The 72,089-nt window shown below is 44.2% G+C and overlaps 1 pseudogene; it reads right to left on the bottom strand.

Moving 5' to 3' along the window:
• Window positions 1-12,838: 12,838 nt before the first annotated feature.
• On the bottom strand, window positions 12,839-69,375 carry LOC147718139 (phospholipase A2 inhibitor and Ly6/PLAUR domain-containing protein-like; annotated as a pseudogene).
• Window positions 69,376-72,089: the final 2,714 nt, after the last annotated feature.

The following is a 72,089-nucleotide window of genomic DNA, read 5'->3' as shown; positions in this document are numbered from 1 at the left end:
CTCTCAGGGGGGGTTAATTTTTCATTTGGGCAATTGTTTAGTCATGCAGTTGTTGGGCGGTTGCCACTGATTAGGGGTATCGCCCCTTTGCTTTTTTCAGTTCTTGAAGTCTCAGACTCTGGTCTCTTCTTTGTCCTTGGTTGCAAGTTGATTCATAACTGATGTTCCGGTGCCAGCTATGCCCCTTAAATACTAGATTTAAGGGTGTGAGAGGCGTGTGTGCTACTAGCCCCCGTCACTGATTTGCCTCTAAGGTGAACACATTCCGGGAGTGTTTGTCACTTTTTCTACCCAGAACTCTTTATCAACTCCTTCCCAGACAGGTATTTGTTTCTGACTCATGGGAGCTTTAACACCTTCTGGCAGGGGGGTAGATTCCTGTCTTATCAGCCAGAGCTGTATGCTGTCAGCCAGGGCACAGAAAACGCTGGGGCAACTAGTTGGGCAACTTCTAAGGTAGCCAAATAGATTCATGGCACATTATATTTGACTTTAGAAAAATGTCAGGTTTGATGAGACAAGTTCTTTTATACCAAACATGACACCTTTCACTGGGACCATAAGGGAGGTGACAACCTGGGGGTGCCCTGGTGCAAGCCCACGTTATCCGATAGCTCCATGAAGACTTGTAGTAGCCATTAACGGAAAGCGGCTGCTAGAGAGACATATAAGATTGCACTTATATGTCCACATATTTAATATAATGCACCATGCCTACTGGACTAAGGAGGCCTACCTTAGAGATAACTGACATATATTAAAAATAGTTCTTAGACATTTGCACTCATGGTGAGGGCAAAGTTGCGTTAGACCAGCCTACACTGTTCCTGACGACTGGAATGGCAGGACTGATGTCATATTTTTTCTTTGGTCACTTAGGGTTGCACACTCATTGCTGCAGGTTATGGTTACCCATTTGACTCCAATGCCCTGTGTACCACTGGTGCCCCTTAACAGGGACTCAAAAGGGGGGTAAAGTCCTTGCCAATTGGGGATACCAATTCACAGACATCATTTTTAATGAGAGAGCGCTGACACTGGAGCCTGGTTATTAGGCCACAGTGCACTTTTGGAGTTGAAAGCCAGCATGTGGGCCAGAATTGAAGATACCCTTTCAAAAAGTCTGTTTTCTTACAATACTGATTCCTGGTTAATTTGTAGGTCTGGATTAGCAATAACTTTAGCTGTTCTACCAGCCTTTTGTTTCCCCAATAACTCATAAATAAATATATACTTACTTACTCACATACAGGAGCTATCAGTCACTTCTTCTCACCCATTGGTCTGTCAGGTGTTTTTTTCCTTTTGTCTCTGCCCACCACAGCATACACCATGGGACAGTGAGCTAGCCTACATTATCCATTGAATATCTTGACTTTTGAGTGAAGGCATTTCTAGATGTCAACGGACCCATTCAGATGGGAAACTCCTTATTTTGTTTAAATCAATAATGGTTTTATTTTATCAGTCACTCGCCTACAAATGTCTTTGCTTCAATGTACTTTAAAGGGGAAAACAAAGTCCCCAGATATCTTTGTCAAAATCTCCCTGTATCTAATTTCTAAATGTTGGCATGTACTGTGTTTTACCTAACATATCATACAGGTCAACATTCTGAGTTTGGGATAAAGAAGATTCTGAAAACAAAATTGGGGGAATTGATTTCCCCACTGACTTAGAGGAGGCAATTGTATGTGGTAGATACCTAAAATATATCCACTTTGGGCTTAATAATCAGGATTCTCTTGCCTTAATAGTTTCTGTTGTCATGCTTGTCATATGTGAACAGCAACCTAAGAAGGACTGTATCTGTTCTACAGGGTGTTGCCCTGTGGAGCAGATGTAAGAGGGGGCCAACAGCATGGATACAAGTAAAACATTGCCCTGTGTAATATTTAAGTTTACAAAGAGGCATTTCCAATTTTATTGACTCCATTGCTGCACTCAAATGAACTTACAAAAATGGGCTCTGTAGTCTTGCTTTTTCCCTTGCCAGACCACAGGACTAGTCACAGCTTTTGACAATCAGTGCTGTGAGGTTTGAGGCATCTCCTTGCAACCAGAAGGCTAAACATGCATGCTTGCTCACCATTTCATTTATGAAGAGCACCCCTACAACTAATGAAAGAAATGTAGGCAAAAATCTCCCATTCATCTCTGGTCCTTTCTTTTCAAGCACTTTTCTGGCTGTACTGTGACATCTTTATCTAAAAAACATAATGCACAGGATTGAAATGGTTACAGAAACAACATTATTGTTGATCTAAAAATACTTTGGGATTGCATGATAAAAACATAAACTACATTAACTTTTAACTTTTGAGAGACCTAAAACATTGACCTCTGTCATAGGGCCAATGTCAGATACTGTCTCTATTCAAAGATGGTGGATGAACGCTGAAAGTGAGCCTCTGGAACATGCTTCCTCACTTTCAGGAGACATTTTATATTTCCTTGAGTTTTGTTCTTCCCCTTCCTGTCAGAGCTTATACTGCCAGACCATGGACTGTCATTGTTTTCACGTGTTGCTTTTATTGTAATCCACATTTTCTTTGTTTTCTGCTTCTTAATATGTTGTTACTTCAATCTTTCCTTTTCTTTCTAATGCCCCTCTCATAACCAGTGCTGAGCACACACACTTGTGAAATTCACAGGTATGAGTTCTGAGTTTGCAGGCACAGCTCTTTATGTATCACCTGTCAATTGCAAGGGGTATTGTTAGCAATAAAGGGATTGGTGCCAGCCCATTGCGTACCATTCATTTACGTCATTGTCACTCTTCTTTGCTGGCTCCTTATTGCCCAGCTTGTGCAAGGCATACTTTATTGTTTCCATGGAGCATGGACAGAGCACCATTATCATCCTCTTGAAGGGTGTCCATCAGCTGATCAATCTGATTGAGTTACTCATTTCCGGACACAGACTCTGCTTCGAGTTCCAGTATTTCTTTCTTAATTCCTTCTTTTTCAAACATATCCTGAACATTCTTTATCTACCTGTGCATCTTTTAAATTACTTAAACAACTCAAAGAAAATTACATTTTACAGGGGTTAGATGATGTGGTTATAATGTGTAAATGCCACACTAACAACAGATGTACACTTCTTGATGCTTTCTACTCCATGCTTATTTCCATTGGCTTTCAGCCAATTTTCCCCTTTATGCCTCACACCTTTATGTTGATCTCACATTTAGTTCCTTGTTTAAGTTACGTGCACCTACAAATGTACTACTCAACGGTACTCTACTACAAACTACTCTAATCTATGCCACTCCACAGTAAGTGCTCTATGACAACCAACTCTATGCCACTCTCCACCGCTCCACTCTCCACCTTTATGCCACTACACACTACGCCATGTCACTCTACTCTACTGTACACCACACCAATGTAATCCACGCTATGCCACTCCAAAGCACTCAATACCACCCTTCTCTACACTACACCACTCTACTTTATGCCACTATACTCTACTCTACACTACTCCACTCTATGCTACTCCAATCTACGCCACTCAACTATATGCTTCCACTCTCTACGCCATTCCAAGCCACTCTACTGCACTCTGTGCCACTCTCATCTTTGCCACTTAACTCTGCAAAATGCCACTCTCTGGCACTCTGTGACACTCTACTCTACGCAATGCCACTGCAATTCCCGCCACTCTACTCCACTCTGAGACACTCCTCTCTTTACTCGTCGTGCTCCTAACGGTCCATTAGTTGCATCCCCTTGGGCACTCAAATTCTGATTCCTCTGAAAAAACGTGAGGACTCCATACAATTCAATGGTTTTTACACCCTTTCTTTTATTATTAGATATAGATTTGTGAATCCTTATTTCGTGAAATTCATTTGTCATTTCATTGCAATTTTTCATGTGTCTTTAAATTTTTGCCAGATTTTGTTGCCTCTTTAGCTCCTATGCATTTTGGGCTAACACACAGCCCTTCCTCAGGGAGCATCACTGTTAATTCAAAATAACATAACATAATCATTCATCTATCATGTGTCAAAGAAAATTGATGTTTGACATAATCACCACTCAATATAAATCATGAAAACATGCATATAACTCATAGTGGCAGCAAAAGTTCTGTTCAAAGTTGTACCTGTGCATTGTTTGTGAAATAGGTGCAACCTAGTGATTAAAAACGCCGCACGAAAACCTGTGGCCATCACTTATATGTTGTTTACTAGTTGCCGATTTCTGATGTCTGAAAACATAAGAAAGGTCTGAGGGTCAATATTTCATATCTCACCTCATTGCCAGTTTTCAATTTTTGCGTCATCGATATGCCTGTAAACTAACTTTGTAAGAAGAACTTTTTCCCGACGCGGTTCAACAAGGTATGGATAGACGCTCTCAGCATTTTTCGTGTTCTATTATGTCAAGAGTCCGTGATTGGCTATTTATTACCTCCCTGATCACGTGATCCGTGTCAGGAAGAGGATAGTCGACAGACTCTATGCTAAAACAACAATTGATGGACAGAATGCAGAACAATGCCATACATTCACCCCAGTACAGAGATCTGGGCGTAAATCCATCATTTGTTTTGAAATAAGGATTAACGAATCTATATCTAATAACAAAAGATAGAGTATAAAAACCTTTGAATTGTATGGAGTCCTCACGTTTTTTCAGAGGAATCAGAATTTGAGTGCCTAAGGGGATGCAACTAATGGACTGTTAGGAGCACGACTAGTACTTTGAATAAAACGTTACGGACGGAAGACGTGACCCACGGAGCACCTAAAAACACATTTACTTTATTTTGAACTTCATTTTTCAACATATTGAAATGTTAAGGCTGTGCACCTGCACCAAACATAATTTTCACCACTCCTCTCTATGCCATCCCACTCTACACCACCTTACACAACTTCACACCACTCTACCTCATGCTGCTCCATGCCACTTAAGTCCACACCACTCCTCTTGACGCCACTTCACACTCCACTCTCTTCTACTTCTCTTTATGCCACTTAACTCTATAACACTCCATTCCTAACTAGGCCACTCTTTGCAACTCGGTGCCACTTTTTGTGCTTTACTCCAGTGTACTCTATGCCATTGAACTCTATGCAAATCTATGCAACTCCATGTCACTCCATGCCTCTCCATGCCACCCAATTCCACTCTACTCTGAACCTCTCTACTTTTCTATTCTACTTTTTCTATACTCCAGTTTTTGCCATTCCACTCTACTCTAGGCCACTCCACACTACTCTCTGCCACTCAACACCACTGTTTGGCCTGTAATCCTTTTTTTTGTTGGTCATAGGACCAGTGCTAAATGCGTATGCTTACTACCTAAAACATGGTATCATTCGCTTGAGTTTGCAAAGCCGCACAATGTGGAACTCCGCAAAGCATTAAAAAACTCTGCCATGTTACGTGGACTTCTGCAAGTGGGCGAAGTTGCTCGTTCCATCCGTTTGTGTGATGATTCTGCAATACGTTTGTAATTTTTTTTAAAGATTTGCGCTATTTTTCTTTTTTACTTGCTTTCTAATAGTTTTATTTCCTTCCTTCTTCTCACTTATTTTTTTGATACTTTCTACATCTTTTTTTCACTTCCCATGCCTCCCAGAATCATGACAGAGACCTGTGCAAAAAATGTGTGGAAAGCTGCGCCCAGAGGGGCTGCAGCCCTGGGCCTTGTTTTCTGAGGTGGAGGTGGAGACTCTGTTTTTCTGTTGTGCAGTGCCACCTTCCCTCCACCCTGGCAGCAGGTGGCAGGCCTGGGCTCAGCTTCAGGCTCTGGGAGGGCCAACTCCAGTGGGTGTGCCGGGTAGTGTATCACTGCTCTGGGGTTCGGCGCACCCACAGCCAGCTGATATACTGCTAGTGGAACATCGTGGACCTAGAGAAGGACCTGCTGGGCCTGCTAGGGGTTGAGGTCACAGGGCTTGGTGAGTTGCTAAATATTTTATTAATGTGTGTTCCATGTTATTGCTAATATTTTTTTCCCAAATAGCAAGCATGCTGCTCACATGCAGGTAAGTTACCTTAATGTTTACAAATCTTATATTATCAGATCGTTATTTTTCTAGGCAGGTGCTAGACGCTACCTAATTGTAAGTTATTGCAACTTTGTGGGTGATTATGTAAGAATGTACATTAAGTAATGCAGACTAGAGAGAGATTCCTTTCCTTTGTCATGTCACTACTAAGATAGTAAGTATTAGTAAATTAGCAGCACATATCCTCTCACTTCAGTTCTAAGAACAATTTTGTAGCTTGTACAGCAACAAGTAAACTAAATAACCAAGTTGGTGTAAGCGTAATGCATGCGTTCATCTATGCATTTAAAAACAAAAATGCAGACTTAGTGAATTGGCCCATCAAAGGGGTTTTAGAATTGCAAATGAGATTAGAACTTAGAAGCACATATGATTTGTCGAAATGTATTCCAAAGTCTTTGAGCTATACAGGCTAGGCTAGGTAAGTTTGTTGAAATGCGGAATCGATAGGACGATCTGTGATACCAGTCTACTGCTAGTCGATATAATTTACGAAAGTTCAATGTTATTGCAATGGCATTTCCTGTCTAATTGTTTTGGAGCGAATATTTTTTCATCACCAATTATTTTTTGTCTGTTTAATATGCCTTAAATGAATCAGCATCTAAGGGCAAGAGTTTGTCGGAGGCGGGTGAGGGAGCTGGAGATTTCCCCATGAGGTATAACGCCCTTCCTTGGCCGATGTCTCTGCTGGTCCCAATAAATACTCCAGTTGTTAATCTTAATGTATTTTACTAACATTTATTGCTCCTTAATTTGAACTATTTTCTATCTGTTTCCTAGTTTAATTTCTTTCCCAAATCGTCTTTGCCCTATCTGTTTCAAAACTATTGTTATCCCTGCATTATCCTAATATTTACTATGTTATTTTATTTTTCTAAAGTCTGTATTTCACCTCAAACTGCATCTGACTGTAGCTTCCTTTCTTCTGATTCTTCAGTCAGCTTTACATCTCCGCATCTATATGTTGTGGACTGGTAGTGGTGGTACTGCAAGACTCAGAGAACCTGTTGGTTCTTACTACTCTGCTAGTACTACTTCCAATAACTTCCAATAACACTACTCTGCCATGCATAATGCATGCCCAAGTAAGCTATTCTTCAAATGTTTGTTGAGATGAGAATGAAGTTTTTATTTTTACTTTCTAATGCTCAATCAGTAAAATGTGAGAGTGGCAATGGTCATGGTGGACACCTGAAAGTTGTGTCTTCTTCTTATCTAGGCCTAGTAGTATTAGCAGCAGTTGACGATGAACTGATTACCATACACAACTGCTGGAAGGAGGTCTAAGCAGGAGGAGGACGGCACCATTACATTTGCCAACAAAGAAGACATTATGTCTATTTTTCTGGCCGGTTGGCCACACGTATTTCTTTTTGAAAACTCATATACACCATTTGTCTAGTCACTCAGTTCAGTCCTTTACACTACAGGTTGTCTTCTTGAGAGGCTTTTAAAACATTGTCAACAACAAAAACAAAATGCCCAACCAGATATTTTATTATTTTTGACAGGACATACTGTGACTGTACCTGAATTGCCAGTGATGGGGTATGCATTTTCAATTTTGCTATGGAAAAAAATAAATAGGGGAAGGTACAAAGGGCATCTTAAAAATGTTTCCACCATCCAGGGAAAGGATGCGGCAGCTGCAGCTGGTGATCCAGTGGCAGTTGGTCGTAAGCCATATTGCTTGCTTATTGACAATGTATATTCTTGCTGCAAGGGTGCACATTGTACTATTGAGAGTGAGACTAAGGGGTCGATTATAATGCCGTTCGGAAAGGCTCCAAATTGTATTTGGGTCGGGCAAATCTGATTCAGTATCTGTCTTTCTGACCTACTAGGAAAGGTTTCCAAATGACCGATTATGATGGTATTAAAGCATTATGATTTACCAAGTCGATTCCGGATGGCATTCGGAGGAATCGAGTCATTCGTAGCCAACTCATACAGGCTTACAGACCGCGTTTCTGACCGAGCAATTTCGATGACAGATTTGGACATCCTTTCCAATTCAGTTTTTCTAACTCAGATCTGCTGTTAAAATCTGACTTTGGGGGCCCTTTGCAGGCCTCCTTTCACCCATAGCCTTCCGAATGAGGCCTGTGCGGGTACCCAAGGGAACCCCCTTTCCAACCATGCCCAAGGAGTGCCCACCACAAGCTACATTATTTTCCCTAACCACCCCTTGTTTTCACTGTGAGCCTGTGTATTTGGTCGGAACACAGGCACCCATTAAAGTCAATGGGAGTCCGACCGAATCGTATTCGGAAGCATCGTCATCAGTTGGTCAGACTAGCCTGGATCCGATTTGGTTGGAAACTCTTCTGAGACCAATTCAGTCAGAATGGTTTCCGACCAGCATCATAATCGACTCCTAAGTTGTGAAGAGTTGAAACACCAAAGGCCTTATTCATGAGGCTTTGCAACACTTTTACGCAGCCAGTACATCACTTTTGTGACGCACCTGCAGTGTAAAAAATGCACCATGTTGCGCCCTATTTACAAAGTGTTGCATCTAGTCAGATATGTCACTTTGTAAGCCCCTGTGCCACATTGTACCTGCGTCTGGAATAATGAATGTAGGGTGGGCGTTCCCCCGCAAAAAGCCTAGCAGAAGAGGCAAATTCAAATCGATAAGATTTCAGTGCGCCACTTCTAGGATGCCATTGTTTCAATATCTTATACATGCCTCACAGCAGTTGTGAGACTGATGCAGCCCCTTTCACATGGGTCTTTCCCATGTGAAAGAACACATTTCTGGGGTTGCATCTGTTTATAGATACCCCCCTGCACAGAGCCACTTTTGTGCCTACAGATACGACAGAAATACTGAACGCCTTGCGATATAGAGAGCTGTACATTAACTACAGTGCATCCATCATGTCGCAAGGAGGGCGCAGTGAAAACAGTTGCATCGCTGTTTTCACGCAGCGATGTGACAGTTTTCATAAATTACTTAGCATTAGCATATACAGCAGGAATTGAGTAACTAAATGCCTCTTCTAGCGTCAACTCAGCAGATAATGTTTCATGAAGAAGAGTCAGATCTTGATGGGAAGAAGGATGGAAGGAGGAAGGATGGGTAAAATGTAATATGACTGGCAGAGAAGGATGTGTGTGTGTGAAAGGATGGATATAGGTGGCAGATAGGGATGCATGCATGGGTTGGTGGCTGACGAATGGGTGAAATGTGACAGAAATGTTGCCTGCTTGTGTGTGTGAAAGTGTATGGGTGAAAGGAATCCTCTGGGCAGTGTCATGGGCCAAAGCAATGACAAATGCGTTTTGGTGAAAGGTTTGTTGATAATGATAGCCATGTTTGGATGGATGGTACTAGTATTCATAGTTAAGACTTGTAAAGGGGATGTAAAACTTGAATAGTGATTGATTAGCAAAGCCAAGGGTGAAGAATTAGAATAATGGCAGAAGAAAAATGCTGTGAAAAATAGAAAATTCCCTGGGAAGAAGAGTAAACAAGGAATGCTTTTTTATCCAGGTTGTTGGTTCAAAGGTTTGAGTAAAGTTGTATTTCAGACTGCTCCAGGTGACACTCAGCTCTTCCTATCACCATCAGTAGACCCTTCCCCCGTTAAGGACAACTTCCACAAGTGCATGATGGGCATTGCTGACTGGATGAATATAACTGCCTAAAACTCAACACAGACAAAACAGAAGTGCTGGTCTTAGGGGCCAACACCTCCCTATGGAACGACTTCTGGTGGCCTTTGGAACTAGGATCAGCAACAACTCCGACAGACCATGCTCACCAAGAAAAGCCAGATCAACACCATCTCTTCTACCTGCTTTCTCACCCATCACATGCTCTCTAAGATATTCAAATGGCTCCCTGTCCATACCAGATGAACTGTCACTCAAGCCCTCGTCAACAGCCAGCTGGACAATGGCAATGCACTCTAAGAAGGAATCACCACAAACCTCCAGAAGAGACTACGCACCATACAGAATTCAATTTTCAGACTTATCCTCAACCTTCCCAAACTGACCCACACAACCCCCTCTCCTCTAAAAACTCCACCGATATCAATTCAAAATTGCTGATCCAGACCTACAAGCCCTTCGCAATCAAAGACTAGCATACATCAACCACCGTCTGAAATTTCGCCAACCATCCTGACACATGCAGTCCACTTACATCTCCCTCTTACACACCCTGCATCTGCTGAAGCAACAGTGGAGGACGTTGCTTCTCAAACCTTGAGGTATAATCAAGGAACGACCTCCCCTCTCACCCACTGATCTCATCCTCTTTTCTGGAATGCATGAAAGGACTCAAGTCTTAGCTGTTCAACGGGACCTCTTAGCAGATACGTTCTCAGAGCCTGGATACCCTTGCACGTGATTAGCCTTCCTTTATTTATCCTGTTTGATTGATTGATTATTTGAGGCAGACCCATACCCCATATGCTGATGGGGGTAGGAGAACTCCTCCCCTCTGTCATAGAGCAACGTACCCACCATTTTCCATGAAGAGAGAGCGGATAGACCTGTTAACAAATTGCAAAATGGGTTTGCGATTCAGCTTCAGGAAGGGGCATGTTTAGGATTTTCCTTCTTAATAGGGAGTTGCAGTGGTATATGTGAATGGTTTGCAACAGAAAAGCAGTCACAACGCATTTGCATTTTACCACCAACTCCGAGTTGGTGGTAACCATTTGCAAACAAGAATGTATGAAAAACCTTTTTGAAAAGCAGGCAGTGTTCCAGAGACCACTGCCTACTCTAAAAAAATTTAAAGGAAGACTTTTCATTTAACATTTTGAAAGGAAAATGGGCTCTATTTAAAACAAAAACACATTCTTTATATAAAAGCAATCACTCGCATGGTGATTTGCTGACCTCAGGAGGCCACAAGCCCTGTGATTTTAGCAGTTCCCAATGGGTCGCAAACTGAGACCTACCTCATTAATATTGATTTGGAAGGTCTTTTTGAGACCCACTGGGTCTATGAGGTAATCACTATTAGGTAATTGCAAACACAAAGCTATGTACACATGGATCTAAATGCTGATCTTTCAGTTCATTAAGTTCATTTCTAGAAAAATTCTATCTTTAGACACTAGATGGCAATGTTGATACTTCCTGGATACAAATAGAATCAACTTGAATCACTCACGAGAAAAACACAAAGGATATCTGCATCTCAAAACTGGAGCGAATTTAAGAATCAGTGAAGCAGAATATCATTCATTCATTCATTGAAACTTTATTTCGGCTATTACAGCCATAAAAGCACATAAAAATATACAACATCTTAAAATTCAAATCACAAAAGGAATCAATGGTCATATGCGACAATAGATAATACACAAAGCACTATTCACACATAGGGAAATTGGCCAATAAAAATCATCACTGTGGGAAGTTTGATTAATTAAAAGCTTCATTTAAAATAGAATTTAGACTTTAAATATTAAAAAGAGGAGGAACTCATCAATTATATATCTAAAACCCAAAATCACAGTAGTAGCCAATTGAGCAGGTATTAATATATTTCACATGGGTTAATCAACAAGTACCTACACTTACAAATGGAATTTTACAGAACCCGTGATAGCAGCAGATGAATAGGAGCGAGTGTTATAAATTCTCATATCAGTTTTTAAGCAAATGCCTTTGTTTCACCACATTGCAAATAGAAATTTAGAAATTGCGCCAACAAAAACCGGGTTAGTATCTGTTTTTAGAATCCTATAAAATTCTATGTGCTTTGTAATACCCAGGTTTCTGCAAAGTTGGATCACCCACTTAGACCTAGCCCTCTTATATGCCAAGCAGAAGAACAACACATGAGTCAGTTTCTTCCTCCACTAGGCACCCGGGGCAAGGACGGCAGGTGGCACCAGCCCACTTATTAGTTAAAGCATGGAGTGGTAGCATCCCATATCTAAATTGCTAGAACAACTTTTTTGCTAATGGTGGTTGTATAGAATTTAGCACCCGCTCGAATTTATATTAGTGCTTGATATCCAGAAACCCATAGGTTAAACTGGAAGGATTAGTAAAAGGAGAGATTACATCATTCTCCTTCAGCAGTTGGAACAGCCACACCAGTCAGCACAGATCTCGGTTCCATCTCAGTTTAAATAGTTACCACAATAGAAGACGAGATGTAAGACTGAAGCCCCAGACTGCAGACTGTAGATCCAAAGGTACACACAGCATGTCTTTCATGCATGTGTGGAAGTTCAATTATACTGAATCCTTTCTTGCTTCCTTAATGTTTACAGCAGTATTTGGAGGAATCTGATGCTGAAAATATTTGTTAAGGCACCAACTATCAGCGATTCCACACTTTCTTGTCATGTCTGGGATTATAAATAAGGGTGTATTTCACATATTACTTCCTGACAGTCCTCCCCTCCCCCACCTCAAGGCTCTATCCCAGTGTCAGGCTTAAATGGATAACAGCAATGAAATGTTGCAATGAGGCATGAACTTGAGAAGCAGACTCCCATGACCTCACCTCAGGACCATATCCTCTCCAATCCTATAAATATTGCAATTTGCACCTAGGTTCTAAAATAGCCTTTATCTCATATTCACGTTCTGACTCTACCACAATCGGGGGTGCCTGGTACAGGTTGTAAAAGAGAGACATGAAATACAGGGTGCACATTTTATAAATAAGGGAGCGTCAACCTCACCACCACTGGATCAACATATTTCTGTACCCCATATGTACCTATGAACAGGGTTGAAAGCCATACCTTAGAACGAGGTTCATAAATTAGATGTTCTTTTCTGTTTTGACTAGCTTGCAATTTATATTGGTGTTTAGCATTATGGACATGTTGCCTTATCTTTTTCCATTGCTCTTGGAAATGTTTTGGTCTCTTTGTAACTGAGAGATTCTCTATAGGTGTAGGGAACAGATAAGCCTGTATTCTGATGTGATGTCCCTTCATGATGAAGAATGGCCTCTGTCCTGTAGTGCCATGAAGAGAGTTAATAGAACTAAATTCAGCAAGCCAGGGATGGTGTACCTAACTATTGTGAACAGTAAGACAGCAACAAAGTATACTTTTCTAGCTCTTCATTAATTTGTTCTGTCTGGCGATCTATCTGGGTGTGATGAGCAGAAGACAAAGCCACCTCGATATCAGGAGACACACAAAAAGCTGCCCAGAATAGAGATATGAATTGCACTTCCCTGTCGATATCATCTTACATAGTAACTCATGAAATCAACATATATGCTGTAAGAATACCTCCTTTGTAATCTTGGCAGTAGGTCATCCTCAACTGGAACAAAATGAGTAATCTAAATCAAAGCATCAACTATTACAAATATATTGTCATAACCTTGGGCTTCTGGAATTACTGTAATAAAATCCACGGTGACCATGGCAATGAAGTGTCAGCTATTTATAATAACCCACTAGAATGTGTCTTATAATTCTTTGATCATGCACTAATTGCACAGCGTTTCACATACTTCATGCATTTATCTGCCATGGTATTCCACCAGTAAGAAAGTTGCAACAAATCAAAAGTTTTCTTAATTCCATAAAGTCATGCCAGACAAGAGTCATGAGCTTCTTGTAAAGCCTTGGTACCTAAGAAAGCAGTTGGTAAATACAGAGCAGTCTTAATACACTTCATATCTTCATTTTGTGAAACCCTTTCAAACATACCATGTCTTGACATTTCACTTTTGATTTCTTTGCAGATATCTTCTTGGCAAAAAATGGCAAAAATAATCTCTTGTGCAATCATGGGAACCGCAGACACTATTCTCCCTTCTCCATATAAATGTGACATAGCATCTGCCTTCACATTCTTTTGCCAGGTCTGAATGTTAAAATGTATTCATATTTGCAAACAGAGATATAGCGAAGGCATGGAAGGACCCGAGGGCTCCGACATTGGTGGCGTGGAAGAGGGGGGTTGATTTTTGTATGGCAATGGAGAAGCCCATATTTCTTGCCCGGGGTTGCCATCGGAAACATTATAAAATCTGGAAACGTTGGGCTGATTGCAGGGGTATCTGGCTAGAGCCTCCGCTGGAACAGGACACAGTACTGGATGTTTGAGCGTGCTGTGCCAATGACTATGTGTATAGAAATTGTTGACATCATATGGAACCGTGCTGGGGGGGAGGGATCCGGGAGGGTTGGGGGTGGGTGGGGTGTTGGGGGGGGGCGGAGGAAGGGTGGTTAACTGCATACAGTTTATACTTATTTTTGATGTCAAAACACGATGGATTGCAATGCGTTATGTATATTCAAATGGTTGGCAGGTGCCTCTGGGTAGCAGAGCTCTGCGATTTCAATGTGATCTGTCAATAAAATTTGTTTAAAAAAAAATGTATTCATATTCTGAGAAAATAGTGACCATCGTAATTGTCTAGATATCATGGCTTTTTCAGATTACAAGAAGGTTAAATATTGTCTGATTTCTTAGCATTCATTATATAATTCTGCACATCTCATCTGGGCTCATTTCTTAAGAATAATAGGCAATATGGTGTAATTGACGTGTCTCATGGTGCCTTGATGACAGAAAAGCCCCAATAGTTCTGTCTGATGCATTAAAACGAAATGTCCATATGAATTGTCAAATACCAGGAGCTTTAGAATATCCTTCACAGAAATGGGTGAGGTCCAGGCCAATATAACTTCAACTTTCCATGTATCCATTTAGATGCCTGAGACTGAAATAATAAACAAAAGAAATTCAATATTATCTTGATGGAATACTTCTCGGCCATAGCATGAAGGCCATTTTGTCTCTATAGTAATAGTATCTTTCTCACATGCTGCTGATGTTCCTGATTTGATGTGGAGTACACCGAGATATCATCAAGATATGCAATGGGAAATTTGTCCAAAACCGTGTGCACTACTCCATTGATAAAAGAAGATGGAAAACAGCTGGAGCAATAACACCCCAAAGGGCATGACGTGGTATTCGAAGAGATCATATTTGGTCCGAAAGGCTGTCTTCAACTCACCACCCTGTCTTATCCTTACCAAATGATAGTCACCCCTCATATCCAATTTTTGGAAGATTTAAGCCCCTTTGACTCAATCCAGTGAGACAGAAATCAATGGACTAGGGTACTTGTTCTTGACTGTGATTGCATTTAGTCCATGGTAGATTATGCACATCCTCACTTCAACTCCTCTTTTGAGTATGAAGAAAAGGGCTGATGCCACTGGAGAGCTAGATGGATAGATACAACATTGGCCAGGTACTGAGTGAGATATTTATACCAGTATATGGTTTATTTTTCATTAAGTGCATGAATGCAACAACATTGCAATTGAGCCCCAGCTATCAGATCTACCTGATAATCATAGGGGAGTTGCAGGGGTAAGGTTTCAGCCCTCTTCTTATTAAATACATCAGAATAATCCCAATTTTCTAAAGGAATACGTGAGTGAGTAAGATAGTTCTCTGAAAGTACAGTGTTGGAATGTATTATCTTTCTCTTAGTTCCTGTACTATCTCTGTCAAACATACAGATTTACAGAAACTTGAAGTCAAAGTCACAGCTCTGTGTTCCCACTCTATGTGTGGATTATGTTGTTTTCACCATGGTAGTCCCAACATGATTTGATATTGGGGTGTATCAATTAAATCAACACTAATGTGTTCTTTTTAACCACCCTTACACACAATTCTAAACTGGGCTGAAAAAAGAGTGATAGGTCCAGATGTTAATGCTTTACCATCAACTGCCCTAAAGTGGCACTTCATATCTATCTTGATTTCAGACAACCCCCCGAACCCCTATCATGTAAAACTCATGTAGCTCCAGAATCTATGACTGCAAACACCACATATTCTTTTTCTTTATTTAAGGGATAAGGATGTATCCTTCTGTGTAGTTGGTAAATCTATAACATCAGAAGGAATATCAGAAGTATCCTCAAATACTGGGCTTCTTTTCAATGCTGGGCAGACTTGTTTACCGACCTATTTCTTACTGGATTCTTTGTACAACAACAATGTAAAAAAAGGTGACACTTATGTCTTCATTCTCTTTCGTCTAGGGTCAAAGCGTACCTTAATTTGCACTGCTTCTGGGGAAGAAGACCAAGATTTGGTATCAGTCTTTTCTGGTGTTCGATAAAATGTCTTAAACTGGCTTTATTGTTTATCCCCCTTTCTTTCATTGTGTCTATGTTCAATCTGAAAAACTAAATCCACTAATTCTTTGGGTTCTGTAGGTCTGTTTGGAACCTGAGATAACAAATCTTTAAATTCTCATTCAACCCACAGCAGAACAGTGCACCCCATTCATCGTTTGCCCATTCTGCCACAAACACAAAACACCTATATTGATTCATATATTGTGATAAATCCTTTCTTTGACTTTTCTCCAATAATTCACTATCTACAGATTGAGTTAGAGGTCGTTTGTCAAACAGTTTCTTCATTTCTTTACAGAATTCTTCATAATTGTATACCAGATGGCTGCCCTGAGAGACTAAAGGCATTGAACACAAAGCTGTGTCTCCAGTAAGATAATAGATAATGAATGCAACTTAAGACTGTGAGGTAAGGAATTGAATAGCTTTAGAAGTAAAATGTAAACTCCATTGTGTAAAAAAGACATCTAATTTCTCCCTCCATATCTCTCCTATGGGGTCAAATAAATTGGAGTAGCTGGCAGAACTATAGGTGTCTCTGGCACTACTAGAACTATCTTGCCCTCCTAATGAAGATGGAACAGGAGCAGGCTGTTGGGAGGCATGTAGCCTGTCACTTCTATGGGAAAGGTCTGAGAGATCTTTTGACTTTGTTGTGATAGTTTCCCAAAACACTTAGGGTGACACCTTCAGATTCCATTATACCAGGTGGCGGTTTATATTTTAGGCTTCACAGTCTGTCCTGGATATAGAGACTATCACCTCTGAATTCCACCGCAGGGATATCATGGACTGCAGAAGATTATTCACTCCTTGCCCTATTGATTCCCAACCTCCAATAACAATGTTATAGGGCAGGCACACCCGCTCAAGAGTAAGGGGTAGAGAAGACAGCAGCCAGTAATGGATCCAGTGGTCAATGCCTAAATAAGAAGATAAACTCTTATTAATCCTTCTGTATTACTTCAGTTGGTTTACAAACCAAGAACGAAACCCACCCATTACTTAACACATTATTTCTTGACTGACTGTCTCTCTGTAGAGATATGCATATACAGGATTTTATATATAGAAAACAAATGTATTATTAAGAATAATAAACTTAGAATATGAAAGTGACATTATTATGTTCATCTAAATCTCGTATGCAGGAATTTCTGTGCATAGTTACCTGGTGATTAGAATATAATGTTCTATGTCCATGACATTTATTTTATGTTCACAATAATTGCAGAACTGTTACTTCACACTACATTTTTCTTAGAGCAGTTCCATATTGAGTCACTAGATGGCAGTGTTGATCCTCCCTGATCAGAAATAAAATCAACCTATTTCATAACACTTAGATCCACTCTTTACATTTTAAAAAATAATACAAAGATTGCGGGGCAAGCTCCATCTATCTCTTAAGTAATTACCATCCCTTCCTGAGTTACAGTCTTTTTAACTCTCACAATATAAACACAAAGGATACATTTTTCTGCTGACCAGCAGTTAAGAATCATTGAAACAGAATATCAGAAAGGGCAAAGGTTAGGGCATCCTACTTCAGCAGCTAGCAGAGCAACAGCACAGTTCTCTGGTCCAACTCTGCTTTAAATAGTCACCAAAATAGAATATGTGACTGCAGACTGAACCACTAGACCGCAGATCCGAAGGTAAACACAACATGTCTGCCACCCATGTGAAGAAGTTCAATTATACTGAATCCTTTCTTGTTTTCTGAATGTGTGCGGTAGTAATTGGAGGAGTAGAACACTGACAAACATATGCTAAGGTAAGAACCCTCTATGATTCTACCCTCGCTTGTCCTGTCTTGATTGTAAATAAGGGTGTATTTCATATACTACATCTAAGTCCTGACACCCGCCTGTTGATGAGACCAGTTACTAATCCAGAAAGGATTCTGTGGCCTCCAGGATTGCCTCTTGTGGAATGTTTGTTTATAGTTCTCGAGGGTGAGAAGGAGATCATTGTTGGTATCAAAATCAATTAAATTTAACTTCTTCAATACACCCCTAGTATATTTTAAATACCTAGCAATCTGATTTATCTAATATTTAAGTAAAGACATCCACATATTTGGCCAATGGTTCCAGGATCGATTTGACCCTGTACCCCTGTGATTTTGTCCCCCTCTTGTAGCTCCCGGCCCCTGCCGCGCTTCCTGCCACCTCCCCGCTCCCCGCCGCTGCCCCTGCGGCCCGCCCCTTCCCTCTGCAGCCCTTCCCATTTGCCGCCCCGCTCCCGCCTCCCAGCTGCTCCTCCCTCCCACTGGGCCATATATTACGAAGTGGGCGCGGTGGTGAGCAGTGACCTCTGTCCCTCTGGGCCGGTCACCCCCACGCACCGCGCACACTCCTCGTGAGTGAGCCCAGGCTGCCCCTCGTTCCCGCCAAGTGCCACCGCTGCCCGCAGCTGTGACCCTGTGACACCGCTGTTGCTGCTCTTGCCCCGCCTGCGCCGCGTTTTGTATTTGCGAATCCGATTGTTTTCTTTTCCCCGGTGTGTTCTCTGCTCCTTGTTATTTTCTGCTCCCCGTGTTGTTTAATTTTCTACCTCTGTGATTCCGATTGTTTTTCTCCCCCGGTGTATTTTCTGCTCCCTGTTTATTTTCTGTTCCCCGAGTTGTTTAATCTTGTACCCATGTGATTTTGTCCTCTCTTGTCGCCCCCGGCCCCTGCCGCGCTTCCCGCCACCTCCCTGCTCCCCGCCGCTGCCCCTGCGGCCCCGCCCCTTCCCATTCGCCGCCCCGCTCCCGCCTCCCAGCAGCTCCTCTCTCGCTCCGCCCCCCACTCTCCACATATGGCAGAGTGGCTAATGCGCAGCGTGCACGCTCAGCGGGCGCGCCGATTGAGCGCCGAAGGTGCACCAAAGGTAAGCCCGTCGGTGCCCGTCCGCGCCTGGACCGCGCCCAGTGCCAGAAACCCTGGTTCCCGCAGACCCCAACCCACCTGCCGGACCTACGACGCCACCGAAGTCTACGCACTCAACGCCGGTCGAATCCCGGGCTGCTACCGGGCCACCCCGAGACGCATCCACGGACCCTTCTGCTGCCACTCCTGCAAGTTCACCTGCATCCGGGCCTGCACTACACCTGCATCGATCAAGCCAAACCACAGCAGCAACCACTTCAAGTGCATCCTGTTCTACACCCGCTCCATCCACAGACATGCCGTCGAGCTCTGGAACCTGCTCGTCACCACAGCCCCAGACGTCGCCTTCCTCACGGAAACCTGGATGAACGCTTCCTCAGCGCCCGACATCGCCATCGCCATCCTGGACGGCTACAAGATCATCCGGAGGGACTGCATCAACCAGACAGGAGGAGGCATTGCCATCATCCACAGGAACACCATCCGCATCACAACCAACTCCGACGACACCCTCGCACCCGCCAAACACCTGCACTTCCAGATCCACATCAACCCCAAGACCACCCTCAGAGGCACCCTCATCTACAGACCCCCGGGACCACGCACACAATTCAGCGAAGACATCTCCGACTTCATCAGCCCGCACGCCCTCCTCTCCACTGACTACATCCTCCTCTGGGACCTCAACTTCCACCTGGAGAACAACAATGACCGCAACACCACCACCCTGCTGTACAACCTCGCCAACCTCGATCTCAAGCAGCTGGTGACCACCCCCACCCACTACGCCGGACACACACTCGACCCCGTGTTCTCATCCAGCTAGGACATCACCTTCAGCCACGCCACCGGACTCCACTGGACGGACCACAGCTGCGTCCACTTCAGCTTCAGAAGGACCATGATCCACCACCACCAGCAACAGGTTGCACGCAGAAGCTGGAACAAGATCACAGCCGACCAGCTCGCGACCTCCCTGAGCATGAACTCTCCCACCAGCACAACGAACCCTAGCCAGGCGGCCACCAACCTTGCAAAGTGGATCAGCGACTGCGCAGACGACCTCGCCCCTCTGAAGACTCCGCCTAGCAGACCCGGCAGCAAAAAAGCCCCTTGGTTCACCGACGAACTCAAGAGCTCCAAGAAGAACTGCCAAGACCTCGAGAAAGCCTGGCGCAGAGACCCAACACCGAACAACATGGCTGCCCTCAAGCTCGCCACCCAAAAACACCACCAACTGATCCACGCCACCAAGAAGTCTCCATTCAAGGAACGACTGGACAACAACACACACAACAGCAAGGAACTCTTCAACATCGTCAAAGAGCTCTCCAACTCCAACGCCGGAAACAACGACATCACCGCGTCACAAGACCTCTGCAACTCCCTGGCCTCCTACTTCCACAACAAGGTCGCGGACATACACAACAGCTTCAGCACCCAACGGACGCACACCACGACTGAACCACCGCCCCCTACCACCACCCTCCGTGCCTGGACCCCGATCAGCACCGAAGACACCATCCGCACGATGAACTCGATCCACTCTGGATCTCCGACCGACCCCTGCCCTCACCACGTCTTCAACAAGGCCGACGCTGTCATCGCACCCCACCTGCGGGACATCATCAACACCTCCTTCGACACCGCAACCTTCCCGGAGAGCTGGAAGCACGCCTAACTCAGCGCCCTACTAAAGAAGACATCAGCCGACCCCACCGACCTCAAGAACTACCGCCCAATCTCGCTGCTCCCGTTTCCCGCAAAAGTCATCGAAAAGACCGTCAACAAGCAGCTGGCCACCTTCCCTCGAGACGAATGGATCCCTCGACCTCTCTCAGTCTGGCTTCCGGGCAAACCACAGCACCGAGACCGCCTTGATCGCAGCCACCGATAACATCCGAGCCCTGCTCAACAACGGAGAAACAGCGGCCCTCATCCTCCTAGACCTCTCCGCGGCCTTCGACACTGTCTGCCACCGCACCCTAGTGCAGCGCCTCAGCAACGTCGGAATCCAGGAGAAGGCACAGGAATGGATCATCTCGTTCCTCACCGGAAGGACACAGAGAGTCCGCCTCCCCCGTTCAGATCAGAAGCCACCGAAGTCATCTGCGGCGTTCCTCAAGGCTCCTTGCTCAGCCCAACCCTCTTCAATGTCTACATGAGCCCCCTCGCGGCCATCGCACGCCAACACAACCTCAACATCATCTTCTACGCCGACGACACCCAGCTGATCCTCTCCCTCACCAACGACCCCGCAACCGCCAGAGCCAACCTACACGAAGGGATGACAGAAGTAGCCAAGTGGATGATGAAACTGAACTCGGACAAGACGGAAGTCCTCATCCTGGGATCCTCACCCTCCGCCTGGGACGACTCCTGGTGGCCCCCCGCCCTGGGCAGCGCACCCAAACCAACAGACCACGCACGCAACCTGGGCTTCATCCTGGACTCCTCCCTCTCCATGACCAGACAAGTCAACGCCGTCTCCTCATCGTGCTTCAGCATCCTGCGCATGCTACGTAAGATCTTCCGGTGGATCCCCACCGAGACCAGGAAGACGGTCACCCAGGCCCTCGTCACCAGCCGACTGGACTATGGCAATTCCCTCTACGCCGGAACAGACACCAAACTCCAGAAGAGACTCCAGCGGATCCAGAACGCCTAAGCACGACTCATCCTGGACATCCCCCGTCGCAGCCACATCTCCAGACACCTGAGAGATCTGCACTGGCTCCCGGTCAACAAGAGAATCACCTTCCGTCTCCTCACCCACGCACACAAAGCCCTGCACAACCAAGGACCAGCATACCTCAACAGCCGCCTCAACTTCTACGCTCCCACACGCCAGCTTCGATCGACCAGCCACGCCCTCGTCGCCGCCCCCCGGATCCGTAGAGCCACCACAGGAGGAAGGTCCTTCTCCTACCTGGCCGCCAAGACTTGGAACTCCCTCCCGACCCACCTCCGCCTGACCCAGGACCACCTTGCTTTCAGGAAACAGCTCAAGACCTGGCTGTTCGAGCAGTAGCGGACCCCCCCTCCCCTAGCGCCTTGAGACCCTCCGGGTGAGTAGCGCGCTATATAAATGCCTTGATTGATTGACCCCTGAAGTGACCGGACGAGATGGTGGATTAGCAGGGATCCTTGTGAATCTTTGATAAAAGTACAAAACAGGAGGTCTTAGAGGTTTATTAATCAGAAATAACGTTTCTTTATCTGTCAGCCAGTCACCATAAATACCTCTTTTAATGGATCTCTTTTTTTCACCTGTGATTGCAGGTGAGAGATCTCCAACCCGTTTCTCGATACATGGATTCCTATTGGAGTTGCTAATATGTGTCATTTTTATATTTTTCTCTGTTCATTAAAGCTATAGCCCCACCTCTATCAGCTGGCTTACATCGTCACCATCCATTAATCTGTTTAAAGCTGAGCACTATTCCTGAGATAGGGTGTGTCTATTGTTTTTGTTTTTTGATTCAATCTGATGCAATTCCTGAAGTACAGTCTACTCAAAAGAGATCAATTCAACCAGAAAATTGTTTGCAGGGGAAGAAAACTTGAAGGTTTCCTTAGACCGGAGAATCCACCTATTTGGGAGTCGTTTGTCTCAGAGACATTTCAGCCTCATTTTACGAAAACATTGTATGTTGTCGAATCTTGGTCATGTATAATCTGGCTTTCCAGAAGTGACACATGTCAATCTCATCATTAATACACTTTGCTCATGTCCACACAAAGACCTTTTTGATAAGTTGTAGAGGGGTATTAGTTGTGAATCACCCACCTGGAAATGTGTTGCCTCACACGTATCTCCCTGCACCCCTAGTTGGGGTTCTACTCTCTCTTTCCTGTTCCTCTCCCTCGTCTGTCTTCTTTCTACAAAAACAGCCCTTTGAGCGACTTACATGGGCACTAGTTGATGGTTCAGAATCACCTGTAGGATAAACTTTTAGAAAAGCTAATGTATCACCTCTTACTCCTGCCATGATTTTGGAGTAGGTAGCAGATGTGTTCTTAGTTATAAAATATTATATTCAAATATGGATATACTGTTTCCTTCAAGAAATTTACTATGTTCTTCTGTAGTTTATTTTGCCTATTAGTTTTAGTCCCAGGACCAGCTCTCCCCATGCTGGTGCATCACTCTTGCTCTTGTTTTCTTGCTTTTTCCATGTTTCCACTGCTTTGACCTTGATTTTCCCCTCTGAGTGTCTTCTCCTTGCTTTCCCCTCGTTTTTACTGCTTTCTACTTCCGCTCTCCGCCCTTTTGGTGGGCCTTATCTTTGCTTGTTCTAATTCTCATTGCTTTCATCTTGTTTTTCCCTCATTGCCACTCCCATCTTCTACCTGTTTTTCCTGCCCACCTCATCCCAGTGCCCTTCCCTCTTCGTACAACCTACTTAATGGAAGCCACAGTGACCCCTTGGAACAGGTCCCACTTGCTGCTCTCCCCGTACCATTGCATCACTCTTGCTCCTGTATTCCCCTTGTATTTCTTTCATTTTTGCTGCTTCCTCCTTGCTTTTTCCCTCATTTTGTGAGTGCCTTCTCCTCGCTTTTCCGTGTTTCACTTCTTTTTTTATGCTTTTCCCCCTTTTTTAATGATCTCTCCTTACTTTACCCTGATTTGTATTGCTTTCTTCTTGTTTTCCCCTTCTGTTTTTTGACTGATCCCACTAAGAACCCAGTGCCCAGATACCATCAGAGGTGATTAGCCCCAATCTACAAATCCAATTTGATTGATATTTATACTTGAAGTTGCCAATCACTTTCTCAATTTGAGCTAACAAGGCTTTTGCATCTGAGGTGGTAGAGTTAGTTTTGAGGGCTTCCTCCAGTTCCTTGATCTCTTCCAATTGCTTCCTGCTCATAAGTTCCGCTGTTTTTATAGACAGGAACATCCAGTCTCTGGAACACTTCCTTCCTATGCAGCTGCAATCACCAAGGCACTCTGGGTCATCTATGAAAATAACAAGCACATGTTTTACTTGACGACCTCAAGGAATGGTTCAATTTCATCAGTGTTCCAGAAGGATTTCCCCACAAAGGTGGGTATCTGTTGTTTCTTTAGAAGAGTATGTTTTTCCTATTCACTTTTTGTCGTTAGATTTTCCCCTCCTGGGTTAAATGCAGACAGTCTTCTAAGTAGTTCACCATATTCATCTTCAGAGCATTTGCAATCCAGACATTTCACATAGATGGGTAAGAAAGGTTCCAAGTGAAATTACTTTTCGGTGCTAATCAGTCAAGAGGCAGAATGATCCCTAAGTAGATACGTTATATTAAATGAACCCTTGTGTGCTTTTCCAAAAACTCAATAAACCAGCTGGGGTTTGATCCTAAAAGGCCTCCCAGTTGCCATTAATCAAGATCAATTTTAACTAAGCACAACTAAGGCCATGAATCTTGTTTTTTTAAATGATTTCTAACTTGTTTTTTTTTTAGTTAGGACGATTGTGAATAGGACAAACAACATGACAACAAAATCAATAAACTCAAACAGAAGGACAATCATGTGAAGCATAAATATAGAACGTATGTATTGGTGATAAATGAATATAAATGAATTATACAGACCCATTAAATAGTTTGAACATTCCTTGTTAAACAAAGTAACACAAATGGTCCAGATGTGATTAATCACAAAGAAATTAGCAGCACAAGTTATTCTTCAGGTTTGCGTAGCATAATTCTTAAAAACCCATCCAAGAAAAGGGGGAAGAGTATGTTTTCTCAATCCAAATCCTACAATAAGGGGAAATATCCTTTTTTAAGGTGTCCATTTTCCACCACAAAGATTCCTTAAGGTATTAACAGAATAGTTTAGCCCTCAAACCAAATGCGATAACAAATAAAAAAAAATGCGGTGGTTCGGGCGAGACTGCTTTATAAAGTCTGGACACTAGAATGAAGACAAGCATTGGCATAGCCAATAGGTCTCGCCTTTGGGACATGATGTGTTTTGCCAGACCTTTTGTCCATGTTGTAAAGCATTATGGCTGCTGTGCTTCATGTTGAAAAGTTATAATACAAAGTGCTAATCATTTTTGTTACCTTTATACAAACCAAGACAACATGATATACAACTGAAAAACCTGATTAAAAAAGATTTTAACATAAAAGTATGTGGTAATGATCGGTATTATGTGGAATGTATTTATGTTGCATGGAGTAGAGTGTAATTATGAGGTGTGTAACTATGTGGCACTGAGTGGAATTATGTGGAGTGTATTTAGGTTGCATTGCGTAGAGTGTATTTATTTGGCATGTAATTATGTGGCACTGAGTGGTATGTGGGGTGTATTTATGTTGCATTGAGTAGAGTGTAATTAAGTGGCATGTAATTATCTGGCATAGTGGTAATATGTGGATTGTATTTATGTTGCATTAAATTGAGTGTAATTATGTGACGTGTAATTATGTTGCATTGAGTAGAATGTAATTACATGTGTGTAACTATGTGGCACTGAGCAGTATTATGTGGATTAAATTTATACTGAATTGAATAGAGTAATTGTATTGTGTGATTATGTGGTACTGAGTGGTATTACGTGTGGTATATTTATGTTGCATTGAGTAGAGTGTAATTATGTGGTGTGTAATTATGTGGTACTGAGTGGTAATATGTGGAGTGTATTTATATTGCATTGAGTAGAGTGTAATTATGTGGCATGTAATTATGTGGCACTGAGTGGTATTATGTGGAGTGTATGTTGCATTCAGTAGAGTGTAATTAAGAGGTGTGTAATTATATGGTTCTCAGTGGTATTATTTGGAGTGTATGTTGCATTGAGTGCAGTGTAATTATGTAGCATATAATTATGTGGCACTGAGTGGTATTATGTGGAGTGTATTTATGTTGCATTGAGTAGAGTGTAATTATGTGGCATGTAATTACGTGGCACTGAGTGGTATTATGTGGAGTGTATTTATGTTGCATTGAGTAGAGTGTAATTATGTGGTGTGTAATTATGTGGTACTGAGTGGTAATATGTGGAGTGTATTTATATTGCATTGAGTAGAGTGTAAATATGTGGCATGTAATTATGTGGCACTGAGTGGTATTATGTGGAGTGTATGTTGCATTCAGTAGAGTGTAATTAAGAGGCGTGTAATTATATGGTTCTCTGTGGTATTATTTGGAGTGTATGTTGCATTGAGTGCAGTGTAATTATGTAGCATATAATTATGTGGCACTGAGTGGTATTATGTGGAGTGTATTTATGTTGCATTGAGTAGAGTGTAATTATGTGGTGTGTAATTATGTGGTACTGAGTGGTAATATGTAGAGTGTATTTATATTGCATTGAGTAGAGTGTAATTATGTGGCATGTAATTATGTGGCACTGAGTGGTATTATGTGGAGTGTATGTTGCATTCAGTAGAGTGTAATTAAGAGGCGTGTAATTATATGGTTCTCAGAGGTATTATTTGGAGTGTATGTTGCATTGAGTGCAGTGTAATTATGTAGCATATAATTATGTGGCACTGAGTGGTATTATGTGGAGTGTATTTATGTTGCATTCAGTAGAGTGAAATTAAGAGGCGTGTAATTATATGGTTCTCAGTGGTATTATTTGGAGTGTATGTTGCATTGAGTGCAGTGTAATTATGTAGCATATAATTATGTGGCACTGAGTGGTATTATGTGGAGTGTATTTATGTTGCATTGAGTAGAGTGTAATTATGTGGTGTGTAATTATGTGGTACTGAGTGGTAATATGTGGAGTGTATTTATATTGCATTGAGTAGAGTGTAATTATGTGGCATGTAATTATGTGGCACTGAGTGGTATTATATGTAGTGTATGTTGCATTCAGTAGAGTGTAATTAAGAGGCGTGTAATTATATGGTTCTCAGTGGTATTATTTGGAGTGTATGTTGCATTGAGTGCAGTGTAATTATGTAGCATATAATTATCTGGCACTGAGTGGTATTATGTGGAGTGTATTTATGTTGCATTGAGTAGAGTGTAATTATGTGGCTTATCTTTAGAGGGTGTCCAGGCACTAGGAGTTAGAAAATGGAATGATGGGAAAGCTGGCAACACCAAACGTATTGATCAAGCATTACTTGTTTTTATATCGGTGTGATTCTTGCAGCTACATAACCTACTCGTGTCGTCATCATTTCTGACTGTAATTAAAAGAAAAATTGTTTACAATCAAATGTTGCCTGTGTTCGTATGATATAATCAAAAAGCCCTACTACATTATTGTCTGGTAATACTGTTCCAGAGTGGAAATGCATAGGACTAATTCTTAACTTACAACTAAGAAGACTGGCTGAGGGCACCAGTGTTATACCTGAGTGAGAATGAAAAGGAATGACCTACAATATGGATAATAAGTGCTTATCATAATTGCACTTATGAAATCCAACTAAAAGAAAAGGGGCACATGGGGCATCAGTTGAACCACAGCAAGATCTGCATATTAAGTATGTAATCTTTAGGTCCTGTTGAGAGTCAATATTTGCTACAGCAGTGTTGATGTGCTTTGAACTCAGGTCGAGGCTGCCACCATGGACAATGAAGGTCCCTAACGGATTCTGAGAGGGACGAGCGAGGATCAGGACTGGAAAGCCTCTCCTGTTTCTTGTTTACTACCTCAATGCACTCAGATCAACGTCAGCTATTGTAAACAAGGTCCATGAGGAACGGATTTGGTGGCAAGGAGAGTGGGGGGTGAAAAAAGGAAAGTGAACTGCCACTCAGAAAAGAAGGGCCGAACAGAGGAAGATTAAGAGAGAGAAAAATAATGATACAATAAGACTGGGAAAAGGAGTGGAATAGGCCAAGGTTATGAAGAGAAGGGGAAAACCTAACAGAAGTGTAGAGAGGAGACGTGAGGGAAAAGAAAGGCAATTGATGGTGTGGAATTGAGGAACGGTGGATGAAGAGAGGCATGAATGAGCACAGGATAAATAAAGAACAAAAGGAGACAGTGGAGAGAGAGTTGAATGGAGAGCAGAAAATGTGATAAAGTGGAATGAGGGAAAAAGTCAGGAAATTAGTAGTAGACAAGCGGTAGAAAGGGCAAAAGAAGAAAAAAGAAAAAAATATTAGTCGAGGATGAATGGAGCAGAAAGAAGGGAGTGAACAACATTTGCAATAGATCGGGGAACGAAAATAGGCAAAAGGAGGATTACAGAGGACTGGAAACATGTGAAAAAGGGGGTGTAATGGGAGTACTGAGAAGGGGACAATGGTGGGGAAATAGAGGAGAGAGGTGTGAAATTTTCATTTGCCAGTGCAAGTAAAGTTACTTCAGAGTGTAAAGGTAAGTGAGAGAAGGGGTGAGTGAGGTGTGGGTCCTGTTTCTTAGGTATTTATGTAAAGTTGGCATGAGGCCCTCTTGGTGAATCTGTGGAGGGAGGTGTCAGTAAGTGCTGCATATAGCTGCCCTGTTCTATGCAGAGTTTCTCTGAGCACAATGGCCGGTTAGTGGTCGGCACAGCAGCAGAAACCACTTAAGCTCACTGCTTGGCTTCTGCCCCTTCAGCATTCTCTTAGCCCTGGCAGCTTTCTCAACAAGAATGTAGTTTTATGCAGTGGAGGCATGCTGAGGTAGGTTACGCTATAACGATTTATTTAAGCTAGACGCGTCTCTGCTCTCCCTGTGAATGTAAATCTCAGTGTACTGCACCAAAAACGAGCCCTAGTATATTAATGCACTGCGAAGTGTCCACTCCATAAAGGAGCGTAAGTTATTAATGTACAAGTTAGAAAGAGGGAAGAAAAACAGGAAAATGTATGCATCTCCAGTCTGAGACTTTGACTTCTAAGAACAGTTAGAACATGAAGTTGTAACACATTCGGCGTCCTCTCATTTTAGTGGAAGTGTTAGATTGAGGCGCCCAGCACTAAGGATCAATGGGATAACGTGTGAGGAGCTTTACAGTCACGCTCTAAGATAAAAACAGTCTTGATTTATATAGTGGGTTCAAAAGGGTAACCTACTGCTTCTGTCTGCTGTTTGCAGTGAGAATCTCCAATCTAAACACAGGCCGCCTCGCTCTCCCAGCACCGGCTCGCACACAAAGAAGGGGCAGGGCTGAGCCCGGGCTAGTTCAAATTCAAGTTCAAGTTCTAGAATTTGTATAGCGCACTACTCACCCAGACGGTCTCAAGGCGCTTGAGGGATGGTGGGTGAGTTATTTATCGAATAACCAGGTTTTTAGCTGCTTTCTGAAGGAGGGGTGGTTCTGAGTAAGGCGAAGGTGAGTGGGGAGAGAATTCCAGGTTTTGGCTGCTAAGTAGGAGAAGGATCTTCCTCCCATGGTGGATCTGTGGATGCGCGGAATTGCAGCGAGGGCTTGGCTGGAAGATCGTAATTGACGGGTGGGTTTGTAGAAGGACAGTCGTGTGTTGAGGCATTCGGGTCCTAGGTCGTAGAGGGCCTTGTGTGCGTTTGTGAGGAGACGGAACGTTATTCTCTTGTTGACGGGGAGCCAGTGGAGTTCCCTCAGGTGACCGGAAGGTGAGCTTGACGGGGGACGTCTGGCTGAGGCGTTTTGGATGCGTTGGAGTTTTTTCTGAAGTTTGGCTGTGGTTCCGGCGTAGAGGGTATTTCCATAATCCAGTCGGCTGGTGACTAGAGCGTGGGTGACTGTCTTTCTTGTTTCGGTGGGGATCCAATGGAAGATTTGTTTGAGCATGCGAAGGATGTTGAAGCATGAAGATGAGACTGCATTGACTTGTCTGGTCATTGAAAGGGAGGAGTCCAGGATGAAGCTCAGGTTACCCGCGTGATCTGTAGGTATGGGCGCTGTACCCAGGGCCGGTGGCCACCATGAATCGTCCCAGGCAGAGGGGGAAGATCCTAGGATGAGGACTTCCGTTTTGTCGGACTTTAGTTTTAAATGGCTGTTCTTCATCCATTCGGCTACTTCTTTCATTCCTTCGTGTAGATTGGTTTTGGCGATGTTTGGGTCTTTGGTGAGGGAGAGGATCAGCTGGGTGTCGTCTGGGTAGGAGATGATGTTGAGGTTGTGTTGTCGCGCGATGGATGCGAGGGGGCTCATGTAAACGTTGAAGAGGGTGGGGCTGAGAGATGATCTTTGTGGTATGCCGAAGATGACTTCGGTGGCCTCTGATTTGAATGGGGGGAGGCGGACACTCTGGGTTCTTCCGGCGAGGAACGAGATGATCCAGTCCAGAGCTTTTCCTTGTATTCCGACGTTGCTGAGGCGTTGTATGAGGGTGTTGTGACAAACTGTGTCGAAGGCGGCGGAGAGGTCAAGTAGGATGAGGGCAACTCCGTTGTCCAGTAACGTTCGGATGTCGTCTGTAGCTGCGATGAGGGCGGTTTCGGTGCTGTGTTTGGCTCGGAAGCCGGATTATGAGGGGTCGAGGGAATTGTTGGATTTGAGGAAGGCGGCGAGCTGAATTTTGACGGCTTTCTCAATGACTTTGGTGGGGAATGGGAGGAGTGAGATGGGGCGGTAGTTTTTAAGTTCAGAGGGGTCTGCTGTGGGTTTCTTCAGAAGGGCGCTGAGTTCGGCATGTTTCCAGCTTTCCGCGAAGGTCGCGGAATTGAAGGAACAGTTGATGACATCGCGGAGATGGGGTGCGATGATGGAATTTGCTTTGTTGAAGATGTGGTGGGGACATGGGTCGGTTGGAGAACCTGAGTGGATGGAGTTCATCAGGCGGATGGTGTATTCAGTAATGATAGGGTTCCAGGCGCAAAGGTTGTGAGAGTGTTGTTTTGGTTCGGGTGTGGGTAGAGTGGACTGTTCTTCAGACTGGTTTTCAAAGCTGTTATGTTTGTCGACAATTTTGTTGTGGAAGAAAGAGGATAGAGAGTCGCAAAGGTCTTGGGAAGGAGTAATGTCGTTGGTGCCAGTGGTGGGGTTGGTGAATTCTTTGACGATGTTGAATAGTTCCTTGCTGTTGTGGGCGTTGTTGTCGAGACGATCCTTGAAAGCTGATTTCTTGGTGGAACGGATCAATTGATGGTGTTTGCGGGTGGCGTCCTTGAAGGTGGTCAGGTTGTCAGTGGTAGGGTTTTTTCTCCAGGTTTTCTCGAGGGTGCGACATAACTTCTTGGATTTTTTGAGGTCATCGTTGAACAATAGGGCCTTTTTGCTACCTTGTTTGATCTGGTGGTTTTTCAAGGGTGCTAGTTCGTCAGCGATGTGGGTGATCCATTGTGTGAGTTTTGTGGCGTCTTGGTTTGGGTCCGATGAAATGGCAGGAGGGTTTTGGTTAAGCGATGCGGTGAGTTGGTCGGTGGTGATTTTATTCCAGTTTCTTCAAGGAATAGGTTGTGGGGGGTTGTAGGTCGTGGTCTTTTTGTAGCTGAAGTGGACGCAGCTGTGGTCCGTCCAATGAAGAGCTGAGGTGTGATCGAAGGAAATGTGTTGGCTGGAGGTGAAGATAGGGTCAAGCGTGTGTCCGGCTGAGTGGGTGGGGGAGTCAACAAGTTGTTTGAGTCCGAGAATGGCTAGGTTGTCCAGAAGGGTGGTGGTGTTGCTGTCATTTTTCTTTTCCAGGTGGTAATTTAGGTCTCCCAGTAGGATGTAGTTCTCGGAAGTGAGGGCATGTGGGCTGATGAAGTCAGTGATGTCTTCGTTGAATTGTGTGCGGGTTCCTGGTGGTCTGTAGATGAGGGTACCTCTCAGTGTGGTCCTGGGGTCGGTGTGTATCTGGAAGTGAAGGTGTTCGGCGTCCGAGAGGTTGTCGTCGGAGCTGGTCGTGATTCGGATGGTGTTCTTGTGGACGATGGCGATGCCTCCTCCTGTTTGGACGGTGCGGTCTTTTCGGATGATCTTGTAATTGTCCGGGATGGCTATGGCAATGTCGGGTGCTGATGAGGCGTTCATCCATGTTTCAGTAAGGAAGGCGACGTCCGGCTATGTAGTGTCGAGTAGATCCCAGAGTTCAGTGGCGTGTCTGTGCACCGAGCGGGTGTTAAGCAGGATGCACTTCAGGTGGTTAGAATCGGAGCTGTGTTTGGGGGAGCTGGATTTGGTGTGGGTTCTGATGCAGGCAAACTTGCAGGAGAGGCAGGCGAATGGTCCATGGGTGTATCCTGGGGTAGCTGTGCAGCATTGTGGTGTGCGGCCGGGGTTGAGGGCAAGGATGGAAGCGGTGTCGTACGTTATGCGGGTGGAGGGTGTTTTGCGAGGACTAGGGGGTCTGGCGCTAGGCGCGGTCCAGGCGCGGACGGGCGTAGATGGGCTTACCTTTGGCGCACCTTCGGTGCGCATGGGGCGCGACCGCTGCACGTGAACGCTGCATGTAAATGCATCTGTCATATATGGATAGTGGAGGGGGCAGGGGCGAGGGAGGGTCAGCTGGGAGGCGGGAATGGGGAGGAGAGACGGGCCAGGAGTGGACACAACAACAAAATGGCTGTAAAACAGAAAGCGAAACGGGGGCACAGCCGAAGAAAAGCAATGAAGAATAATTAGCAGGCTACGATAAATATATCTCGACAATGCAGCGCAAATGAGCACAATTTGAAATGAGCAGGCACAATTTAAATTTTACAATGAGCAGGCTATGATTATTATAACTCGGCAATGCTGCGCAAATGAGCCCTATTTGAAATGCTACGTGCATGTGTGAACCAAGAAGAGCATCTATAGCCAAGGACAGCCAAAACACGCATGGAGGGGACAGAAACAAAGTTAAACTAGAGTGATGCAAAGTTCCAGAGACTCGCAAGAGAATCTGCAAAAATATAGTCTCCATTTTAGAGTGAGAGCTACGACACCAGACAAATGGGGTCCCTTTGAGTAACGCCGCTGGGTGAGGTATAGGGCGCTTATAAAGTCAATTAAGTGCGGCCACACAGCTCTGAAATTGGAAGTGACAAAAAACAAGCTTTGAAATGTGACCCGAAACAGATGGCACACTGCTAGCCTCTGCACGTAACCGCAAGGTCTAGACCATCGGCGTCAACATTCTTTGAAAAGGTGGGACAAAAAGCCGCCTTTGGCCAATTGCGTGTGAAAGCCACACGCAAAGGCCAATGAAATGTCACTACTTCGAGCACAAGCTTGCTCGTAATCCAGAGTGATTCCAAGAGGCCGATTCTTATTGCTATGCTTGACCTAAAAAAAAGACATAAACATTCTTTAGGTTTAGAGCAAGTGAAAAAGCTAATTGCTTGCTACTTGTTCTTGAACAGGTGTATAAAACATGCTTACATAACCGTATTTTCATATACCCTAAATGCTTGCGCTACAACAGTTATGGTCTGTAAAATGAAAAAAGATGAGGAAAGTGAATGAATTGTTCTCATGTTGTGTACCAACACCTATGAGAAAAATCCCAAAATTACTTAAGGCTGACCAAAAATGGATGCAAGATCTTTTGGGCCTAAAAACAAACAAAAATATATATTTTAGACAAACAAGCCCTGTTTAGAGTAATGGGTCCTACAACTTACACAAGGTGGGTGCCATAAAAGATACGCTCTTACTTCGTGATATCGAACTGACATTGTTAAAGTTGTGTAAAGCCAAGGCGGGTGCTTCTGAAAGCGAGGCCCCCTAGTGGTTCAGAACTATGTGGCATCTACATGGAACTAGTCATTTAGAGAAAGTGGACTGTGCCGCTCAGTTCCTCTTTTCAGGTGCAGCAGCTCTTGCATTGCAGGGCTCATTGGGTTAACACACATATATGTCAGGAAGTCCTTAGGTAATGCCTCCAGAGATCCTGGAAAATGTAGTTTTTTGGGACCAAAACACTTTCTCTTTGGTTTACAACAGCAGTAATTCTCCAGGTGCCTCCTCTGGGTTGCTAGGGCCTTAGAAGTGTACTCTGGTGGTTGATGTGGATGTAAAAGATGAAGTTAGAGCCATTGTCCGTTGAAGTCAGCCTCAAATCCCATCTATGTCATGGTCCACCACAGCTATTAACTGGATTTGTGTTATTTTATTTATACTCAATAATAGAAAAACCCAGCATGGGGAAGGGGCTATAAGAAGGCAAACTCTCTACCACAATGGAAATTGTAGAAAAACATAGGGGCCCATTAGGATGTTGGGTGAATCGCCACCGCGATGCGGCGGTGGCGATCCACCCGACATCCTTGCCCACCCGCCACCCATTTCCCCCGCCATATTGCTATGGCGGGGTGGACCGCAGTGGATGGAAACACCGTCCGTCAATTGTCCACCCCGGTCGCCTTGCGACTGGGGCAGAAAAGGGTTTATATGGTGGCGGGGTCTATCAGCCACCGCCAGCCATATTATGATGGGCCTTGTCAGATGCCCCCACGGGAATGCATGCAGTGTTTACTTTGGGGGCCCATTGCAGGCCCCCATGGTGAAGGCGAGGTGGGGCGGGTTCACATGGGGGGTACCTGTGGTACCCCCCTGCATTTGCATACGCAATGTGGCAGGCACCGCGGGGTGCCTGCCGCTTTGTGTATGCATAACATTTTTCACAATGCTGCAGGTGCTGGTGTAAGCACTGCCCGCTGCAATGTTAAAAATACATGATGTGCCCGCCAGTGTGGCAGGCACATCATAATGTGCATGGCGGGACCGCCGCTCACATCGTGGGTGGTCCCATTTACCACGAGGATGGCGGGCAGACAAAGTCTGCCTGCCATCCTAATGTGCCCCATCGTGTTTATTAGAAAACCGTCACCCACCAGGGTTGCCCCTAGATGGCATGCTTCCTCATTGGGGTTCCTCCCGATCCGCTGCGGATCGAGGCATGATGTGAACAGGCAAAAACACGGGAGCACTTGTAGATAAAGTCTATGATATAGACATTGTTTGTGAGGAGACTGGAATGCAAATGCCATCAAGTTAAAAATACCTGACTAGTAGGACCCCTACTGTATCCCTGCCTCTAGTCGGTATAGGTAAGATCAGCGGTTTTGGTAGGAAGAAATAGGTAACAATGAGTTTATCTCTTCAATTCGGTTAAAATGTTTTGAGCCTTGCCCCTATTGGCTCTTCATCAGGATCTACAGGACACAAAGTCCTATTGGTTCCACTCCTTAATTTTCCTGTAAAGGAACATAATAATTAGCATACCATCCAGATTCATATGACATACGTAAGGTTGATGTTAAAAGAAATCTGTAACGACACTGCATATCTGGAACAAGAAAAACAGAGTGGAGAGTTCAAAAACACTACCAGCCCTGGGCTGACATACATTGATGCTCATAAAAAAGTAATCATGTGAACACCCTAGTGTAGAAGTTCTTGTTAACACCTTCGCTGCTAGGTGTTTTCCCCTCCTGTGCTGAAGAATGCAGGATGCCAGTGTTTCATGACGAGCTCAGCTCGTCATCAGCACAGCTCAACCGTGCATCATGACGAGCTGAGCTCGTCATGAGCATGGAAAGGGTTAAAGAAATAGATCAGGTGATCATGCTGTGTAAAAAAAGACCTGCTCTAACACTCCATTCTTTGTTTCTTTTTCCAGATACGCAGTGAACTTCACTTTGGTGCAACCTGCCCTCTATTTGACTCCACCGTAATATCAGTCAAGGCATCCACCAAGGAATGACAATAGGGAGGGTTACATCAGAGGTCTTTTTCATGGGCAGGTCTAACTTTATAATATCAAACTCTGGGTCTTCATTCTGTTGCCTGCATTGCATTGAAGGTCTTTCTTTGATGCTTCATCCTTGTTAAATATTGCAGGGATTTGTTAGCATGAGCTGAGAGCCATTTTTTATTTCTGGCAGCCGTATTGTTTGCCATGTGCTGCCACGTGCTCGCCATGTGCTCTGTCCTCCTTCAGTGTTGACTGCTCTTGTAATCTGCCTAAAAACAAACTATATTTAGCATCTTCCACCTTCACACATGCTCAGAAGGGCCTATCTAGTAGAATGCACCTGCTCATCTTGTAAAACTGTTAGGCTATTTTTGCTGCTGTATGGAGAAGTAACTCTCCTCCCACTTTGTTTAGCAAGCAGATCTCGCATGCCCATCTTAGGCAAATTGGATGCTTACATGAGCCATTCAATCAATCAGGAGTTTGTTAAAGCGCAACTACTCACCCATAAGGGTCTCAAGGCGCTAGGGGTGGGGGGGAGGTGGGGGGGTGCAGGTTCCATTCCATCAAGGAGGGGGTCTGTCGAAGAGCCAGGTTTTGAGATTTCTTGCGAAGATGGGGGGGCGATGTTGTCTGTCTGAGGTGGAGCGGAAGGGCGTTCCATGCTTTGGCCGCGAGGCAGGAGAAGGAGCGGCCTCCCGATCTGGTCTTTTTGGTGCGGGGAACCACGGCGTAGGAAAGCTGGGCTGATCGTAGGGTCCTTTGGGGTGCGTGGAATTTGAGTCGGCTGTTCAGGTATGCTGGTCCGGTGCCGTGGAGGGCCTTGTGTGCGTGGGTGAGCATCTTAAAGGTGATTCTCGCCTCGACGGGGAGCCAGTGGAGTGTGCGCAGGTGCTGGGAGATGTGGCAGTGTTTTGGCAGGTTGAGGACCAGTCTTGCGGCGGCGTTCTGGATGTTCTGTAGCTTGCGGATGAGGTTTTTGTTTATTCCGGCATAGAGTGCGTTGCCGTAGTCAAGTCTGCTGGTGACCAGGGCGTGAGTAACTGTCTTTCGGTGTTCGAGGGGGATCCATTTGAAGGTCTTACGAAGGAGGCGGAGGGTGTGGAAGTAGGAAGATGAGACAGAGTTGATCTGGCGGTCCATTTTGAGCTCGGAGTCCAGGATGATTCCCAGGTTGCGTGCGTGGTCTGTGGGGGTTGGCGGGTTTCCGAGGGCGGTGGGCCACCAGGTGTCGCTCCAGGCATCGGGGTTTGGGCCCATGATGAGTACTTCTGTTTTGTTGGTGTTTAGTTGAAGGCAGCTGCTTTTCATCCATTTGGCGACGCTTCCATGCCTTATCGAAAGTTGCGTCTGGCGGTGTTGGGCTCGTTGGATAGGGAGAGAATGAGCTGGGTGTCGTCTGCATATGACATGATGTTGAGTCCGTAGGTTCTGACGATGGGGGCAAGGGGAGCCATGTAGATGTTGAAGAGTGTCGGGCTGAGGGAGGAGCCCTGGGGGACTCCGCAGGTGATCGGTGTGGGGTCCGAGAGGAAAGGGGGGAGTCTGACCCGTTGCGTCCTGCCGGAGAGGAAGGAGCAGATCCAGTCGAGGGCCTTGTCCTGGATTCCTGCATCGTAGAGTCTGCGTATTAGGGTGCGGTGGGAGACTGTTTCGAACGCCGCTGATAGGTCGAGGAGGATGGGGGCTACTGTTTCTCCTTTGTCCAGTAAGGTGCGGATGTCGTCTGTTGCGGCGAGGAGGGCGGTTTCCGTACTGTGGTTTTTTCTGAAGCCGGATTGGGAGGAGTCGAGGATGTTGTGTTCTTCAATGAATGTGGCGAGTTGGCTGTTGATGGCTTTCTCGATGACTTTCGCTGGGAACCGGAGCAGGGAGATGGGTCTGTAGTTTTTGAGGTCGGTGGAGTCCGCTGAGGGTTACTTTAGGAGGGGGTTGACCTCGGCGTGTTTCCAGTCGTCGGGGAACGAGGCGGTCGCCAGGGAGCGGTTGATGGTTTGGCGGAGCATGGGTGCGATGGTGTTGGCGGCTCTGTTGAAGATGTGGTGGGGGCAGGGGTCCATGGGGGCCCCTGAGTGGATTGACTTCATTGTCTTCAGTGTGTCTTCGGTGGTGAGTGGCTGTCCAGTCATCAATCGCTGGTTTCCGGGTGTCAGGGGTGGTTGGTGAGGGTTCAGTGTGTTGGTTGTCTTCATCGAAGTTGTCGTAGATGCTCTTGATTTTGTGGTGGAAAAAGATGTTGAGTTTGTCGCAGAGGTCTTGTGAGGGAGGGATGTCGGTAGAATCGCTGGTGGGTTGGGCGAACTCCTTGATGATGCTGAAGAGTTCCTTGCTGTTGTGTGCGTGGGTGGAGATTCTGTCTTCAATCGCTTTTTTCCTCGTTTCTCTGATGAGTTGATGGTGGGCGCTGGTGGCGGCTCTGAAGTTGTTGTGGGCTTCTGTGGATTTGGTGTTTCTCCAAGCCTTTTCAAGGCGGCGGCATGTGCGCCTGGACTCTCGAAGTTCGGTGGTAAACCATCTGGCTTTCTTGGCACGGGTATTGTTTTTCTTGAGGGGGGCTATGGTGTTGGTGCTGTCCGAGATCCATCTATGCAGGGTTCGGGCTGCGGTGTTGGGGTCGAAGTTTTCCGCGATGGTTGGGGTGGAGTTGTTGAGTGAGGAGGTGAGCTGGTCATCGGTGATTTTGGTCCAGTTTCTTTGTGGAAGCAGGTGCTGGTGTCTGTATATGGTGGGTGTTCTGAAGGTGAAGTGGACGCAACGATGGTCGGTCCATGGGAGTTTGGTGGTGAGGCAGAAGGTGACGGAGTTTCCTGTAGTGAATAGGGGGTCGAGGGTGTGTCCTGCTGAGTGCCTGGGCTCAGTCACGATCTGGCGGAGTCCAATGCTGTGGAGGTTGTCCAGGAGGGATGTGGTGTTGGGGTCCAGTTGATTGTCGAGCCAGGACTGCCCCTTGGTCTTATGCTGATTACGTGACCCTAAGCATATATAAGGCCCCTGTTTTCTGTACTCCGCAGACTGACTCATTCAGTTGCTAAGGCTTCTGTGTGACGTAGTCTCCCTCATTTGAGGTTAATAAAGATGTTACTTTTATATTTCAGCTTCTGTGCTAATTTCTTCTTTGTTGGTTTAAAAGGACCAAGTATCAGTGGGACCCCTGAGAAGGTTTCTATTTTCTACAATCCAAACTGAAGTAACTGGTCTTGGAATGGTAATTACCTTCATTCCTTTTACCCCTCTGTCATTAAGTATCCAACCCGTATCTAGCCATCAAAGACACAGACCCATCATAGATGAAGTGGTGTAAACTAAGATGTATTCATTTTTTCAATGTGCAATATAAGGCAGGTGTATATTTTCTTTCTATTATGAGTTATAGCTGTAGAATAAAGCATGCTGATTACTGGATTACACTGCACATTAACATTGGAGAGATGAACCATTAACCCTGAGCTCTTGTACTTTCACATCATCAACACATCTGTACGAGATATTCGCCATGAGTTCAAATGCTTCCTTTTTACAAGACCAGACACTGCGTTCCAAATACATTTTGAACTTTAAGAATGTGTCTACCAACAACTGTAAGCTGGAGTAGGAGTGCCATTGGGGTATAAACAATGGTGTCAAACTTTCAGGGCCGGAGTAAACTTTGAACCAGAAATCTTGCGTAGAGCATCCTTTCAGACTGAATGATCTCACAGCTTCACCTGTTGAAAATTACAAACAATAATTAGTCGTTGACATTGCTGTCAGATCAAGGTTTTATTCATTACGGAAGGTAATCACTTCCATCCCAGTGCCCCAGGGCTCAGATTGGCTGCTGACTCACCACAGCAATTGCTGGAGGCCACCTGACCCAGGTTCAAGGGCCTGGGAATTATTGTTGAATTGTAAGCGTTACAGATGGTCCATACATGTCCTCATTGTTGGAATCAAGAGTGCTGCATGGGACAAGGACACTGTCGGCCTGACTTGTACGTTATAGTCTCAGCTTTTTATTGTATGCAATGATCATTATATTATTTGATAGAGATTATGTGAGAAATCATGTTATGTTATACAGTTATAGAACACCTTTTGTACTTGTTCTTTTGCAAAGAATGTTGGACACTTACCACATGTCGTTCAACTGAAAATCAAGACTACTCAGTTGTTACTAATTAAAATCAGCCATGAGGTACACCACTTTCATGGTAGAAAGTATGCCTAATTCCAGCATATAACTTTAGAAAAACACTATACCTCAGTGGTGTTTTAATGAGTGTGAGTTCTCTCATAGCTGAGACGTGTACACATGCCAAGATGCCAGGTGTGGCATGGCTGGGTCTAACACCAGCCGTGAAATACTGAGTATTTACATTGTGGATATTGCAGACAGAGTGAGAAATGTTACAATGTTGGAGTATCACCTTTCTGCTCACTTGTCACTCACTAACTTCCATATCTTCTCATTACTACAGAGGGTATTATGAAGGGCTCCCTGGGGATGACCTGTATGATGGGTGTGTAGTCATAGCACAAAGGTAAGAATTGCAGAGAATGAGGGGATGGTATTGTTTGGCATCTACGTATACATCCTATCATCTCTTCCCCCAACAGGCAGGACATTCAAAAGTAATTTTGTGGGTTTATTGTGCTTAGATTTTGTAGTTATAGGGTTGCGCATCAACTGGCATTTTGGAGTTTTGGGAAAATGTAAGACATATCAAACACAGTAATGTATCTCTTCACATGATGAGGTTCCGAGTTCCTCTCTTAAGTGTCCTTAATCTTTAAAATTCCAACTGCAACTTTCCCATACAGTTGTAGGGAGCTCGCGCCGGTGTTCTCACACGGCACACGTCCTCTGTGGGTCCCCTGTGTCACTATCTTGGGTGGCTCTAGGCTCTGTATCCAGTCAAGTCGCTGTTGTTATGCCACTTTCTTAGTATATGGTTTGGTCTCCCCTTGGAGCCCACTGTGTATTGTGCTATTTACTGTTGTTCTAGTGATTTAATATTATGTATCTTGTGCTCTAATCTCCTAAAGAGATTAGTAGAGAGTGTTTAGTGATGAAAATGTATTTTCATTTGGTCATTCAGGAGGTTATGATCCTGTAAAACAAGCTGCTTTACATTCCTTTAAGACTTACCATGAAGGCTGCTCTCCATAGCTATCACTAGGATAGCTTTCAATTAAGGTTGTCTTTAACCTAATCATCAATAAAGCATGTTTCGACTGGCACAAGGGGCCCACTTTAATTAGTGGACAGCATATACCAGGCCAACTGTTCACAAGGGTATTTCACAAGAATGTTACAAAAGGTGGCCTTCTGGCAGTAGGAACTGAGCTTTCCCAGTACAATAAGTGACTTACTTAGATTAAGACCTGCAGGACAAATGTTAAAGGAACAAAGCTGACCGATGTGATGTATAGATTACATTTTATTATTAGCAAGGGTTATCCATGTCTGTTTGAAACACTTTATCAGCTATGCACATAGTCTTTACTGGGAGACATTGACAAGCGCCAACCAATGCAGTGAAGGCCAAGCTGATGTAGGAGTCTGATGGACCTGCTGAAGTGCAGCGACAGCTATCAAGTTGTAGGATGGAAGGACCAAGACACACACATCCCGGGAGCATCAGACTGAATTTTACGAACACTGCGGTTCACAAAAAACGACACTTTTTGGAAGGACATTGGCACCATATGAAGATCGTCTGATCAGATACCAGGTTATAAACATAACCGTAAACAAACATAAGGTAGATCTACATGATGTGTGCCTTGTAGAATGATGATGCTTGCTGAAGACATTCAGTGAGTTTCTATGAGTTGCCAATAATTAGCCTTGAATTACAATATAAAGAAATAGTTGGAAATCAGGAAGAGTAGTGCTGCAGGATACCTAACTCTTAACTGCAAGAAGTAATGAATCTCACCAGGCCTGGAGACAGTTCCATAGAAGGTGCCACAGGTGTTCTGCTTCCCAGTGCACTGAACCACTCCAGTTGCTGTGCAAGGGTCCGCGGACTGGTCAATGAAACAATCTTCACATATGTATCCGTTGGGTGTGTTGTCTGAAGGAGGCACTCAAACAACCTAGGACAAGAATTGAGAAACATACTTCTGTTCATAAAAATGGTGCTAAATCATGTATCAATCACCATATTCTCACAATAATATTTTTAGACACCCCACTTTGTATGTCAATACAGAAATGTTAGATTTCTCTCTTGAGTCCCAGATTTCTCAAATTAATGTTTGTCTATAAAAAGGATTTGTTATCAGTGAGTGCTGTAGAATTGTGTGTGGTTTGAGAAGCTCACTAGCTTGATTGTATGCTTCATGTATGTGAGTAGTAAGGGCAACAATACACACACACATATACAAATAGTAAATATAAAAAAGTAATTGTAGGAAGATTTAATACACTAATTTGTAACTTAGAAATTGAGGTAAGAATAAACTTAATGTATATGTATTTGCATTGTGAACTATTGCACCTTCAATGATTGAATTAACATTATTTTCTATGGGGTTTTATCTCAAACTTCTACCTCCACTATTTTCTATTGGAGGTTGTTTCCGTAGCAGTGGTTGGACCTGTGAGGTGCTGACTTTACTAATGTTTTAATTTTTTGTTTTTCATTAGTAACTTCCACTCAGATCTAGTGACTGCCAAAAGTTGTACAGTTACTTAAAATGTAATTTATCTTTGTGAATCAGGCCAATGAAGACTTCCCATCTAATGTTCCATTTTCATTGATGTTTCTTTCAATTTGTTTCACCATCTATGTTCTTTTACCCATTTTCTTTATTCCGCCCTCTTGCTCTTCTTTGTGTCTTCCTTCCATCCATGCGGTGGTTTCCACCATGTGCGAAGCCTCCCCTCATTTCTACTTACTTGCTGCCTCAGAGGGAACCAGCCATAAAGCCGATGACACTTGACCCCTGCCTGTCTAGCCCTTGGGGCCATCAACTTTTTGTGCCCAGCTCTAGTGCTGTTAAAGGCCCCCCAGCTTTTTCTCCTTTTCTTTCTCACCTTCTACTTCATCTTCCCTCTCACTCCCTTGCTCCCTTTAGTTTCTCCACTCTTGTTGCCCTTTGATCTCCAATTTTTCCTTATTTTCTAGACTCTTTAACAGTTTCTCATCACACTCACCCTTTGCTGCCTACTTGCTTCAAGCGTTATCTCTCTTTGTTACTTCTGCACTGCTTTTCCAAGTCTCTCTTTGCCACCTTTTTATGCTGCTGACTGGTGCCTTCTTCCCACTAACACACCCTCCCCCATCAGCTGTGCGAGCATCTCACAGGCCTTCGGCCATTCCTTCTTTCCCATCAATTTTGGAGACCAAGACCTTTCTGGCATTAGAACTGCCACAGTTTATTCACATCATTAGTTGGTACACACTTGCCATGATGGTATTGGTCATCAACATGCTCATTTCTGGCTTATTTTGGATTGCAACGTAAGTCGTCTCATAACAAGTTATACAGTGTACATCCTATACTTTATTCCATATTAATAACCAATACTTGCCTAATCCTGCAATCTTACAGTCATGATGTCCCTTCAAGGTTGTCATAAATCGCTTTCAATTGCTGTGACAGATCTACTTCTGTCACTTAGTCCACCAGGCTGCATCTTCGGGGCTTCAACGTGCTACCAAATGGGAGGCGTTCATGTCCATGTGGCCTTGCCTAGGCGACAAGTACAGTGTCCGGGTAGCGGTGACCATTTCTTATTCTTTTGAGTGCCCTCAAGTAACCCTGCCATTAGGCATCCCAAGGTCTTGTGTGGGCGCGTTTCTCTAAAGTCCCCGCCTGGAGGCATAGCATAGATATTATCTGGGCATGTATCTCAAGAGTCTGTGTGGTAAGGCATCCAAAACGACCTTGTCTGGGCACTTGTGCCAAGAGTCATAACTGTGAGGCATACCAATGACCTTGTCAGGCACTGGTCTCAAGAGTCCCTGCTGTAAGGCAACCAAAAGGACCTTATACAGGCACTTGAGTCAAGAGAATCTGCAGTCAGGCATCCCAGGGAAAATTTCAGGGCACTTGTCTCAACAGGACCTGTAGTGAATTATTCCAAGGACCTTTTTGGGGCACTTGTCTCAAGAGTCCCTGCCGTAAGGCATCTGCAGGACGTTCTCTGGGCACTTGGCTCAATAGTCCCATCTGTAAGGCATTCCACAAACCTTGTCCGGGCACTTATATCAAGTGTCCCTTCCATGAGGCATCCCAAGGACCTTGTCCAGGCACTTGTCTCTAGAGTCCCTGCTGTAAGGCATCCCAAGGACCTTATCAGGGCACTTGTATCAAGTGTCCCTGTCCTTAGGGCATCCAAAGTACCTGGTCCAGGTACCTATCTCAAGAGTCGCTGCCGTGGGTTATTCCAAGGACCTGGTCAGGGCACTTGTCTCAAGTGTCCCTGTCTTGAGGCATCCAAAGGACCTTATCTGGGCACTTGTTTCAAGAGATCCACCCGTAAGGTATTGAAGGACTGGGCTATTGTAAGGCCCAGCAGTGCCAGGGGACAACACCTGAAACCTTCGTGGGTTACCTGTTCCGGCGTACAAATCACAGAGACACGGGACACTTCCTTCGGCATCAAAGATCAGCGTTTATTTACTGCAGGGATACAGAGATCGCAAGAAGTACACAATGTGTAGGTTCTGAGAGACTGCTTCAAATTGTAAAAGTGGATCGCTCCTTTTATACAAAATTTTGTCATTGCACAACATGGCGAACAAAAGGTTACAACTCAGTTCCCACAGTAAACTTCAAAAGGGTTGCTTTCATGTTTTCAGGAGCCCGGAACATAATTACAGTAGCATCGCCGGTTCCCAACTGTAAAAGTACGTTATCCCACCATTAAGTACATTCCATTCTGGCTGTATCGAGTTCAGAAACAGGTGTAAGGAAGACAAAGATAGACAACAGATTGAAAAAGAGTGTAGGGGGCAATATCGGAAGCATGATTGCAGGATCAAAGGATTCGTGCCAAATGCATGCATGGCTGAAACAATAGACCGGCACGGCAAGATAAGCCTCGAGCGAAGCCATCTGCCTTCGCAGTGTCATCCCCCTCATCATAAAGACACCCTCAAAGGAACACGTGTCTTCTGCAAGAGCTTGAATCTTGAAGGGTCACGAAGCGGACAGTGTCCGTTCGCTGACTACTTGAGGGCAAGAAACAAAATGGATGCCGTATCTAAAATGGAACCCGTGGGTTCAGATGGGGAAACCCACGAATAAGACGAATGGTGCAAAGTAGTGTAGCGAAAACGCGTACACCCACTAAACTCGTCATTTGCGGTTCATAGATACCAAACTCGTCCATATTCGAACAAGTCAAAAAGACCCCATTACGATTCTCACGGAACCTCAGACGCTCCTTTTGCCCTCATGTAGGCAAGCACTAGTCGATATCAGAATCGATCTCGATATTCATCAAATCGTTCAGATGTTGCTGCAACATTATTCTATCCACCAATGCTTCTTTGGTAACAGATGGCCGTCTTATACACGTTGTAGCACAGAGGCCACATAAGGCAGGACCACACTGCACGCAAAGACAACACGTGAACAGAAACATCACAATAACCCCGATGATCATCAGAATCTTCCAACCCCAAGTCGACATCAGGCCCCAAAACCATCCTAGTAGCGTCCAATCACCTACGTCCACGTGTATGGACTCGGAGATCTTATGCAACTTCGAGATGGCTTGATATACAGTTGGAGCGTTATCAGGAATGAAAATACAGCAACTCGAATGGATCACCTTGCACACACCACCTCTATCTGCAAGAACAACGTCTAGAACCATACGGTTCTGCAACGTCATAAGTCTATCCGCCTGAAGCTCTGCTGTAAGATTACCAAGAGCACTTGCAGTTATGTTAGCAGTTGATTCTACCACACAAGTCAATTGTCTCAGGTTCCTACTATTAACTATAGGTCCCCAAAATGGCACGAAACCCTAAAAGAAATCTCCTGCTTCTTGACCGGCAGTGTCCTCTTTGCTAATAACACCTCTCACAATTCTAGTCTTGTGATAGTCCGAGGCAACTGTGAAAGTCGGTGGCAAAAGATTCGCAATATAACAGGTGCCCGAGAAGTCACGGGGCAACCACGTATAAGCACGATCATAACATACAAAATAGGTACCCTTGGCAGTCAGGAAAACGGGGGAAGAGAACATTGGTAAAACATACGTTTCAGTACAAGCACTCTTCCTAAGCTGAGCTCGCGGATTTCGACCAAGACCTTGCAAGCAAAAATTACCGAGGTGGGGTACGATCCAGATCGGAGACGAGCTCTTAAGCTGTCTATCACCCACTGACATGCTATACTCAGCCTTACTCAGATCCTTGTATGCTCGCACCTCTTCCTCCGGAATAAGCGATGCATCAAAAATATCTCTATCTAAGTCAGCAATCGCTATTACCAAAGTCTTGTGGTACGGGCCAGGACCAAGGTCTGCAGAGCGTGGCTCTCGATGGGGGTAGGAATCTAGTGCACTACGGAACATGGTTTGGAATGCCCGAGCTGACCCCTGGGAGCTGTAGGGAAGAACCAAGTACGGAATACCCTTATCCATGGTATGTGGCATTAATCCGCACACCCAACAGTTAGTAGTATTCATCACCAACTGATGCTGATGTAGGAGTTGGACAAAGGAGTTGTTCATGAATTCCGCACGTCTAACCTGTTCATGTTGTGGCAGAGGATGAAAGGAATGTGGAGATACAGTTGGAATAGAATTCAGCTCAGGAGAAGAAGAAGTAGGTAAAGTGGAAGGCAATAACGACTGTATTCCAAAATATACTCCACCCACCAGTAACACAGAAACAGTCAGAAACAACAGGAATACCTGAGACAGAAAACATTTTGTTCGTACAACCTTATGCAATTTTGATCTTTGCCCGACACCCTCTCTACTTCCGACAGCTTAGAGAACTCCATCCTCTAAAAACCGTCCGCAACGTTCTTGACGCACTTCGTTCTGAGTAGCTATTATCAATTCCCAGGAGTTCCCAGGAATCGACAAAAGTAACTGACCTAGTGTCAGAAACCTGCTAAACAGAAGGAAGTACCCGCATGGCCCTACGGTCAACCCGGATGAAAGTGTGGTGATGTCTTCTTTAAGAAGAGAACTTTCTGATGTTTGTGTGACATCATGAAAGATTCTTTTGCAAGCAGTTGAAGCTGAGGGTCACTGAAAGCTGTACCTGAATAAATACTTCTTCAATTTTACCAAGTTTCAAGTGTGATTACTACACTTTTCATGGCGACGAGGACAACTGGATTGCTGCGCAGGGGGCGGTGTACACAGTGACCTTCACCCCTGGATTTTAGCGGTAAACTGAGAGAATTCAGAAGAATTGTATTGAAAAGCGTGAGTTTGAAATTTATTCTGTGGTGCTTTTATTGGATAATTCAGCAACTAATTAAAAGCAAAAGAAGAAGCTAATTTTCTTGAAGAAATCAGCTAAATAATTTAAATGACTTTAGTTTTGGATCCTAACCATTGTTTGTGCATCCTGACTTATATAAGGATTATTCAACTTAATATACTCATTTAAACAACTGATGGCTTTATCCAAGACTTTTTACAAAATATATGACATTTCTATTTCAAAGCGCATATTTGGAAATCCTGTTTGATTAGCTTTTGAAATTTACTGTGTCACTGCGCACATTTAAGCACTATAATGTAAGTTAAGTATCCCCTCTGGGAAGGTATTAAGATGCAATAGGGTTGTACCGCCAAAGATGTTGAGACCAAGATTGATTAAACTGGTGCATGAGGGTCATCTTGGCAGGAGTATGTGTAAGAGAAGATTGAGGCAAAGTTTCTGGTGGCCAGAAATGGACAAAAGAAGTAGAAATGGTGATTAAAGACTGTTATGCTTGTAGTAACAGTGACAAGTGCAAAGTTACACGTGAGCCACCCTTGGGATGCGTGAATGTTCCTGACCGTCCATGGGAGAAATTAGCCTTGGATTTTTTGGGTCCTGTGGAAAGATTGGGTTCTAGGAGCAGATTCTTGAATGTCTTAGTAGATTATCATAGTAAGTGGTTCACCATTAAGCCGGTTGAGAATATCACAGCAACAAAAGTAATTGAGTTTTTAAAGGAAGTATTCATGGAAGAAGGGATTCCGAGAACACTGGTTACTGACAATGGAGTGCAATTGGTGTCTAGCATGATGAAAAGATTCCTTGATGATTTTGGGATTGAACATGTTCAAGTAGCACTGTTCAGACCACAGGCTAACGGCCTTGTTGAAAGGGTCAATAGGATTGTAATGGACAATATCCAGTTATCTCTGGCAAACGGTCTAGCTTGGAGGGAAGAATTAAACAAGATGATGTGGGCTCATCGGGTAACTTCTCATTCTGTTACGGGAATTTCTCCTTTCATTGCATTGAAAGGGAGAGAACCAGCCACTAAAGAATCACCAATTTGGCTAAGGAGGAAAGATCAAGTTTGGGTGGATCGTGAGTGCATGGCTGAAAGGATGGAAGATTCTCATGCTAGGAACAAAGAAAGTTATGATAAAAGAAAAGGAGTGAAAGTTGTGGGAATTGAGAATGGTGATTGGGTTGTTGTGAAGAAGTCTGGATTTGTTAAAAAAGGAGAAAGTAAATATTCTCAACCTCAAAAAGTAATTAAGGTCATGGGGTCAGTTGCAAAATTAGACAATGGAAAAATCTGGAGTTTGGGAAGTATATGTAAAATTAATCCTTGTTAATCCTCAAGTTGTATCTTGAACATCTGTTTTATCAAAATGTATGCAATGTTGTTAGTATCATCTTATTATTATGATTTAGGAAGTTGTGTATCTTATTTATATTTTATTATGAGGGGGAGATGTGTGGTGATGTCGTCTTTAAGAAGAGACCTTTCTGATGTTTGTGTGACATCATGAAAGATTCTTTTGCAAGCAGTTGAAGCTGAGGGTCACTGAAAGCTGTATCTGAATAAATACTTCTTCAATTTTACCAAGTTTTAAGTGTGATTACTACAGAAAGGTTTTCTTAAACAAACATTCAATTTAACACAAGTCTCTTAGCTGTACAAAAAGAGGAATACACGCGAAAAAAGAACTCAAAAAATCAATAAAAGATGCAATTGTTCATAATGTTCGTAGCAACAGTAAGGGGGTAATATGAATTCAAAAAGAAAAACAAAAAGGTTTTTTTTATTAGTCTTTGTCACATGAACGAAGAAAATATCGACTTCTTCCAGGTCGAGTTTGCTCTTCAAATAATTGTTCAGATTGCAAAACAGTGTTCAATCGATCAGATGACAGTTCAGACCTTGAATTCCCCAATGCTGACGATTCAACAGATGCATCTGGCTGCTCTGAATTACTTCTTACAGGTTGAGCATCACTGAACGGCACATAACGTAGAGGGGTCTCAGCCTCTGTTGCGACAATTCCAGTTCTGACCCACTTATCTGCTGGCAAAGGGATTGGAACTTTCTTTGTGTGGGTGGCATGCACCCAGTTCTTCCTGCCTTCCAACCGAACTGCAGTCCTTGTCGCCATCAGAACTTAAAAGGGTCCCACAAATCTTGGCTCGAGATTACGCTTTCTCCCAAAGTTGCGGGTGACTACCCAGTCACCCGGTTGGAACCGATGTCCAGGACCCTCTGTCTGTGCCGGTAGAGCTTCAAAGACCTGTTGATGAATTAACCTCAATTTAGCAGTCAGATCATAAAGATAATCAATCAACATTGGATATTCGAGACTGTCAAAGGCCTTAGGCCTCGGAACTCCCCAAATGTTCGCAGGACGGCCGAACACAATCTCATATGGGCTAAGCCCATCGAGAGTGCACAGTCGCCATGGTTCACAAGAGAGATAGAGGCAGGGCATCGGGCCATGACAGACCAGTCGTCGCTTGAATCTTAGCAAGTTTCAGTTTCAGAGTACCATTGTACCCTTCCACTAAACCTGCTGACTGGGGATGATTGGCGCTATGGAACTTCTGCCGAATTCCAAGGCCCTTACACACACTCTTCATCACACTCCCCACAAACTCACTTCTGTTATCCGACCATACGATCCGTGGCATTCCATACAGAGGAAAATATTCCTTCAGTAGGACTTTCGCTGTGGACAGGGCAGTATTATCTTTAAGAGGGTAGGCCTCAATCCATCTGGAGAACGCGCAAACCACAACCAAAACATTTTTCAGGTTATTGCATCTCTCCATATGGATGAAGTCCATTTGGATAACCTCAAAGGGACATGTAGGAGGAGCAAAATGACCAGGTGGAGTGGGGGTGCCCTTGCCAGGATTATACATCATACATACCATACAATTCTTAACCACTCTCTCAGCACACCTAGCAATACCATCATTCTTCCATACAGGAGACAACAACTTACATATACCTTTTATGCTAATATGTGACAAGCCGTGAGCCATAGTCACAACGGCTAGCACATATGCATCCGGTAACATCCACCTCTGACATTCTGACAAATCAACCCAACATCCATGCGCGTCTAACTTTCCCGTACTTTCTTTCCACTTAATCTTTTCAATCTCGGTAGCCTCATTCTGAATCACTTTCACGCTCTCAACAGTGTCCTCACACATACCAGTCTCCGCTGGCCACCTCACTGAACTCGTAACGTACATTCGGGTTGCAAGATTCTTAGCCGTTTCCTTAGCAATCTCATCCGCAAACGCGTTACCAAGACCAACATCATCCGTAACTTTTCGGTGCGCGCTGCATTTAATGATTGCCACCTGCTTAGGCAATGTAAGTGCATCCAAAAGATCGTTCACGAGCTGTCCGTGTTGGATCTTCGTGCCATGCAATGTCATAAATCCTCTTTCTCTCCACAATTGACCAAAGCTATGTGCAAGGCCAAATGCATATTGACTATCTGTAAACACATTCACTTGCTTTCCTTTAGACAAAACACACGCTCTCGTTAACGCAATCAACTCTGCCGCTTGCGCTGAATTCTGACTCAATCTCGCAGTTTCTACAACCGTACTCAACGTCACTACAGTATACGCGGTCGTCACATCACCATTCGGCAACTTGAAACATGAACCATCAACATACAGAGTACCATCGGGATCTGCCAATGGAGTGTTTTTTAGGTCAACACGACCCTCCGTTTCTTCTTCAGTTCTTAGATAACAATCATGTGGTGCTACATCATCTGATTCCATATTAGTCGGCAACAATGTCACCGGATTCAGCACATTACAACGCTTTATTTGTATATGACTTGCCAAAAGTGTCAACTCATAACCAGACAACCTTGCGCTCATCAAGTGTTGAGTTTTCGTTCGATTCAAAAGAGTGTCAACTGCATGCGGAACCATCACCGTAAGCATATTATCCATGACCAGTCCTGCAGATTGCCGGATGGACACCGCAGCTGCCGCTGTCGCTCTTGGACAACTCTGCAATGCTCTAGCTACTGGGTCCAAGGTCGAGGAAAAATATGCACATGGACGCTGCTTACCGCCAAATTGTTGCGTCAAAACACTCAACGCACAACCCTCTCTCTCGTGAACGTATAGTGTAAACGTATAGTGTAAACGGCTTACTGTAATCAGGAGTGCCTAACACAGGAGCCGAACACAACGCATCACACAATTCAGAAAAACTTATCTGACATTCTTCAGTCCATGGCAAAGGAGTCGGAACATCCTTGCACGTGAGGGCTAACAATGGCTTCGCTAGCAATGAAAAATTTGGAATCCATTGCCTGCAGTATGACGTGATACCTAGAAAGGCACGCACATCTCTCTGAGTTGTTGGCACAGTCATTCGAGCAATCGCTGTAATTCTTTCTGGGGTCAACCTTCTTCCCTCCTTTGACAATAAGTGACCTAAATAGGTTACTTCTTGACAACAATACTGTAACTTAGAAGGTGACACCTTGTGATGTAAGACACATAGATGCTGTAACAGCGATACTGTAGCAGTTTTGCAAATCTGCTTAGTGTCAGCAGCCACTAACAAATCATCGACGTACTGAATCAAGGCCGCACCAGCCGGTAACACAAACGCGTCAAGTTGACTCTTAAGGGCTTGGCTGTAGATCGATGGACTCTCACAGTAGCCCTGAGGAGCGTGTTTAAACCTGAAGCTGCGACCTCCTAATGAGAAGCCGAATAGATCTCTGCTTTCCTCAGCAATCGGAATGCTAAAGAAAGCATTCTTCAGATCGATTACCGAGAACCAAGAGGCAGAGGCTGGAATCAGAGTCAACAAAGCTGTAATGTCAGGCACCACAGGAAATTGTGGAATCACAATTTTATTTACCTCTCTCAAATCAATGACAAAACGGTACACAGGAGGCTTGAATGGATCAGTTTGTTTCAAAATAGGTAACACAGGACTATTACACACATTTCCCCGAGTTTCCTCAATAACATCCTTCTTGATCAAATCATAAATGATCGCTAATAGCGCTCGTTCACCATCAAGAGAGATACGATACTGGGGGATACGTGGTAAACGCACATTCGATTTCAATTGGACAACATAAGGCGATACGTCCAGCAGGCCCACGTCATTGGGACCTGTTGCCCACAAAGACTCGGGAAGAGAATTCAATTCCGGTGGGAGCTTATCAGTTGACAAATACATAGGAGAGATCACTCTCTGACCCAATGTAAGCTCCACTACCGCAGGAGAACAATACAAAGTTGCATATAACCGCTTCAATAAATCCAGGCCCAAAAGATTCTCACCACAACCAGTAGTTAAAATCAAAGGAGCTTCTAGCTCACACGGCCCAATCGTAAGCGGCAAAGGGCTAGAAACCGGATTGCTAACCGGGGCGCCAGAGAATCCGACGGAAACATTCGTTAAGCCAGACAATGGTGCGCCAGGGAGTTTCGAATGCATGATGGAACTTTTCTCTGCACCAGTGTCCAACAGAAAAGGCTCAACTACGCCCGATGTGGCAACTGCGACGTAAGGCCCTCTCTGATCAACCGGAACTGATACTACTCCCTCTCTTTGTCTGTGGCTGTCCTAGTAATTACCGTCAGCATCAATGTCATGCTCGACGTAATAGTCGTCCACATGATACTGTGCAGATCTACCAGACGATGAATCGCGCCGATCAAAACAATTGTTCGAGTCTGATGAAGTAGTAGAACGCTCATTCTGATTTTGAGTGACACCGCGACCTCTACCGCGAGATGCCTGTTGGGGACCACTACGACCTCCTCGAGCCGAAACACCATTATTTCGGTCATGTAAAACCGGACAATTAAACTTCAAATGGCTCTCACCCCTACAATATGCGCATTGATTATACCCAAGCATAGATCTCGGTGTAGAGGAGTCAGTACAAAACCTTAGTTTTAAGATCCTTCGTTTTCTTATCTGCACGATCACTTTCTTCCTTTTCTCTATTTTCGTAATATTGAGCCGTGGCTAATATTTGAGCAGTGGTAGAAACAGCCCACGAACTTTGGGAATTTTTCAATTTGTTGCTTAGCTCAGGCAACAAATTCGACACAAATTTATCAACAAACAGTCGCTGACCTCCCTCGGGCGGTACATTGTCTACCTCATCATTATCCCACTCCTCTCGTAAGGATTTACACATTTCCTCAAACACACATCTTTGTGTGGGCTCATTAAATTGAGAGAACGTGTCGAAAACTGTGCGTGGGGTGTACTAACAGGAGGCCTAATCCATTTACGCGTCATTTTCACTAACGTCTCACTCTCCCTACCACCAGGAATTTGACTCCGTCTCTGAGAGACGTCAGAAACATCGGACCCAAGTATTGGTCCCAATGGAGAGTAAAGATTAGCAACAGCATTAGATATGCGACTACGGACAAAAGGAGAAGAGGAGAGAAGTACAGGGGCAACAACATGAGGACTGAACGTAGGAGCAGTAAGAGTAGACAAGATAGCAGAAGTAGCAGGAACAATAGACTGAGAAGGTATAGGCAGTGGAGCAGTAGGAAGAAGGGCAGGTAAGGGAGCAGGGACAGCTTGAGGAACAGAAGGATTTGAAGGAACAGGACCAACGACACGCTGACCAGCAGCTGCCGGAACAACAGGTTGAGGGACAGGAGGAACCACAGGAACTGTAGTATCCTGTGCATAAGGAGGTGGTCATTTCAGTAGATAGGACAACAAAGGGTCCTCTACCGCTTCTTCTCCCTTCATATCAGAACTCGACGGTAAAACCGGATAACATTTATCCACCGCCATATGATGTAGTCTAGCAAAAACTTCCTTTTCCTTCTCGTCTTTGTCTCGCTGATACTGTTCTGCATTTCGCATCACCGTAATAATACCTTCCCTCTTATTTTTCTTACTCTGTTTGATTTCTTTCTGCTTGGCCTCTTTGCGCCATAACCGAAAGGAATCAAACATGGCCGGCCTAGCTTTCTTTTTATACAATTTTGCTTTGAGATTGTCCAAAACTGCAGTTTCGAAACTACCATGGGGTGGCCAACTATGGACACCATCATTTTTAGTGTAACGGATCCAATATTCATTATATACGATAGGACCCACTCCGTGTCGACTATAGAGCTCATAAATCGGAGTTCCAACTGGAGGTATCGGACATGAGTCCTCCAACCGGGAATCCGTACAGCAACATTTAAGGAATCCAAACAAAGTACTACGGCCAGGCATCGTGCACACTAACCGAGTTTCCAAACTTCAAGGGTTATCGAAATACGATGTCTTCGCAAAAATGCAAGACCCTCGGTTTTTGGCAATTGCAATCGTCAAATAAAACCCAACTACTAAGAACCAACAACTAAGAACCACAAATGCAATGGAACCATGCAAAACAACCAAGTTTCAACAACAACGACCAAGGATTCTGGGAGTGACCCACAAATACTTAACTGAAAGAACAATGGCGTCACCAGGAAGGCCCGTCTATCGTCTTGCTGTACAAAGGACTACGCCAGGCGCCAAAACAGGTCGACAGTCAGGGCATCAGTCCGTCACAGCCGTCAGGAGGCGGGAATCTTCGCGGGAAAAGTCTTTGGACCGCTTATTTCGACAACAGGATCGATGAAGCGGGGTGCACCTTCCCTCGGAGATTTCACATGAAGTTCCTTACGATCGTCGGGCTTTGGACCGGTACCGCTGATGTCGCCCCACGTTGGGCGCCAACTGAAGGACTGGGCTATTCTAAGGCCCAGCGGTGCCAGGGGACAACACCTGAAACCTTCGTGGGTTACCTGTTCCGGCATACAAATCACAGAGACACGGGACACTTCCTTCTGCGTCAAAGATCAGCGTTTATTTACTGCAGGGATACAGAGATCGCAAGAAGTACACAATGTGTAGGTTCTGAGAGACTGCTTCAAATTGTAAAAGTGGATCGCTCCTTTTATACAAAATTTCGTCATTGCACAACATGGTGAATAAAAGGTTACAACTCAGTTCCCACAGTAAACTTCAAAAGGGTTGCTTTCATGTTTTCAGGAGCCCGGAACATAATTACAGTAGCATCGCTGGTTCCCAACTGTAAAAGTATGTTATCCCACCATTAAGTACATTCCATTCTGGCTGTAAACGAGTTCAGAAACAGGTCTAAGGAAGACAAAGATAGACAACAGATTGAAAAAGAGTGTAGGGGGCAATATCGGAAGCATGATTGCAGGATCAAAGGATTCGTGCCAAATGCATGCACGGCTGAAACAATAGACCGGCACGGGAAGATAAGCCTTGAGCGAAGCCATCTGCCTTTGCAGTGTCATCCCCCTTTTCATAAAGACACCCTCAAAGGAATACGTGTCTTCCGCAAGAGCTTGGGAATCCCAGGGTCACGAAGCGGACAGTGTCTGTTCGCTGACTACTTGAGGGCAAGAAACAAAATGGATGCCGTATCTAAAATGGAACCCGTGGGTTCAGATGGAGAAACCCACGAATGTGACGAACGGTGCAAAGTAGTGTAGCGAAAACGCGTACACCCACTAAACTCGTCATTTGCGGTTCATACATACCAAACTCGTCCATATTCGAACAAGTCAAAAAGACGCCATTACGATTCTCACGGAACCTCAGAATCCAAAGTACCTTGTCAAGGCACTTGTCTAAAGAATCCCTGCTGTAAGGCATCTTAAGGACTATGTCCGGGCACTTGTCACAAGTGTCCCTTTCATGTCTCAATATCACGTGATGCGCAAATCTCGGGTAAGGCAAGAGAATTTAGGAAGTTGATCAAAATGTTGATGTTCAAGCAGAACCACTAACTCCCCTAGCATTCAGTCTCCTAGTGCTGGAAAGCCCTCGGGCAGCCAACAGCTCTATAAATCCCACATAATAATACTCCCAGGCATGAGGCTTCCAAGGAGCTTTTCCGAGCACTTGCCGCCAGAGTCCCTGCGGTGGGGCATTCAAAGAAACTTTTTTGGGCAATGTACTTGTCCCAAGAGTCCCTACCATAAGGCATCCCAGGGACCTTCTCCGGGCACTTATCTCAAGAGTCCCTGCTGTAAGGCATACCAAGGACCTTGTCCGGGCACTTGTCTTGACTGTCCTTGCCTGAAGGCATCCCAGGGACCTTGTTGAGGCGCTTGTCTCAAGAGTCCATTTTGTGAGGGATCCCAAGGTCCTAGTCACAGCACTTTTCTCAAGGGTCCCTGTCGGGGTCATCCACTCATCCAACGCACCTTAGCCCAGCTGTTTGTCCCTGAGTTATGGCCAAGACCCACCAGACAACACCATAGGGTCTTTCTCCTGTGTCTCTTGCACCATCTGACAACCTCTGAATGCACCACACATAACACACACTGCAAACATCAGCCCCACTGCTCCCCTATGCTGCATCCTTCCAAACACACCCTCACTCACCTTTACAGACTGTTCTTACCCTGCACATTCCCTCTGTTACTGTACCTACTCTGCTACTCCCTCTGCAGTAGACGTCAGAGGGGTAAAGTATATATTTATGTTTATGTTTGTGCCATTTTTAGAGTGCGCAAATACCCGGGGGTGTCTCGGCGCTAGAATACAGAACCATCGCTGAGGTGATAAGTTATACTGGGAAGAGCCAAGTTTTTAGTTTCTTCCTGAAACTAAGGAGGGTTGGGGCGGTTTTGATGTGGAGGGGCAGTGTGTTCCAGAGTTTAGATGTAGAGATGGTGAAACACCTGTCACCCCAGTTAGCCTTTTTTTGTTCGAGGGACTTTCAGCATATGTGCCGAGGAGGAGCGGAGTGTTCTTGGATACTCAAGCGAGCGGAAAGCTGCTCTGAGGAACTGTGGACCCACGTTATTGACTGCCTTGTAAGTGATACACAGGGCCTTAAATATTATCCGGCTCCTGACCGGGAGCCAGTGTAATTGGCAGATGTGAGAGGGAATGGTTTTGGATTTGGGAATGTTTAAGAGGACTCTGGCCGAGGCGTTTTGGACTAATTGGAGTTGGTTGATAACTTTTTTCTGAGCGTTACAGTAATTGGTTTTAAAAAAAAACAATGTACTAACCAAGGTTCTGCCGGCCGATGATGGAAGGTATGGGAGCAGTTTTTTGATTCTTTTTAGGACGTAAAAAGATGAGGAGACCACTGAATTGACGTGATGCTGAAATGTCAATTTGTCATCAAATATGACTCCAAGGTTACGAACCTTGGTGACGGGTTGAGGTGGGTCTCCTAACTCCGATGGCCACCTCTGTTTTGTCGGGGTTTAGTTTGAGACAATTAGATGACATCCAGGAGCTGATGGCCTTCATTCCCGTTTGAAAATTTGCTGCCACTGATGACCCGTTGTTGTGTACAGAAAACACAAGTTGGGTATCATCAGCATAGGTTGTCAGGGCAATTCCGTAAGATTTTATTACTCTCGCTAAGTCCGAAACATAAATGTTGAAAAGTGTCGGACTTAGCGAGGAGCCCTGAGGGACGCCACAGGGGAGAGTGAAAGTCTGGGAAGTGAAATGGGCCATTTTGACTGTTTGGTGACGATCAGCTAGGAAGGATGCCAGGAGGTCTTTCGCTTTGTTTTTGACTCCTATAGCTGAGACACGGTCGATCAAGGTGACATGATTGACCGTGTTGAAAGCTGCAGAAAGATCTAGTAATATCAGTACCGCGGCTCCTCCCTTGTCCAGGGTCGTTCTGATTTCATCTGCTGCTTTAAGTAGCGCGGTTTCAGTTCCATGGCCCCGTCTGAAGCCGAATTGGGTCTCATCTAATAAGTTATTTTTATCTATAAAATTAGATAGCTGCAGGTTCATTGCCTTTTCAAAAATCTTTGCTGGAAAGGGAAGACAGGCAATGGGTCGGTAGCTGGCAGGGAGAAGGGGATCAAGGGTAGGTTTTTTTAGGAGCGGCTTAATGATAGCCTCTTTCCAGACTGAGGGGTACATGCCCGTTGCAAACATGGAATTGCAGATGGACGTCAAGATGGGAAAAATGGCTTCAGGAATTCGGTTAAGAATGGCAGGGGGACAAGGATCTAGAGGTGATCCTGATTTTGTACCCAGAATGAGTCGATGGACTTGTTCCTCCGTAACAGCTTCGAAGAACGGGAGGCAAGGTGTATCGTTGTTAGAAGGAGAATTGATTGAGGTAATTCAGGGTGCGAGGGTGAAGGCTGAAAAAATATCGGTGAACATTTCCTTGAAAAAATTTGCGGGAGAATCGCAAAGGGATTGGGTTCCATTGAAGCAGGGGGAAGGAGGGTTGGCAAGATGAGTAACTACCTGAAACAGTTCTTTGGCTGAGTTTTTTGCCTGGGTGATCTGAGAGGTGTAGTAAGATGATTTTTCTGTAGTAATAAGATCTTTGTATATCGAGAGAGCGCTTTTCACCCTTCACGTGCCCTCTGTTACAGATGCCGTCACAAATTGTTTGTTCCCTGCATATCCCTTCTATTACAGATATCAGAGTCCCAGACTTCACGTACCCTATATATTTCCTGTGTTACATTTTTCAGAGTCACAAACTGTACGTACCATACACATCTGATATGTTATTAATATCGGAGTCACTGACTGTTTGTACCTTGCATACCCCCTCTGTTGATGTACCTGTACAGCACATTCTCTCAGTTACATATTTCAAAGTTGCAGACTTCATGTATCCTGCACATTTCTTATGTTACAGATATCAGAGTCACAGGTTGCACGTACCCTGCACACACACTCTCTAAAACAAATGTAGGAGTCACAGACTCAATGTACTCTACACATACCCTCTGTTATAGATATCATAGTCACAGCCTTCATGTACCCCGCACATCTCCTCTATTACAGATGTCAGAGTTACTGACTGCATGCACCCTTTACATCTCCTGTGTCACAGTTACACAAACATTATGGTCCATACACATCTGATCTGTTATAGATATCGGTGTCACATACTGTTTATGCCTTGCATACTCCCTCTGTTAGTGTGCATCCACTGCATATTCTCTCTGCTACATATGTCAGAGTCATGGACAACATGTACCTTGCACATCTCCTATGATACAGATGTCAGAGTCACAGGTTGCACTTACCCTGCACGCACCCTCTGTTACAAATGTGGGAGTCACAGATTACACGTTCCCTGACCATCCCTTCTGTTACAGATGTTGGAGTCACAGACTGCATGGACCCTACACCTATCCTCTGTTACAGATGTTGGAGTCACAGACTGCAGCTACCCTACACCTACCCTCTGGTACAGATGTTGGAGTCACAAACTGCATGGACCCTACACCTTCCCTCTGTTCCAGATGTTGGAGTCACAGACTGCAGGTACCCTACACCTACCCTCTGTTACAGATGTTGGACTCACAGACTGCATGCACCCTACACATCCCCTGTGTTACAGTTTTCAAAGTCATAAAATGTACGTACCATACACAACTCCTCTGTTACAGATATCAGAGTCACAGACTGTACGTACCGTGAACATCCCTTCTCTTACAGATATCTGAGTCACAGACTGCATGTACCCAACGCATCCCTTATATTACGAATATCTCAGTCACAGACTGCATGTACCGCGCACATCCCTTCTCTTACAGATATCTAAGTCACAGACTGCATGTACCCTACACACCCCCTGTGTTACAGTTTTCAGTCAACAACAGTGCGTACCATACACAACTCCTCTGTTACAGATATCAGAGTCACAGGTTGCATGTACCTTGCACATCCCTTCTCTTACAGATATCAGAGTCACAGACTGCACATACCCTACACATCCCCTGTGTTATAGTTTTCAAAGTCACCCAATGTACATACCATACACAACTCCTCTGTTACAGATATCAGAGTCACAGGTTGCATGTTTCTTGCACACACCCTCTGTTGCAAATGTGTAAGTCACAGACTGCACGTACTCTACACATCCCCTCTGGTATAGATATCACAGTCACAGACAGAACATTCCTTCTGTTACAGATGATAGAGTCACAGACTGTATGTACCCCACACCTCTCCTCCATTGCAGATGTGGGAGTCACAGACTGCACGTACCCTACACATCCCCTGTGTTAAAGTTTTCAGAGTCACCAACGTATGTATCATACACAACTCCTCTGTTACAGATGTTGCAGTCACAGACTGCACATACACTTAGATTTCCTTCTGTTACAGATGTTGGAGTCACAGACTGCACATACCCTGAGATTTCCTTCTGTTACAGATGTTGGAGTCACAGACTGCAAATACCCTGAGATTTCCTTCTGTTACAGATGTTGGAGTCACAGACTGCACATACCCTATGCATCTCCTCATTACTGATGTGGGAGTCACAGATTGCCTGTACCATGTCCATCCATGTGTTTTACGGTTTTCCGAGTTACAAATCATACCTACCCTGCACATCCCCTCCGTTGCAGAAGTCGGAGTCGCAGCACGTTCTGGTGAGCTGGAATGAAAGCACTGAGTTTTTTTAATGAGAACTCTCTTACTCGGGTTGCTTTTTGAGAAGGATCCAGACAGTCCTTGAACGCAGTTAGAATAATTTTACCCCCTGTTGGAAAAACGCACACTTTGATGTAACATAAAGCAGATCTGAGCATAAGTTGCAGCACATACATGGTCATCTTGAAGGAGTCTGGTGATTTACCTGTGGTGAAACAGGTACAGCCACTACTTATTCATCTTTAAAGTGTTCATGTGTTAATTATCATTATTTTTTTAAACATAGGTCTATGTTTTTCATCACATGATCATTTTAATTGGGCAATCCATTTTTCCGAATGTTTTATGAATTGGGTGTCACACTTCCCTACACCCACATTGCTGCCTACTCCATGGCATTCTACTGCTGAGTTTTACGTCATGTCCTTTTATATCCATTTCCACAATTCTGCCCTTCCTGAGCTTGTTTTCTTCCATAAATATTTTGCAAATTATGAGTTTGAAATCAGTCAAGAAAGAGCTCTGGGTGTGAGGATTGAGGAACTTAGACCAGACGGCCCATATTAGCCAAACAGAAGGTGGTTCCCTGTGGGCACAAGGGCGGGGTATTCTGGAGGTCAAACAGGAAGCTTGCAGGCACCTTCATCAATGGCCACAATGCTTCCAATGGTGTCACATGTTACAGATATGCAGCGCGTTGCACTCACCCAGTGTGCTGTTCTCCAGGCCTGCGACGCAGTGAGTGACGTCAGGAGGGCACTGTGTGATGATACCCGAGCAGCTGCTGGTGTGGAGAGCGAAGCACTGCTCACAAAATAGGCAATCTGAAGAAAAGAGAAATTAAATAGGAACTTCTGTATATCACTTTGTTTTTTATATTTTAAAAAATGCAGGTGTAAGAATGAGTCTGGGTGCCTGGAGTAGGGGACTTTCACTCTTTGGGTTGATATGTTTTGGGGATAAGGAGAAGATAAGAAAGTTCTGGTGCACAGTATAATGCAAAAATAAATACAAAACAAATGCACCAGCATTTAGTGGTGAGAGTGTGGTAAATATAATTTACCGGTCAATTTTTACCGTATAATTACTGACAAGTAAAAGAATAGCTCAATCAAATGAGAGGCAGAGTCCAGGGTGTCTGAGTCATACGGGCTTTAATTCGGGATGGCTCGAGCCATGGAAATCAATTCCATCAATACTAGGGTTCGGGGGTATATGCAATGATGGCAAAAAGATGTCAACGATTTATTAACAGTACATGACATATATAGTAAAACTGTGCAATAGCAATGAATACAGTAGGCGTGACAAGTGAAAAGAACATGATAAGAACACATGTGCGTAGCAAAAAGGCATGTACAGAGGCGTGCACGGAGGTGTGTGCTGGAAACGTCACAGAAAAGTGTCATAAGTGGGTGGATGCATAGAAGATTCTGCAGAGTCAGCTGAAACCTATAACCTGGGTGCGCGCGCAGCTGGTATGACGTGTATCTGGAGAAAGCTGAGGGTCTGACTTTTAGCACTAGTAGAAGAGACAGACGTCTGGCATGTCAGACCAACCTGTTCCTGTAACATGTCTGATATCTTGTATTTGGGGTATGTTTAATCTGAAGTAAAAGGTCTCTTGGGCAGAGGCTATTCTATACTAAATGCATATGTGTCTAAGTGCAATGCACGGGGCCACGGGCCTACCATGGTAACGGGAGCAATGAATTACATGAGGGAGACAGGAAGGCTTGGCCCTTTGCTCTGCAGCCGGGAAACTGTTTACCTATTTCACTAGACTGGAATGTGTTTTCGAGGAGGCTGAGCTGGCTATGCTGATAACTTGAAGGTAAAATACTGTTTTGGCAGGCAGGCCAGGCCGAGCCAGGCACCACTTCGTTTGGCAGGAATTAAGGCAGAGGTCAGGGATGCATCTCCACGCTGCAGCTTTCAGAGACAGAGACAAAAGTGGTTTGAGGGCAGAAATCAGGGCTTAGCTCTGCAGAGCCAGGAAAAACGTGAAAGTGCACCATGTAAAGACGTTGGCAAGGCATAGTTAGAAACTGAATTATCAATCCATTCATGGTGGATCTGATAGAGGACATGTTAACGTTGGACGCAAATGTATTTGCGTCTTCAGATTCAGTTGCGGAGGGAAGTTACATGCACTTTAAACTCGTACATGGAGACGTTGGGGTACACGTTAGGGGATATACCTGACCATAAAAATTTCAATTACCTCAAGAGGATGGAAATTGAATGTAGCAGAGAGGTACATACTTTGGGGCATAGAAAAGAGATGGAGCGTGAACTCCAAATGGCACATGAGGAAGAGACGAAGACTAGAGACAAGCAAAGAACTGAGACAGAATGAAGATTACAACAGAAAGAAAGTGTTAGGCAGATACAGAGAAATGGGTAGGCAGAGGCAGATAGCAAGAGATACAAATACACGGAGACAAAGACAGACAAACTTAAGAGACAAGTAAAGACTGAGGGATAGAATTACTAACATTTGACTCAACAAAGAGCAGCAACCAAAGTTGATGTGCTGCTTTGAGTCAAAGGGAGAGAGCAGAACAGGGCCGTATCTACTAAGATATGATTAATGGTGGGTGGAGTATGCTGAGTTCCATGCTGAAATTGGGCACAGATATGTAAACTGTGCAAGATTCCTCAGAGTTCAGCACATTGGCAGATTTTGGCGCGTCGCACTGTGTGCACTGATTTCTATCACCGGAGCTTGTTCAGGACTTTGAAATCAGCCTGACTGGCACCGCGCAGCGCACCAGAGGGCGCTGCTTCTTTCTGCTGCTCAAGTAGATCTCCTACTCGAGAGGCAGCTTTCTCAACACCAACGGCTGCGACCTACAGGGACTCCCAACTTTAGGAAAATCTCACCAGGTGGTATTTTAGCATCTGAAAATCATGTTAGAGGACACAAAGTCTCGCTCGCACTCGACAATTTTAAATTGGCGAAATGCACATGAAAGAAAACGGTGCTACAAATCTGTATCACAAGTGTAACGCAGAGAGGGCAAAACTCTGCACAGGAGAGAATTTCTAACCGCCCTTCGATATGATCTACCCCCCCACCCCACCCACCTCCCCCCCCCCCCACACACACACACACTTTAGTACATTGGGCTGCATGTGTTAAAGAACCTCAAATATTCTACCAAATATGAAAAGAAAGAAACCTGAAAAGAAAATGAATACAATAAATGAAATAATAGAACTATAAAGAGACACGGATATAGTGGTTATAATAGGTTAGAATGATTTCTGAAATAAACAATCAGTGATTGTGTTTTTGCAGATTCTGGTTTATCATAACTTCATGAGAAATTTACACAACAGAAGAACATGCTATGAACGTTGATTTGATGGAATAACAGTTCATCCCTTGCTGCATGTTCAATAACCCATGTTTCCATGCTGAAATGAAAGGTGTTTCTGCTTTGGAAGACCCCACGCTTGAACTGGCTACAGGATGTTTCATTCTAAATAAACAAAGGAAAACACACTTTAAAAATATTTGTTGTTGCAGTGTTTATTTAAAATCTTTGCAAGAGGGAACATGGCCCACAGAACCCCAGCTAGTAAACCTGCCCTCACAGCAGTGAAAGCAGCCCCCACCCTGCAGCCCATTGAAGCACCCGGTAGCCAGTCCTGTCCTGTAAGACACAGGATCATGACAGAACCTCAGACCTCTTCTGTGGGTCAGACCTGCTGATCAACTAACAGTTGCACATTCTGTACTTGATCAGCAATGAACCATATCTACTTTATTATCCTACTTTTCTAAGTAAACTACTTGTGTGATGGTAAAACATTTGGCACCTAAAGTGTAACTTGCTGTTAGAGGTGTATACTTTCTGGAGAAAGGATGCCAAAACTGTTTTCAAAATAAAATCTTTATAAGCGTGTTTATATGTTACATTTTGATAACATTTACCATAAGAATGAATTTGCAGCAGACAGGTCATCCAGTATAGAACAATGAATGGACTAGTCATAGTTTATCTATAGTTGCCGCCATTTTGCAACATTACAGTCTGCCAAAGCTCAGCTGTAGTGTAACTCAAAAGAGTTAAATATACCCAATGAGAATGCCGAGGTTGGCAGTCAAAAACTGCTTGATAAATTGAAGAATGCCATCGACGTTGTTGCCCCAGAAAAAAAGGTAAAATGGGTGGATAGAGGGAGGGGAGCTCCTTGGTTTGATGAAACTCTAAGAGCTAAGAAACAGGCGCTCCGTAAGGTGGAGAGAGCCTGGAGGAGGGATTATAATATCAATACCCGGAACCTTTACATACAGGAGCTCGCACACTATAAAAAGGCCATATTAGCCCGTAAAGCAGATTTCTTTGAGAATAGAATAAGGACAGCTCAGTTGCCACAGAAAGAAATTTTTTAAGTACTCAAGGAATTGCGAAATACCAAAGAGCAGAAACCTGAGTTTTCACAGGAAGACTGCCAGAATTTCCAGGACTTTTTTACAAGGAAAATCGAAAACCTCCGGGGTGAAATCTCCCGGACGCAAAGGTTTGAATGCCCATTACATATCACGCAGGATCCCCCGATGTACACTACTCTATAAACACACTGCCCTTGATTACCAAGGAGACGCTGGCCAGTTTGACAGAGAGAGTAAACTCGGGCTTGCAGGCAGATCCCTGCCCACCCAGTGTTTTTAAGCTTGCGATGTCAGTAGTTGAAGAGGATGTGCTTACTCTCTTCAACAGATCCATAGAGACGGGACAGGTCCCGGTTTCTTTTAAAGAGGCCAGGCTGATCCCGCTTCGTAAGAAGCCAGGGGCTGATGCTAAAGACCATAAAAACTATAGGCCCATCTCCCAACGACCTTTTTTAGCTAAAATGATTGAGCAGCATGTTTTGAGTCATCCTTCAAAACATTTGGAGACCAACGCCCTATTAGAGCAAAATCAGGCTGGTTTCCGAAAACATCACAGCACGGAGCTGGTGATGGTTTCCAATCTAGACGAACTAAGATGTAGAGCGGACAAAAAGATCCCAGGGGCCCTGGTGCTCTTAGATCTCTCAGCCGCGTTTGATACGGTGAATCACAACCTACTGTTGAGACGCATGAGAGATCTGGGCATCCGGGGGACCGCGCTGGACTGGCTAACATCATTCCTGCAGGGAAGTTCGCAGAGGGTCCAGTTGTCAGATTTGGTCTCTACACCAGCGGCAATAATATGCGGAGTGCCGCAGGGATCTGCCCTCTCACCGCTCCTTTTTAATATATACTTACAGCCACTGATTTCTGCTCTAAATCAAATGGAGTGTCAAATTTATAATTACGCTGATGACATACAGTTTATCATACAAATTGAGGAGTCATCTGATACCCAGGCTAGGTTACATAACATCCTAAAATACACGACTAACTGGATGTCTTCCAACTCCTTGAAGATTAATCCAGAGAAGACCGAAGTATTGCCCATTACCAACTCGAGCAATCCCTGGAACGATCTTCTCTGGCCTCAAGAGTTGGGTAGGAGTCCTATACCTGCAAGAGTGGTGAAAAGCCTGGGTATCCATATTGATGGTAATCTATCCATGAAAAATCAATTGTCATCGGTGGTTGGCACATGCGTTGGCCTCCTAAGGCAACTCCGGAAAATCTTCCCAATGCTCTCTTTCTCTACACGAAGGATGGTGGTGTCTGCAATGATTTTAGGACGTCTCGACTATGGGAATGCCCTCTATGTTGGGCTTCCCCAGCAGCAACTTTCGAGACTGCAAATAGTGATGAACGATGCAGCTAGACTGATTATTGGAAAATCTAGAAACACCCATGCCTCTCCTCTTTTACGCCAATTACATTGGCTTCCTATTAGGCAGAGGATTTTATTTAAAGGCCTGTGCATCGCTCATAAAGCGGTTTACGGCAATGCACCCAATTATATTAAAGCTAGGCTGGTGCAGTACACCCCTAGAAGGACCCCACGCTCATCTGAGGACGCTATTCTGGTAAAACCGTGCTATCGTTTGACCACCTTAGGTGGACGGGCTTTTTCAACTACTCTTCCCGCAGCCTGGAACAAGCTACCATCAAGTCTCAGGAAGGAACCAAATTTAATGCCCTTTAGGCGAACCTAAAAAACAGTGCTCTTTCGAGAAGCGTGGGGAATGATATAACTGGGTCGTCCGCTCTATGAAAGGACTAGTTTCTCAAGTACAAGCGCTTAGAGACCAATCGGTGATAATGCGCTATACAAATGTAATAAATAAATAAAAATAAATAGTGCTGCATGGATCAGATTTCCCCGTCTTGTCTGGTCACGGTCCAGCCAAGGTCTGGTTTAACAAACAAAGTTGCCTCAGATGGTAAAAGTGTGAGTCTGTTTGGCTTTGAATAGTTTCACATACACTTTGAAATTGAGTTTGGACACAAGCCTTATACTTTTTGCAATCAATCAATACATCTTTATTTGGTTCAACACTATCCATAAAAGAGTCACACAGATAAAACTTACAAAGAGCTCAATAAAAACATTAATTATTAAATTCATAAACACTAGTCTCAGGACATGAACAAAGTAAAAGCCTTAATTATGAGTCCCTTGCAACACTTTTGCAACACTTTTGCAACACTTTTGCACCACTGTTGCATCACTTTTTTTGATACAGTGGCATTGTTAATAACGTGCCATGTTGTGTCATATTTACAAAGTGCAGATGTGTCACTTTGTAAACTCCTGAATACATTATACCTGGGCCAGGTGTAATGTATGCAGGGGGGGGCGTCCAAACTCAAGAAAGCCTCGTAGAAGTGACGCAGTGAAATTTATCAGACTTCACTGCACCACTTCTAGGACGCCACTGCGTCAAACCTTATGTCTGCCTCACCGCAGGCATAAGGGTGATGCAGTGAAAAACATTTAGGCTTTCCTCATGCATTGCTGGAGTTGCGTCATGCTTACAGCACAACTCCAGCAGTACATGGGTATTGAGCCAACAGATAGGTCAAGATGCCGGACGCATCTGTCAATCGTTGCCACATGGAGCGCCGTACGGTAAATACGGCTCATCTATGGAGTCGCAAGGAGGACGCACTGAAAAGTGTTGCATCTCTGTGTTCCCCAGCGAATCAACACTTTTAATTAATGAGGCCATCATAGCGAGTAGCTTTGTTATTTGAAGAGCCAAACTCAGGAACACAATTTCACCAACTCACTGCTGGGCTAAATGAGAGAATACGATTTATTTCACCGGACGCATACTGAGTCAAACTGATGCAAGTTCTGTGAGGAAAAGCCAGACAATTGTAATTCTTTTCCATTCAACATTATCAGCAATGGCCGACTGGTTACACCACTTAAAATATGACTCACCCCCAGCATAGAACTAACTGGAACAGATGGAGACATTACTGACTCCTATTCGCCTGACAGAGGACTGTGGAAACAGTTGTTTGCAGCTGTGTCTTGACCCCAACGGGACAGAGATCCTATCCATTGGCTGGTTGCACTAGACACGCACTAACACTCAAACATACTTGTGTCTTGGACCTGCCAGTGAAGCCTGTTTACACCCTTGACATGTCAAGATGGAGATAATCAAAGGTCCTGAAGAAGCTGTGGTAATCAGATGAGAACTAGTTCACCAGTGGAAAGTAAACGTTCCTCTAGCTTGATCCTCTGAAACCTCTTGATTATGTCTGGAAGGACACAATATCAACTGATCAAAGGTAGCATCTGCTGCTTTAGAGAAGCTCAAGGCCATTTTGAATCTGGACTTTTTTTATTTTACTCAAGGAGAAAAGCAAAACATGAATGTAATAAATATTTTTTCTCAAGAACATACGTATGTATAGCTTCAGATGTCAAATTGGAATGTACAAACTGATTTCTCCGAATCCTATGAATGTCACATGTTCAGACCAGTATTGTTGGAAAAGTTTGTCAATTTGTATGCATAAGAAATCTCCACAAATGCAGCTACTATGTTTAATGTCTCAATGAGTCAGGCTCACTGTTTTAAAATGAAAAGCTAATGGAAGGTATACAACAATGAAATAAAGACAAACAGGTTGTTTATTCCAAAACAGCAGTGGGGAAATGCAACATCTATTACTATTTACTTATCAGTGTTGGTCCATTCTAATAGTAAAAATATCCAACAAAGTACTCTGAGGAGATCGTCCTTCCTAAGTATCGCATGTTTACTCTGCTTCCAAGAGTGCACTGTAAATCTAGAGGGACCCTTGTGTATTTCCCTCTGTCATACACTGGGGACAGAAGAGCATGAGGAAGGAATAAGTTGATGTGAAACTTTAGAATCAGTTGTTTCTCTGCTGGCAGCAGCCATCCTCCATATTACAGTCAACTTTCATGCAGAACTGTGTTAGTGATCATCTAATGGTGACCATGACAACCGGTACCCTAAAGGGGAGTGTGATCATTCTTCCATTGCACCTATTGCAATGTTTAGGATCATTATTGAAAACACAATTCAGATCGTGTTAATGATGATTTACATTCATTAGAAACAGTGTTCAGTTCTATGAGGTCTCTAGACTCTGATGTCACAGAGAGATACAGGAATAGTCCCCGGGTACAGTTACTGCAACTCAAAATCTTAGCAAGGTGTACCTTGGTAGAACCTCTGTAAAGTGAGACATCCTTTGAGGACTACAAGTCATTGAGACAAGGTTGAGTCATCGCCTACTCCAGAGTGTATCAAGGGTGAGCCTAGAGAACACAAACATTTAGGTTTGGAGACATCCACTGCAGTTAAAGAGTGTTTATAACTGAGCTAAAGAAGAAGAACACAGGGGGAAGAGGAAATGGCAATAATATGTGATAGTAGTGAGAGTTAGCTTGAACCATGTCACTTTACAGCAGTTTTCTGGAGAGAGGTAAGCCCCATCCTGAACACTACCTTCATCATATCAATGTGCTCCTTTGCGAGTTGACACACTTCAAGAACACAGAAGGTTATGACCATCTTACCTCCAGTTATCAGTGCCTGGAGCATGATGACAGCTGCAAGTATGGCCCTCATGGTGGTAGGAGAGTAAGGAGTAGGGTGATGGAGTCTCTGTGCCTGATCACCTTCCTTTGTTCTTTGTACATATCATGCTCAGGGCATTTCTTTTATACTGTCACAGAAGAGGAAGGGTACAGGATACCTGAGCTCTGTACACAGGAAAAAACGTAATGTGGCGAAACTTTTCATTTGTGACTGCCTTGTGAACGGATGCACTTAGAGATATACTAAAAAAATCTTATGATATGATGTAATGTGAATTTCTTTTCATACCAAGTTGTACTAAAGCCACAACTGTAAGTGCAGGGCTAAATTTGAGTTCCTTTTCCATTCAACATTATCAGCAATGGCCGACTGGTTACACCACTTAAAATATGACTCACCCCCAGCATAGAACTAACTGGAACAGATGGAGACATTACTGACTCCTTTTCGCCTGACAGAGGACTGTGGAAACAGTTGTTTGCAGCTGTGTCTTGACCCCAACGGGACAGAGATCCTATCCATTGGCTAGTTGCACTAGACACGCACTAACACTCAAACATACTTGTGTCTTGGACCTGCCAGTGAAGCCTGTTTACACCCTTGACATGTCAAGATGGAGATAATCAAAGGTCCTGAAGAAGCTGTGGTAATCAGATGAGAACTAGTTCACCAGTGGAAAGTAAACCTTCTGTCGCAGGGTTTCCGTTCTCTCACAGAACTGTGCACAGAGATCTAGAACCTGGGTGAGTCAGGGTGACCCAGAACTCACCTTTGTTTCAGAAATCCCCTTACCAAGCTAGCTACAGTGTCTCATCGGTAGTAAATACTTCCCAATGACTTAGACAATCCAGAACATGAACTTAGAATACCTCAGGTATCGTGGAACACATGAACACTCTTTCGTTATATTATCATTCCAAACCGAAACTGGGATGCAAAGAAAACACGTGCAAGTTTGAAATGTTTATTTTTCAATGCAGCATTCTCAAACGCAGTATCTTGTATAATATCAATATACATATTATAAAAATCAGAGTCAGCAGCATAGTCACTAATCCATAGTAAGCAAAAGGTGATAGCATTTTATGATGCAAAATCTATAGAATTCTGTATCACCTATATTTCGCGCACCCTAATTAGCATATTATATTATATCTAAGAAGGTCTCATCTGGGTTTTTAGCAGGGTGGACCCATACCTCTAATTCTCAGTAGGAGGAGATCACATCAACAGCTACCAGCTCTCAGCATGCTCAGCATCAAGTGTGTTGATTCATTCCCTCTAACTGTATCTTAAACCCACGTAGAGCCAAATGTTGGCACAAACATTATTTGTGTTATGACTAACGTGGTGCGAGGATCAGGCCTGCAGCAACCTTGTGTTAGGTTATTCTGAGAGTGTGCAGTTCTCAGTGTGCAGACAGTTGTACCAAGTGTACCAAGCACGACTGATACCAGTGCAATAACATATTATTCTCAAATAAATCACATCTTTCGTCTAGGTTAAAAGCTACAATAACAATTAGGTGTCGTGTGCAAACCGAAGCAGAAAGAAAATATGGCGTTTAAACATTTAATAAGCACATGCTAACTTAACACAATATATAGAAACGTAGTAACCATATGACACCCCCCCAATGATCCGAGGACGGTTAAAAGAGAAAAATATAAGCCAATACTCTATGAGAGGCAAGACATGAAAGCAGAGGTCAATGATATTGAGCCAAGCTAAATGTATGTAAATGTATGTGAAATTTAAAAACACAAAAATGTATGTATGAATGCCTATAGTGGCCACACAAAATATAAAAAGTCGAACTTGAGGCCTACTTTCAATTAATAGGCCTAGAACATATGAAAAAATCGAATGTTCGTATTGAAAAAGGCACCATTCAGAATTACTAAAAAGTCACGTGTCATAATGATGGAAGTATTCGGAGTCACTCATCGTTGAATGAATATGCAAAATAGGTAGCTACAGCTTCCAACATGAAATCACTGCCATCATCCGAAAACAGTTCAGCCATCCAATTAAGCAATGGGAAAGAACATACGTGCTCCTCCAACACCGATTCCTCTAGCAACATCAGAGGACAACTCAGTGGGTTCTCGAGAACGCTCTGTGCCAGAAAGTCATGCGCCGCTGCGAATATGTCCCACTGACCCATTAGTCCATGCATCGCTGCCACAGCCATAACCCTTTCGCCAGAACAGACCAACTCGTGAGCCACTACGGGGTACATCAGCTGATCAAAGTTGACGTCAGGAGAAGTCGGTAAACAGAGACACAAATCAATGGCCCAGTCGAAATCACAGCTCAGGCAATGAAACACAGGCTGGACACATGTGAAATAGGAAAATCTGAAGGATAATCCAAAAGCCGTGCTTAATGTCGCAAGCGGCAAGGATCCATAATAATCAAGCATCCGGTTGCGAAACTGTATCAGTAGGGGCTGAGCGTTTCCTTGCGCAGGATGGGCATCCATGTTTTATAAAATAAAATATCACCAGAACGCCTGCAGCCAAAGCCAGCAAAACAGGAAATCCGCCAAACAGGCTAGCGAATATAGAATGAAAGAACGCAGGGATAATACCAAATACTTTTTCAAATGTAGTCACGAGACCACTGCTAACCATTTTAAAAAAATGAGCCAGGCTCGTTGTGGAGGAGGCATTAAAGATTTGATGAACCAGCTCGCAGAAATGAAACGGCAAATCAGTACTTAAAAGTGCTTGTACTTCTGT

This window comes from Lissotriton vulgaris, chromosome 4_2 (genome assembly GCF_964263255.1).
Source record: "Lissotriton vulgaris chromosome 4_2, aLisVul1.2, whole genome shotgun sequence".
Lineage (NCBI taxonomy): Eukaryota > Metazoa > Chordata > Amphibia > Caudata > Salamandridae > Lissotriton > Lissotriton vulgaris.
Note: the sequence above shows the minus strand (reverse complement) of the source record. Positions and strands in the feature narration are given on the sequence as shown.